At 38.0% G+C, this 72,089-nt stretch overlaps 1 protein-coding gene across 2 annotated transcripts; it reads left to right on the top strand.

Moving 5' to 3' along the window:
• Positions 1–25,107: 25,107 nt before the first annotated feature.
• LOC149813166 (uncharacterized) lies at positions 25,108–66,567 on the top strand. Of its 2 annotated transcripts, none has more exons than XM_089991910.1 (11): positions 25,108–25,196; positions 26,355–26,460; positions 27,747–27,817; positions 27,998–28,247; positions 28,356–31,231; positions 31,333–31,478; positions 31,631–33,796; positions 33,968–34,016; positions 34,116–34,372; positions 34,496–34,603; positions 66,268–66,567. In XM_089991910.1, the coding sequence occupies exons 3-11, from the start codon at positions 27,803–27,805 to the stop codon at positions 66,533–66,535; spliced, it is 6,135 nt and encodes a 2,044-aa protein (XP_089848036.1). In that variant the 5' UTR covers positions 25,108–25,196; positions 26,355–26,460; positions 27,747–27,802; the 3' UTR covers positions 66,536–66,567. The 2 variants fall into 2 exon arrangements, with proteins under 2 accessions (XP_089848036.1, XP_089848037.1); XM_089991911.1 differs by lacking the exon at positions 25,108–25,196 and adding an exon at positions 25,476–25,628.
• Positions 66,568–72,089: the final 5,522 nt, after the last annotated feature.

Here is a 72,089-nt window from a genome sequence, read left to right as displayed (position 1 = left end):
TCTCAAATCCATAGATTTTGCTGTATGAAAAATTATTGAGCATCCATACACATCTCCTTCCGCAGACTATAACTTATGGTCTAATGAAGAAAAGAAAATGGCAAACCTAAATGCAAAGGCTATGATGCCTTATATTGTGCCATTGATCATAATGAATTCAATTGAATATCTATATGTGAATCTGCATATGATATTTGGCATTCTTTGGAGGTTATTCATGAAGGAACCAACAAAGTGAAAGAAGCCAAAATCTCATCTCTTGTCAGGAAATATGTGTTGTTCAAAATGAACAAAGATGAACCCATCACAGAGATGTTCACCAGATTCACCAACGATCTGAAATCTCTGGGTATAACTCACTCTCAGACAGAAAAGGTGAAGAAAATCTTGAGATCTCTCACAACTGATTGGGAGAAAAAGACTACTGCTATTGAAGAAGCTCAAGATTTGTCCAAACTTACGCTGGACGATTTAATAGGTAATCTTATGGCCTATGAAGTCCACATGAAGGAAAGAAGGGAAGAGGAACAACATTTAAAGAAAACTCTAGCCTTCCCAGCCCTATCTGAGGATGAGGACTCAGAAAAAGAAACTGAGATTGCGCTACTCAACAGAAAATTCCAGCGCTTTATGAGAAAGAACCGGCTTCCAAATAAGCACAAAGAAAGAAAAGACCCAAAGGAAGATTTTATGTGCTACCAGTGTAATAAGCCAGGTCACTTGAGACGTGACTGTCCTCTTCTCAAAAGAAAATCCAAGACTGAGAAACCAAAGAAAAGGTTCTTCAAGAAAAAGGCTCTGCATGCTCAATGGGATGATTCAGAACCATCCACATGTGAAGAGTCAAATGATGATGAAGCAGAAACCGCCAACATGTGCTTCATGGCAGAAAGCTCTGTAAGTGAATCCCTTGATTTCTCTTTTGAAGAACTTCAAAATGCTTTTAAGGAACTTTTTGAAGAATCAAGGAAAACGATTCTAAAAAATAGACATTTGAAATCTGAGAATCTAGAGCTCACTCTGAAAAATGAAAAACTCAGTATTGAAAATTCTGAGTTATACAAGAAAAAACTTCTTATTACTTCTGAAATCTCTTCTACTAGCTCCAAGACTAAAAATCTGCAAGTAGAAATTTCAGAATTAAAAAGTAAAACTGAGAACCTTATGAAAACGGTTTTCAAGTTTACTAAAGGAAAAGAGAACTTGGATAAACTCCTATCCTCTCAAAAAGTGTCTTTTTACAAGAATGGTATTGGCTACTCTCATTTCAATAAGCCTTCTTGTATGAATCAAAAGACCACTTTTGTGAAAAGTTCTTCTGAAGCCAATAAGGAGTATTATAATTTTAATTTCTTGAACTCCTCTAAGTTTGTAGACAAACCCAAATCTAAATGGATATGGGTTCCAAAGTCTAACAAAAAGGGACCCGACTGGGTACCAAAAAGAAGTTTTACTTAATGTTTTGCAGGCTCCAAACAAGAAGAACAGATGGATACTAGACAGTGGATGTTCAAAACACATGACTGGACATTCAGACCTCTTTGCTGTTCTTTATAAAAAAAGAAGGAGGAACCGTCACCTTTGGAGATAACAACAAAGGTTTGATAATTGGTATTGGTAATATTGGCAATATAGATAAACCTCTTATCAAAGACGTTCTCCTGGTTAAAGGCTTAAAACATAACCTTCTTAGTATTAGTCAAATGTGTGACACAGGTTATAATGTTAGCTTTAATCATAATACTTGTCTTATAGCAGACACCAACGAAAATATCATCTTAAAAGGTATAAGAAGAAATAATATATATGAACTATACCTAGAAAACATCACTGAACATTGCCTCATAGCTAATAATGACACTCAACATTTATGGCACATGAGAATGGGTCATGTCAACTCCAAGTACATGTCTAAATTAGCTAAAGATAAGTTAGTACGTGGGTTACCCAAAATATCTTTTAAAAAGGGTTATTTTTGTGATGCATGTCAATTAGGAAAACTGTCTAAATCATCTTTCAAATCAAAAAATATCATTTCAAGCAAAAGACCTTTAGAGCTTCTCCACCTGGATCTCTTTGGTCCTTCTAGAGTAGCTAGTCTTAATCACAATAAATACGTTTTTGTCATTGTAGATGACTACTCAAGATTTACTTGGGTAATATTTTTGAAAAACAAAAGTGATACGTTTTGTCAATTTGAAATTTTATGTAAAAAATTACAAAATGAAAAATCTTGTTCTATTGTTAAAATCCGTAGTGACCATGGAGGAGAATTTGAAAATGAACTTTTTATAAATTTTTGTAACTTGCATGGTATTTCTCATAACTTTGCCTTTCCTAGAGCTGCACCTCAAAATGGTGTAGTAGAAAGAAAGAATAGAACCCTTCAGGAATCTGCTAGAACTATGCTCCAACACAATAATCTTGCTAAATCTTTTTGGGCAGAAGCTGTTAATACTGCATGCTATATAACAGATAGAGTTCTCATTAGACCCTTATTAAATAAAACTCCCTATGAATTATTCTATGACAGGACTCCAAGAATAGACTATTTTAAAGTCTTTGGATGTAAATGCTTTATCCTAAACACAAAAGATAGCCTAGATAAATTTGATGCTAAATCTATTGAAGGCATATTTTTAGGATATTTAAGTCATAGTAAAGCATACAGAGTTTTCAATAAGAGTTCTAATTCTATTGAAGAATCTATGCATGTTAGTTTCTGTGAATCTATTGATCAATCTGTTCATAAGCAAACTAACGATGATGATGTTGAAAGTACATATTTATTTTTAGATAACACAGCTAAGTCTAATGAAGATGATCATCAAAGAACATTTGTCGATATCAAAGATCATCCTCAAAAGCAGATTTTGGGAGACCTGACAAAAAGGGTTCAGACTAGAGCTCAGCTAGAACGGATTGCAAATATGGCATTCATTTCTCAACTTGAACCAAAAAAGATTGATGAAGCCATCATCGATGAGTTCTGGATGCTAGCCATGACTGAAGAACTGAATCAATTCCAAAGGAATGAAGTTTGGAATCTTGTACCAAGACCAAAGGATCATCAGATCATTGGGACAAGATGGATCTTCAAAAACAAGCTAGATGAAACAGGTAATGTTATAAGAAACAAGGCAAGACTAGTAACTCAAGGATACAACCAGGAGGAAGGTATTGATTTTGATGAAACATTTGCTCCTGTTGCTAGACTTGAATCTATTAAGATGTTTTTAGCATATGCAAGCTATATGGATTTTAAACTTTATCAAATAGATGTTAAAAGTGCATTTTTAAATGGTTTTATAAATGAAGAAATTTATGTAAAACAACCTCCAGGATTTGAAAATGAACAATATCCAGATCATGTTTTCAAACTAAAACGTGCTTTATATGGACTAAAACAAGCACCTCGTGCTTGGTATGACAGACTCAAAACCTTTTTATTAAAAACTGGTTTTTCTGTAGGCAAAGCAGACTCGACATTATTTGTGAAAATAGTGAATAATCATACCCTAATTGTTCAAATATATGTAGATGATATCATCTTTGGATATACTAACAGCACTCTCTGTGAAGAATTTTCTAAGTCCATGCATAAGGAATTTGAAATGAGTATGATGGGAGAACTCAACTACTTTCTTGGACTGCATATTAAGCAAACCAAGGATGGAGTTTTCATCAATCAATCCAAGTATGCTCATGAACTTCTAAAGAGGTTCAACATGAACTCAACTGCTTCAAAAACCACTCCTATGAGCACAACCACTGTTTTGGACAAAGATAAAGATGGTAAGTCTGTTGATACAAAGATATACCGAGGTATGATAGGATCACTTCTGTATTTAACTGTTAGCCGTCCAGATATTATGTTCAGTGTTTTCTTGTGTGCTAGATTTCAGTCAAATCCAAAAGAATCACATCTTAAAGCTGTAAAAAGAATAATGAGATATTTAAAAGACACAGTTGATTTTGGATTATTCTATTCAAAATCCTCTACATTTGATCTAATCTCATACAGCGATGCTGACTTTGCTGGAAGTAAATCTGACAGAAAAAGCACAAGTGGAACATGTCATATGCTAGGGCACTCACTAGTATCATGGTTCAGTAAGAAACAAAATTGTGTATCCGTATCAACTACTGAAGCTGAATACATAGCTGCTAGCCTAGCCTGTACTCAAGTCATCTGGATGAAACAAACCTTAAAAGACTTTGGTCTAAATTTTGAAAATACAACTATTTTCTGTGATAATACTAGTGCTATAAACTTATCTAAGAATCCTATTTTACACTCACGAACTAAGCACATTCAAATAAGACACCACTTCTTAAGAGAACAAGTCTTAAACAACATAATTAAACTCGAATTCATACCCACTAGTCAACAGTTAGCAGACATATTCACTAAACCATTGAAACATGAAGACTTTACACGAATTAGAAGAGAACTAGGAATATGCAAACTAAGTGACTTATAAGTTAATCACACTTATTAAGATCAATACTTCTTATAAGTTATGTTAAAATCTTATTTTAAAAGGTTTTCTTCTTATCGTTTTTTTTTGTATTAGTCAAACTATGTTTCTATATTCACGTATACTCTGAATTCTTATAAAAACACATTCATCATGACACATTCTTTATGTCTTTCAACTTGTCATCTTTCAAGTACACATCTATAATGACTCCTTGTCCTATTTCCTTTCACTCATATCCATAAGAACTAATTATATTAAAGTAAAAGCTATCATGACATTGTTCACATCACTCATCTCATAACACCTTTATTTTTTTTGTCCTCTTGTGAAAATCTCTCTTACGATAAGCTAACTGAACTACAACATGATATTGTATTCCTCATATCTTTAATCATTGTTCTTCATTTCTTATATTCAAGTGATATATCCTTTCATAACTTCCTTTCCTCCTATCGAGACACTTCACTAAAATCTTAATGCCTTTTATGCAAAATTCAAATGATTATCCTTTCTTACAACCTTTTAAGTTGTTATATTTCACGTAAATTTTTACTATATCATCTATTATATCATAGCTTAAGAACAATCTATTATCATCTTTTCATGCTTTACACCTTTTACGAAAAAGTATTATAAAATCCTCTTCTCAAAAATTTGTACTCCACTCTTTTTTTATTGTTGTTCTCATAAGTACGATTTGTACCACCTTTTTCTTTCCTCTCTCTTTCTCTCTCTCTCTCTCTCTCTCTCTCTCTACATTATACGAAGTGGCTTTCCATCCGTGACCATGACTCTCTCATATATTTTATATCTCTCTCCAATTGAGATTCATTAAAACCTTGTCCATAAGCAAAACTTAATTTCTTGTCTATCATAACTCCACTTTATGTCATACATCTCCTATCTAACATCAAGTGATTGTTGTCCTTTATGACCACTCTCATTTCTCTACATATCCGTATCACCCTTCTTTATATTTATTCACACTCCTTTCACGTATACCAAAATATACACTTCTTAAATAAAAAATTATTGCATCTCACTCATATATCTGTGTTTGTCTTATTCCAAACTCATCCTTCACGCATTTGGAATGCTTTCACATTAAGTAAATTTTTGTAGAAAAAGTTGTTTGTTTTATTAGGCCATTATTTCCCTCACTTTATATCTATTCTTCATGATCTTCACGAAAATCTTTAAAACTCTTGAATCATTCTCTCTCTTGAGTTTAATATGACACTCCATACTCAATTCATGACACTTCTCACTATTCAATAAACTTGCCCATAGTAAATTTGTTATATATATAGAAAAATTATTTCGAAACTATGTCCTTCTTAACATATATACTAATATAATACACTATCTTCCAAAATTGATTTGATTTGTCATTCACAAGCTTCTTATTTTACAACTCACGCATTTCCTCTTTCAGCTAAAATCTAAAAATCCTTCACTTCCAATGTCATTCATTTCCTATCACCATTATTTTTCTCCTTCTATTTATTAGATTGATTCATATCTCATTCCCCACGAATATCTCTATTCTCTTACAAACTCTTACTCCTTCCAAGTTTTTTTTCTCTCTTGCTCATTCTTCCTAAGCTCTTGCCATGGCTTCCTCCTCAAACAATGTAATCACTGCCGCCGATCTAAGGTATCCAGATCTATTTCACCACTACAACTCACTTTGCTCATGTCCAATTCATGAAGGTAAATTGGTTCACTACGAAGACTTCGTATTATTTGACCTAGAAAGATCTCTCCCCGAACTTAAACACTTACTAGGATCTTCATCCCAAGCTGCTTACTATCCCGAACTCGTCTGACTCTTCTACACAAATTTTTCCTCTGATCATGAGCAAACTACCATCACCACCAAAGTCCGAGGACGCATGATGTTCTTTGATGCTTCCTAATTAGGCAGAATTCTAAACCTTCCTTCCACCGGCATAGACCTAAACAACATAGTACCACTCGACCGCTCGGTACTTCGAAAAATTCTTCTCTGTACCAACTGCACACACCTTCCCTGGCACATGAGGAATCTCCAACCTCATGCTCAACTGCTTGCCCAGATTCTTTTCCACAATATCTATCCCAAGCCTCCACGCACGGGATTAGTGCCAAGAAAAATCTCTCTCCTCCTCTACGCAATTTTTTGTTCTACTCAGATAAACTGGTCCAACATTCTTCTAGCCCTTTTTATTCGCTATCAAAAATTCCAGCCTCTTCTTTTCGGTGTTTTATAACTCCCATTTTAAAATACTTCAAAGTACCCCTTCAAAATGAAGTTATCCTCTATCCCTCTCAGATCCTCAATGCTACTTCCTTCAATCTAAGGTCTCTGCACCCTCCCGACTCTAATGAAGAAGATCCAACATCCAACTTTGATTACTTCTCTGCAATCATGGATGTCCAGCGTTCTCAGGATCGCATACTTCGAAATCAAGCCTCGTTGCAGCAGACTCTACACACCCTCCAGCAGGATCAAGCCACCCGTTCACTTCAATCCTCTCCACCCTCGGAGTAAACTCATTTGTTTTTGGACTGTAATAACTTTATTTTTTTTGGTCTGTAATAACTCTACTTACTCTGATCCCTTCCTTTTTGTCCATGACAAAGGGGGAAAAAACTTGTCTCCATTATTGGAGAAAAATACTCGTATTTAACATTTTTCAATATTTTTATGATAAGTATTATTTCTATGCATAATGTCTTTTTGACAGGGGGAGCATATTTTGTCATCATCAAAAAGGGAGAGAATGTTGAGAAACTCTGTTTTGATGTCACATAATATGATACACTGTCTTATTTGATTTCATATGATATGATAATATGTCTTCTTGAAAAATGTTATATTATGACTGGATATGTTTTGCCATATATCTAACGAGTATTTGATGCAAGGATATCTCACTCAAAAAGGATGGAGACCTCCTGTTCAAGTACAACTATGGTGCAATCATACTCCTTGAAGAAAAAGCTTGATGAACCATGCATTCCTAAAGACCATCTAAAGAGATCGGCTACCTCAAGTTGAAGTTTTTTTCTTTAGAGTCATATGTAACAGAACCTTCAGAAGCATGCATATTGCATATTGCATATTACATACTCATTCATAAAAGCTATTTCATAAAAGTATACGATAGTTTCAAAAAGCTCCTTTTTTAAAACAAATAATTGTACCTTCTTACAATCCTTTATGAAAAAGGTATTTTGATACGATTTCAAAATGTAATAATTGTACCTTATATCATATACAAGACAACTTGAAAAGTAATGATTTTAAAAGTAGAAAAAAGACAAAACATGAAATCGGCTACACAAAGAAAAATAAATATAATACTTGTTGAAAAGACTCTAGTTACCTTCTTTAAAGAAATGATTTCAAATATAGGAAAAAGACAAAACATGAAATCGGCTACACAAAGAAAAACAAATATAATACTTGTTGAAAAGACTCTAGTTACCTTCTTTAAAGAAATGATTTCAAATATAGGAAAAAGACAAAACATGAAAACAGCTACATAAAGAAAAACAAATATAATACTTGATGAAAAGACTCTAGTTACCTTTTTACAAACCCATAGAATGTCGACTTACTTGAAGCCATCATTCTCTTTGTATAGCATTAAATACCTCCTGTAAGAAATCCTGTTGATATCCTTCTCAAGAATGTCGACTTGTTTAAAGTCTTCATTCTCTTTGTAGACATTGAAAAACACATCATAAAGAAAACTCTTGATATGACTATGTACAAATAAATATCTTAAAGCATTTATTGTACTTACACTCATTTAAAGTAAAGAAGTACTTATGTACCATAAATCATTAATTAGGATAAAGACAAAACTACATGACAGCCTACAATCCAACATTCAATGTACTATTGTAAGAAATAGACTTTTTACATAAAATATATATTACCTAAAATATTACAACGACTATTGTACCCTATATTTTACTTTTATGGAAAGAAGACTTTCTCGAATTTCTCTAAAGATGTTTTTTGAAATGACATAACATTTCACATCTCAAAAAGGCTACGATTTCAAAAAGTAATGACTACTTTTTTAAAGCTATATAAACACACTCAAATAAACTATTTGGAAAAGGAATGGACATGTGAGCTTACAACGAGAAAAATTCATATTCGATATTTGAAAGAGAGCCTAGAAAAAGAAAGAGAAAAGAAAGAGAAAAAGTCAAGAATAACTCTTTGACAAAGAGTATCTTCTGAGTGAAAAGAACAAAACATTTTGAGAATCCTTCATTCGTGCATTCATATTATTCTGAAGGTTCTATAGGAAGTATTGTAACTTTCTGTTATTCACTGTATTCCTTCTTTGTTGAAAGAAGTAGACCTCTGAGAAAGAGGGTGTTGCCCTTCTCTGTTGAGAGAAGAAGACCTCTGTGAAAGAGGGTGTTGTCCTTCTTTGTTGAGAGAAGAAGACCTCTGTGGAAGAGGGTGTTTCCCTTCTCTGTTGAGAGAAAAAGACCTCTGACGAAGAGGGTGTTGTACTATTTATCTGGTGACTCGGATGTTATAATGGAAAGCTCAAGTGGTTTGCTTGGGGACTGGATGTAGGTCAGGGTTTTGACCGAACCAGTATAAATTCTGTGTTTATGTGTTGTGGCTTTACTGCATTATATTTTTAATTTATCGATCTATATACTATTTCACTATTCACCCCCCCCCCCCTCTAGTGGAATTTCAGGTTTGACGCATTAGGGTGACGGTAGGGTGGGATAGCTTTTGCAGAGAGAACTGTTGGGACCCGCACTGCTGGTCTAGTCATAGGACCGGGCCTAGCTAAGGTCTTCCTCTGGGTAGACTTTTTCCATTGGCGTGCCTTTTGATATGCTTCAGACACAGTGTAGCACTCCACAAAGTTGAGCATATCTTGTAATTGGAAGTTCAGGTCTCCAATGTACTTCAACATAAATTGTTCTTCACTTTCACGGATGTTATTTTGTGCAATGAGATCATGAAGTTCTTTGGTGTATTGATCCACTGAACGAGTTTCTTGCTTAAGGCTTTGATATTTCTGATAAAGTTCTCGGTGATAGTTCAAAGGAAGGAACTAAGCATGGAGTTTCTGCTCCATGTGCTCCCAACGCGCAATCGGGGCTCGACCATGATGTCTGCGTGTTTGCTTGAGCTGTCACCACCAGGCTGCAGATTAACCCTTTAAATTGAGGGAGATTAATCTCACACGTCGATCATCAGGGACTTTCTTAAATTCAAGGATTTTGAGAACTTCGCTAATTTAATCTAGGAATTCTTCAGGAGTTCCAGTTCTCTTGAATTCTGGGATATCAAAATGTAAGCTCGAATCCCAATGGGATCTTTTATGCTGTAAGTTATCTTTTCTCTCTAGACTTCGTCCATGTGACTCGAAGTCTTCATCAGAATCATATGAATGAGCCTTATGAGTTTTTTGAGAACTGTGTGGACTCTGCTCAGCTCGTCGTTCATTAACTCTAGTATTTTCGGTCATTTGATGAGTTAAATCTTCAACTAGGTGATTAGCCTCGGCGAGTTGTCTTTGCAAATCTTGCACCTCATATCAATGATCATGTTCATCATTTTCTCTATTAAAATTATTTTGACCTCGCTCGCCCATTCGACCCGCCATGGTGAATGGTACCTAAAAAAGTTTTTTTTTTACTCCCACGACACCGAAAATTATGTCGGATTAAAAAATATGGCAATCCTCACTTTGATACCAAAATGATGCAATAACTTGATGTAGACTCAGTTTGCACCAATCAACGATCCAAGATCCAAATGGATCTCGTCATGCACAAAAGCTTCTACGAAGATGAGTCCAAACAGGACTTGAAAAAAATGATTTTCGGAACATGTGCACTTGTTTTGATAAAGGTGGTTCAAATAAAAGTTGTGCGCAACTCACACAACTTTTTAACGAATCTAAAAACACTGGATTCGGGTCAGCGGTGTTCATTCTATGAACTCGAAACAAGGACTGACGAACATGGTTATGACAGACTTTCGGATTCTATAGATAGTCTGTTCGACAAGGTTTTTGCCTCCTAAATAGTAGAGTTTATAAAAACTCCCAACTAAAAAGTCGAAGGTCACATCTAGACCTTTCCAACGAACTAAAATTTGAAATTTTCTGAGTTTTCTATAAGGCGCTACAAATTTTTGAATTATGGAAAATGGTGTGAGTTATTAATAACAAAACTAAATTTTCTATTATTCGACAACAAAAAAGATTAATATTTTTGAGGTACTTAAACGAAAAATCAATTAAAACTCAAAACATGAACATTGTAGATCTAGGTTTTAACTTTCCACAGAATAAAAAAAATGAATTTTCATGTAGGGAATCTCCAGATAACAAAAAAATACCAAACATCACTAGGAGTGTCCTGAACCAAACAAGAGACTGTGGATTTTTGTCAGTTTGAGACTTTGATAGCAATTTTCAGGGACTCAGACGACCGATTCAGGAAATGTCTTTAATCACAAAGTTGTAAGAAAATGTTTTAGCTTTCCAGAAAGCTAAAGAATGCAAGAATCCAACCAGTATCAAAGTTAATACAGGTGATTTTTCAGATTCATTCCAGACAACTTGGGATTCGAGAATCCGGGTTTTGATAGAAAAATCCGAGTTATGTATTAACCAATAAAACTAGATATTTGTGAACAATAGAATCACTCCGTAGCATAAAAGACTTCAATTCATACACTAGAAAAATAATACATAACTTATTGCAACTCACAAGCGATATACTTTGATAGAAACAACAACAAAAAACACCAATGATAAATAATAAAGATGTAAGAACAAGAGAACCCAGGAATATGATATCCGAATGACGAAGACAATGGATGTCGCTGAGAAGTAGTCGGCACCGGAAAGAATCCTCTTGAACCGCAGCTTGAACCAACGGCCAACATGAACCACAAATGTCAACACGCCAAGGTCAATCTTGACAAGATCACCTTCACACCAAAAAATGACTTTCGGTTCCACTTTCACCAAAGGAGTTTTTTTTCTCTAAAAACCAGCCACAAAAACAGAATTTTTCCTCTCTTTTGAACTTGCCACACACCAAAAATGAAAATGAAGAAGCTCTCCTCTCCCCTTGGTCGACCTCCACACATTAAAAGGCTTGGGGCTTGAGAAAGAGCCACATTAAAGAGCCAAATGGCCTTCCCAAGCCAAGCTCCAAAAATGAGCTTGACTAGCCTATTTTTGGCCATGAGCATTAACACGGGCCAATAGCTATTTTTGACTTGGAATAGTCAAAATTGAGTTTGAACCAGACCCAAATTGGTCCAGCCCAAAGTGACACCAACTAGGGCTCCATTGAGATGGATCGAGATCCATATTCGGATAGTGCAGCGAATTGGATCCTGCACCAAAAATACATTAGAAAATGCAAATGAGAAAAATAAAAACTACCCATGTTCCCCATACATCCTCTAGTACCACAAAAAAATCCTATAGGGTACCAGAACTATCCAGATCCGTAGAATCCGGCTCCTAAAAAAAATTACATGAAATAAATATTGCCGATACAATATCCAAAAAAATTATGATTCTACGAAGACAAAATGGAATCGAAGCAACAAAAGAAGGAGCGCGTCGAGCATCGACTAAATGGAAGATCCACTAGGACAAGGAACATGATCATGCATATATTTTAGGGTTATTTCATATAAAAAATATGCATGATTTCATAAAAAAATGATTTAAAACCCAATTTTATGCTGGTTTTGAGTGAATGAGCTAAAATGAATTAAAATTAGAAAATGCTTGAAAAGGTAGCTTTATTTTGCAATTTAATTAATAAAATAATTTTGGTTTTCTTTATAGAAAAGAAGAAAAAAATTATTAAATATATAGATTAGAATAGTTATATTTTTTAGAAAAAATTAATCAAATGAGGTTTTGAGTTTTTTTAGCAAATAAAAACTCTTTAAATAGTTTTGTAGATTTTTGAAAATAAAGAAATAAAACAAACCGGTTTACACGGTTTGGGTTTTGAAAAACTGAAAATAAAGCAAACTGGTTTACACGGTTTGCTATCTTTTGAAAACTAAAAACTAAAAAAAAAAACAAACTGAAACACAATTTGTAACAAACCGGTTCAAACCAGTTTATGGTTTTTAAAACCCATGGATGAAAAAAAAATAGGCGTCTTCACCCTGTACGCCTCAACTTCTTTCTTTTCCCCTCTTTCCCTCTCTTCCCTCTCTTCTCTCTTCTCCACCATCGTCGGCCCCTTCCTTGCCCTTCCTTCCCCTTCTCCCTATTTCTCTATTTCTTCCAGCCGGTGGTGGTGGTGGATCTTTAGTCCGGCAACGACGCACGAGGTGGAGGCCACCCCTCTATGTTCATGGTAAGGTCTGCATCTTCCTTTTCTTCTTCTTCTGATCTGCATCTTCCTTTTCTTCTTCTTCCGATTTTCATCTTCTTCTTCTGGTTCACTTAATAAGTTCAGGTTGTGTTGTTGTGTAAAGAAAAATGAAAAAAGAAAAGAAAAGAAAGAAAAACGAAAAAGAAACTTGAGCATTGATGTTTCTGAATTTTTTTCATCATCCAAACTTCGATCCTTCTTCATCTTCTTCTTATTTCTGTTCAATTATTCCTATGTTTTTTTTAGTCTAATTTTTTTTCATCGCATAAATTTCGGTGTTGTATTCAACCGATCCTCTGATTTGCAATTAATAAATTCCTGTTGTTCTTTTGTTAAACTCTTGTAATTCATTCCATGAATGTGTATTTTTTTCATTGAATGAATTTCATTTTTTCTGTTTGCCTCTTCCTCATTCTTTTCATTCTCAATTTCTTGCATCGTTTTGATTTAGCATATTGTTTTTCATCTGCATATGTTTTGATATTGTGATTCATTTTTCTGCATTTTCTGTTATACATTCCTTTAATTTTCTGTTCATTCAGTTGTTCTTATTTTTTTTCATTCCGATTTCATTCCTGTTAGTACTTGTATTACATCAGTTGATATATTAGATTACGATTTTTCATTTTAGTTAATAGTAATCTTTCAATTCTTATAATAGTCGATTTTTTCCTTGTAGCTAATGTCTTTTTGATTTACTATTTCATCGTAGTTCTTGATTTCTTTTTGCATATAGTTGTCTGTCTGCTGCAATTTTCCATGTTTTCATGTTTCTTAATCATTCTGTAGCATCGATGTCCCTGTTTCTTGCATATCTGAGTATCACATTTTTGTTCCAATTGTAGCATTGTGCATATTTTTTTCTCTAATGTCAATTGCATTTCACAACATATAAATATGTTGTTATTTCTTCATATGGAATTCACATTCCCTCACATTTCTGCCGAATAGCATCACTTGTATTCTTAATACAGTAGAAATTACTTGATTTTCCTGTTTTACATTGTGCATAGCATTTAACATTCTTAAGTTCATTAGGTTGTCATTGCATTAGCATTACAGATTTAAGTACATTAGTTGTTTAGTTAGTTGTTTACCTATAGTAGAAGTTCTTTAGATAGTTTTATCATATTCTAGATCTTAATTCAATTTTTAGATTTACATTGTGCATAGCATACCTGTTAGTATCTTGTACTGCTCGTGTTCGTTTAACTTGTGCAGAATAGCACAGAAGTGGAGCTGAAGCACATACATGGCACGGAAGGGTGCAAGAATTAAAGATTTTTACTTTTCAGTTTAGAATTAGGAATTTAATTGGGTTTGTAAATATTTTGCTTTTTACGCACTCTGCGAAGGGTATTCATTTGTTGTAATAGTTAGTTGTTTTTACTTTACTCGTATATTTTACATTTTATAATTTGGCAATAAAGAATAGTTTAGATTTGTGTGCTTGAATACGAAATATTCTCGTTCCCTCAGTTTGACCCGGTCTCATCCACTAGTGAGAACCGGTTTTTATTAGTTGTTGTCTGGTTTTCACATGTTTTACATATAAAAACCTTTTCAAAATTACAACGATTTAAAAGAAGACATCAAATTTTTGGCGCCGTTGCTGGGGAACGGCGTAATATTAGTATTCACTTTATTGCCTAGTATTGGTTTGCATTTAGGTTTAGAACCACGTATGTGCATATCGTAGAGACGAGCTTACTTTTCTGCACAGCCCACCCACTAGGTTTCCCTTAGAGGTGACTGTGTACGATTGGTACCGTACACATAGATTTCATATTTCTCTTGCATAATCCCTGCTCTGTGCAACTGCGTGGTGTTTGTTTAGTTTTCGTTGTTTTAGTTTACTCACTTTGTGGTTTGTGTGGTTTGGCCGCTAGCGCGTTAGTTAGGTGAAAACCCAAAATTAGGACGTGTGATACACCGGTCTACTTCAAGGTGTATGCACAGACAATGATCACTCGACCCGAGTTAAGTGAGTCATGAGTTTATTGTTAAGAGAACTCCTCATCCTATCACCATGGCCAAAACTCGATCGTTGTTCTGTACCCTTAAGGAGTACTTCATGCCCACCATATACACTCCCACCTCCTGCATCACGAGACCTGATGTAGGAGCCAATCAATTTGAAATAAAAGTCAGTATCATTCAAATGCTACCATCCTTTCATGGCCTTAGCAACGAAGACCCATATAGTCATATTGATGATTTTTTGGAGATCTGCTCGACAGTGCGGATTAACAACTTTGGAGATGACTCATTAAGGTTGACGTTGTTTCCATTCTCTCTCAAAGATAAAGCTAAACATTGGCTAAAGGCTCTCGATACGGTTCAGATTACCACTTGGGAAGGAATGCAGCACGAGTTCCTTAAAAAGTACTTCCCAATTGGTAAGATGAATCAGTTTCGTAAAGCCATAATCAGTTTCTCGCAGATTGAGGGAGAACAATTCTACGAGACTTGGGAGAGGATGAAAGATCTTCTCCGCAAGTGTCCCCACTACCAGGTGCCTCGTTGGCAACTGGTGCAATATTTTTACGATGACCTGACCGAGAAGGACATGCAAATAGTGGATTCGTCATGTGGGGGCACTTTTATGCTAAAAGTGAGGATGAAGCATGATCGCTTTTTGAGACATTAAGCGAAAATTCGATGCACCATGCGACAACTTCACGGTTCAATAGGGTTGCACCTGCACAGGATAGTACTAAGAAGGCAGGTATTTTTGAAATAGGGATAAACCTTGAGTTGAGCAACAAGGTAGACCACTTGTCCCCGAAATTAGATCAGTTTTTGTTGGGTCCCTCTCCTGCCAAGCAGGTGAGCGCATTGTGTGCGAGTCCTGCACACCATGTCCTCGAGTGCCTAGTTGCACTACAGTACCCTGAGTTTGTCCAAGAGCAAGCTCAAATGGCTCAAAACTTCACTAGGCCCGCGCCCAATCCATTTGCCAACACTTATAAACCGGGCTGGCGAAACCATCCCAATTTCTCATGGCGCAACCCACAAGCTCAAACCTTTAACCCTTCCCAAAGTCAACCCAGGCAAGGCAGTTATGCACCTGAATTTCAGAGATCTAGTTATCCCCCAGCCCAACCTGTTTATACTCACCCCCAGTCTCATGAGTCTTTGCATAGTCAGTCATTTGAGGATAAGATTTTACAAGCTTTGAGCTCACATGCCCAGTCTATTGCAAAATTAGAGACCCAAATGGGGCAGCTAGCTGAGGCGCTTAGCAGGCAAAGTGAGGGGACACTGCCTAGCCAGTCTATTGTCAACCCTAAGGGAAAGGAACTCATGCGTAGCTTGCATCTGACAGATACACATCAAGAGCAGGCTCAAGTAGTAACCCTTAGGAGTGGGAAGTAGTACCAAGCGAGGGAGGCTGCAGAAGAAAGAGAGAAGATAAGTGAGAAGCAGTCTGTCCCTAGTGTTTTACCTCAGGAAAGCAAGAAGGTTCTTTCATCTGAGCATTCACCATCCTACATTCCCAAAGCCCCTTTTCCTGAGGCGTTAGAGAGACCGAGAGCACTAGGTAAGTCCGGAGTGAACATGAAAGAGATGCTTGAGATATTCAAGCATGTCCAGATAAACAATCCCTTACTAGATGATATCCAGCAAGTCCTTGCATATGCAAAGTTCCTCAAAGAGCTTTATACGCAGAAAAGGAAGTCGAGGTCCCATGTGCAGAAAAAGATTTATTTGAATAGGCAGGTGAGCGCAGTATTGCAACACCAAACCCCACCTAAGCTCAAGGACCCAGGGACTCCTATCATCTCATGTGTCATAAGAAACATCACTGTTGGGCGTGCATTGCTCGACCTTGGGGCAAGTGTTAACATCTTGCTGGGTTTCTTCTATGACCAATTTGGATTGAAAGATATGAAACCTACACCTATGACTCTTCAGCTTGCAGATAGATCGATCAAGGTCCCGAGAGGGATACTTGAAGATGTTTTAGTCAAGGTGGAGGATTGTTATTTCCCTGTAGACTTTGTGATATTAGATATGGAGGGAGCTGATAACCTACAACAGACCCCTATTATTCTCAGTCGCCCCTTCCTAGCTACCGCCAACGCATACATTAATTGCCGCACTGGTGCGATGGACGTGTCATTCGAAAATAGGAAGATGAGGTTGAACATTTTTCGTGTTGCTATGGGCCCGGCTGTTGAGGAGGCTTCTTTCGAGGTTGATGTCATTCAAGACCTCGTAGAAGCAGAATATGCTTGGTTATTGAGTGATCCACCTCAGGAGGAGGATAATGAATCACTCGAAGAGGATCACCGAGGATTACTTGAAAATCAGATAGGTGATTTGAGTTGGATCAGGAACTTCGAGTCATTTAGAGGTAGACGAGATGGGAACACAGTGAGCAGTGTCACAGATGACACTATTTTTCATAGAGAGCCCGATTGAGCCTGACTTCATGTCCATTGATCTCATGGACGATGAAGGTTTTTTCCAGGGATCCGTCTGGCTGGGGACATGAAACTTAGCGCTTTATGGGAGGCAACCCATATCTTGTATATTATTAGATTTGATTAAAATTTATAGATTTGATTTTGTTTTTCCTTTTTCATTTTATTCATGAGTTTTTCATGTCCTTTTTATTTCATTCATGGTTTTCATGTTTTGTCATGTATACATTGCATTCATTACATTCATAGAACATGTATTTTTAATTCATGTCAAGTTGATTCTACTCTTTTCCCTCATTTATTTCCTCTCATGTGCATTCACTTAGTTTTATATAAGCATGGGGGAGTGCCACTGGGACAGTGTTATTCAAGCATGGGGGAGGGTGTAGTTTGCACACCTTGATATTTCTGTTTACGTTCTTGCACATGTTTTACACATCTCTCATGAAAAATAGATTTTTAAAGAAAGAGTTTGAACTTATATGAATGTTATTTCAAATCTAATGTTTTTAGACGATTTTTAAGCCCCACAAAAAAATTTTCTGACATAGATCTAAAAATTATGGTTGTTTATGCGGATTTCGAAGAAATGATGATAGATACATGTTAGAATTTATTTTGAATCACAAATATGAATATGCACAGTTGTATTTTTGAAAAACTAAGCAAATGAACAAAAGGGTAAAAAAAAAGAGCTCAAAAAGTGAAAAAGAGCATGTGTTAGGTTGTTTGGATAATTCCACAATCCTTAGTAGATAGGACTTAGATGTAAGTTGAAACTTTTGGATTCCATTTCGAAAAAGAGAGTGGAAAACTTCATGATCCTAAGTAGCTGAGAACGGATACAAGTTGAAATGTTTGACTCTCACGTTGCAAAGGTGAATGAAGGAAGTCACTTTTATGTCTTAGTTGATATCTTTTGGTATGCAATGAAAAAGTATAGAAAATATTGACATTGCACAAGGCATAAAAGCATACCACACGCAAGTTATAAGAGAAGAATGAATGCGCAAAAAGAAAAAGCGTGAAAAATGAAAAAAATCGAGAAAAGAGCTTAAAAAGAAAGAAAAGTTCAGTGCTTAAAAGTGTGATTGAGAAAACCTGTGCAGAAAATATATGAGTGAGGATAAGTAAATAATAATATGTTTTTATTGGATTTTCTAAGAATAAAACATAAATAATTGTGATATTTAGAAAAGTGAAAGAAATTCTTTTTTTGTGGTGGTATATAAAAGATTCTAATTATGTTCTGATTTTGAAATAACAAGAAATATTTGTGAAAATAAAGTCTTTGATTATCTACTACTTATGAGGATGTGTAATATTTTGCATACATGACAAAGATGTTTGTGGGTAGCATCACTGCAAACCCTCATGAGACATTACTCGTCCACTGGGGTAACCCAGGGGTTGAAAGGGCTTGTTGCATGAGCTAAATGCAACCGTGATTCCTACGAAAGTGAGTTAGGTGATAGTTTGATTTCTTGCATTTTTCTAGTTTGCTCGAGGACTAGCAAAACATAAGCATGAGGGTATTTGATCATGCATATATTTTAGGGTTATTTCATATAAAAAATATGCATGATTTCATAAAAAAATGATTTGAAAACCAATTTTATGCTGGTTTTGAGTGAATGAGCTAAAATGAATTAAAATTAGAAAATGCTTGAAAAAGTAGCTTTATTTTGCAATTTAATTAATAAAATAATTTTGGTTTTCTTTATAGAAAAGAAGAAAAAAAATATTAAATATATAGATTAGAATAGTTATATTTTTTAGAAAAAATTAATCAAATCAGGTTTTGAGTTTTTTAGCAAATAAAAACTCTTTAAATAGTTTTGTAGATTTTTGAAAATAAATAAATAAAACAAACCGGTTTACACGGTTTGGGTTTTGAAAAACTGAAAATAAAGCAAACTGGTTTACACGGTTTGCTATCTTTTGAAAACTAAAAACTAAAAACTAAAAAAAACAAACAAACTGAAACACAATTTGTAACAAACTGGTTCAAACCGATTTATGTTTTTTAAAACCCACGGATGAAAAAAAAATAGGCGTCTTCACCCTGTACGCCTCAACTTCTTTCTTTTCCCCTCTTTCCCTTTCTTCCCTCTCTTCTCACTCTTCTCCATCATCGTCGGCCCCTTCCTTGCCCTTCCTTCCCCTTCTCCCTATTTCTCTATTTCTTCCAGCCGGTGGTGGTGGTGGATCTTCAGTCCGGAGACGGCGCACGAGGTGGAGGCCATTCTTCCCTAACCCCTCTATGTTCATGGTAAGGTCTGCATCTTCCTTTTCTTCTTCTTCCGATCTGCATCTTCCTTTTCTTCTTCTTCCGATTTTCATCTTCTTCTTCTGGTTCACTTAATAAGTCCAGGTTGTGTTGTTGTGTAAAGAAAAACGAAAAAGAAAAGAAAAGAAAGAAAACTGAAAAAAAAAACTTGATCATTGCTGTTTCTGAATTTTTTTCATCATCCGATCTTCGATTCTTCTTCATCTTCTTCTTATTTTTGTTCAATTGTTCCTATGTTTTTTTTTAGTCTATTTTTTTTTCATTGCATAAATTTTTGTGTTGTATTCAACCGATCCTCTGATTTGCAATTAATAAATTCCTGTTATTCCTTTGTTAAACTCCTGTAATTCATTCCATGAATGTGTATTTTTTTTATTGCCTGAATTTCATTTTTTCTGTTTGCCTCTTCCTTATTCTTTTCATTCTCAATTTCTTGCATCGTTTTGATTTAGCATATTGTTTTTCATATGCATATGTTTTGATATTGTGATTCATTTTTCTGCATTTTCTGTTATACATTCCTTTAATTTTCTGTTCATTCAGTTGTTCTTATTTTTTTTCATTCCGATTTCATTCCTGTTAGTACTTGTATTACATCAGTTGATATATTAGATTACGATTTTTCATTTTAGTTAATAGTAATCTTTCAATTCTTATAACAATCGATTTTTTCCTTGTAGCTAATGTCTTTTTGATTTACTATTTCATCGTAGTTCTTGATTTCTTGTTGCATATAGTTCTCTGTCTGCTGCAATTTTCCATGTTTTCATGTTTCTTAATCATTCTGTAGCATCGATGTCCCTGTTTCTTGCATATCTGAGTATCACATTTATGTTCCAATTGTAGCATTGTGCATATTTTTTCATCTAATGTCAATTGCATTTCACAACATATAAATATGTTGTTATTTCTTCATATGGAATTCACATTCCCTCACATTTCTGCAGAATAGCATCACTAGTATTCTTAATACAATAGAAATTACTTGATTTTCCTGTTTTACATTGTGCATAACATTTAACATTCTTAAGTTCATTAGGTTGTCATTGCATTAGCATTACAGATTTAAGTACATTAGTTGTTTAGTTAGTTGTTTACCTATAGTAGAAGTTCTTTAGATAGTTTTATCATATTCTAGATCTTAATTCAATTTTTAGATTTACATTGTGCATAGCATACCTGTTAGTATCTTGTACTGCTCGTGCTCGTTTAACTTGTGCGGGATAACACAGAAGTGGAGCTGAAGCGCATACGTGGCACGGAAGGGTGCAAGAATAGAAGATTTTTACTTTTCAGTTTAGAATTAGGAATTTAATTGGGTTTGTAAATATTGCTTTTTACGCCCTCTGCGAAGGGTATTCATTTGTTGTAACAGTTAGTTGTTTTTACTTTACTCGTACATTTTACATTTTATAATTCGGCAATAATGAATAGTTTAGATTTGTGTGCTTGAATACGTAATATTCCCGTTCCCTGAGTTCGACCCGGTCTCATCCATTAGTGAAAACCGGTTTTCATTATTTGATGTCTGCTTTTCACATGTTTTACATATAAAAATCTTTTCAAAATTACAACGATTTAAAAGAAGACATCAGAACATCCTGCAAGTGTGTGGATTGCCTTGGGTAGTGATGCCCGGATCGGGTATGGAGAGTTGGATTAGGATCCAACTCTGCTTCTGAACTCTGAATGCTCTGCATCAATATGTGATTTTGGGTTTTGCCGGGTATACTCAAACCTGCCCAAATAACAATTTGTAGCGTTCAGGTTTTGCTGGGTCAAAAAAAAATGAAATCTCAAACCACTCAGATCCATATAATTTCAAAAGTGAATAGCAATTAAAATTCAATGTCTAAAGATCATATCCTAACTAGTATTCAATGGTTAGATAATACATAACTCAATTAAGAATTTAATCGTCAATAAGAAATAATTCTAACAAATAGTTTTAAATTTTATAGTCAAAGTGAAACATATTTTAATGGTCAAACATGGTTTAGTCAAAGTCAAATGTGAATTTAACCATGAAAGCTTAGGTTATTTGAGACACTTGCATGATATATTCATAAATTGAGCTCAAGCACCAAGTTTGACATTATTTGTCAAAAGTTGCGCTTAGACGGGATAGGCATACGATCACTACTTATGTTTATAAGTCTAGGCGGTAGGGTTCTATTTTTTCACATAGGTTGCTTAGGCCATGCTTAGGTTGTTCCCGCCTAAGCCTCAAAGACATAGTTGTTATGTTTTAATTTTTTTGTTTCTTTCTCATGTCTCAAAAGTTTTTTTCTTGTTCTCTCAATTTTTTTTTTATTTTTCAGCTTTTTATTTTTCTTTCTCCTCTTTCCACCCCTCCGGCTTCTCTTTTTCTTCCATTTCATTTTATTCTTTCTTCTTCTTTTTTTGTGTGCCTCTTTTAGCTTCTTCGCTTTTTATATTTTTTTATTTTTTTTATCTTTTATTTTTTGTTGTTTACATATATGCATGTGTTTTTGACATATACACACTAACACTAACGTACAACAAATAAAATCTGTTTTTTAATTATCTATTTCTCTCTCTCTCTCAATATATATATATATATATATATATATATATATATATATATATATATATATATATATATATATGAAAATGGCCAAATATGAAAGTTTAGATGTTTTATGCTCAATTTTAATTACCAAGTCTATCAATACTTATTTATTGAGAAACAAGCTTTGTTTTAAATTGATTTGATGTAAAAAAATATAAACATTTTATCATGAATGTTTGGTACAATATAACATTCAAAACAAGTACATGGCTTTGGCATAAATCTAATGATTGTTTTGTAACATGTGAAAAACTGGGCAGTACCCTTTACCTTGAGTTACCAAACTTGAAGCTCTAGAGCGAGTTGATCAGTTGGAATTAATTGAGGCCATTTTGCGCATGATAGAGAATCTCCATAGTAGGGATGGCAGTGGACTTAGAGACAACGGAGCTCCGCCCCGCCTCACCCCGTTTGGACCGGGGATGAAGGGCATAAAACAGGGATGGAGGCGGGGGTGAAGGTTAAAATCTATCCCCGTGCGGGGATGAACGTATGCTTTCACTTGCCCTGTCCCCGCCTTTCCCCACCCGCCCCGTTCCCAATCCTTTATAAAATAACTATAGACCAAGGGAAAACGGGGTCCCGCCCCATTTGGACCGGGGATGGATGACATGAAACGAGGATGGAGGTTAAAATCCATCTCCGTGAGGGGATGGAGGCAGGAATGAAGGTTCAGATTTTGAAACGGGTGAGGGTGGAGACCTTGTCCTCCGCCTATGTCCACTGCCATCCCTAGTCCATATTGGTATGACATATCAATAATTATGGAAAATACATGGATTGTCATGAAAGATTGCTAAAAGCAATTTCTTTAAGATTATGAAACCACCCTCACTTTTTGAAATGCTTTCAGACTCACATGCCCAAATATCTTTTAATGACTAAAATACCCTTATTTAACTAAAGAAATATTCATGACTATAAGAAAACCCAGGCTTCAACGAAAATACCTAGACTTGGACTTTTTCCTTTCTTTACTGAGAAAGCTGGAGCTCGTCAGATTCCTACCAGTTATACACCCATATCATTGAGGTTTGAACTTGCAACATCCCAACCATGACCGGCCCAGGCTTACAACGCTTCACCATTTAGGGTAGATGAGGCCTGACTTGATGTAGGCTTGATAAGTAGGTCCCTTGAGTTACAAGTGGTGTAACCCAGTGAGTTAACTCACAAGACTTTGTGAGCCCATCAGTGCACCAGATGCCATCCATCGAGTTGATTAATGACTTTTTGATTAGCTCTAAGCTCACCTAGGCTTAGACTTGATCCAGTGCTTTATGGAAGATCTACTATATGATTAGAATCTAGATTTGTGTAATCCAAACTTGGTGCCTATAAAGGTTGGCTCAAAAGCCTTCAAGTTGTAGAAGGTCGGGAGTTCGATGCCAAGCTGCAAGACTTGAGTAAAACAAGTTGAGGTCATGAATCGAGGTTGATCAAACTTCAAGACCCACCGGCTTGGATCCCAAGAACCAAAGGCATGGTGGCTCAAACTTCGGGCAAAGTTGGACCATGAGACTTGGCTCAAGGTCTGGGTTTGGTGAAGACACATCTGTTAAAAATCACCGAAATAGAAAGACATCACAACAATCAAGAAATGCGTTCAGGCAACTTGCTGTGGTAATAACCAACGGCGCTCTGCTTGTATGGTAGGTAGGGATGGCAGTGGGGCGGGTCGGGGGACAAGGTCTCCACCCCTGCCGCCTCAAGATTAGAACCTCCATCCCCGGCCGGGATGGATTTTAATCTTTACCCCCGCCTTCATCCCCGTTTCATGTCCTCCATCCCCGGTTCAAACGGGGATGAGGCGGGGCAGGGATATTGCAGGGAAAAGTGACGGGGACGGGTTGGGGCGGGGATCGTGGGGGGTCGGGGTGGGGCGGGGCAGGGCGGGGCGGGGAAAAGTGTACGTCCATCCCCGAACGGGGATGACTTTTAACCTTCGTCCCTGCCTCCATCCTCGTTTCATACCCTTCATCCCTGGTCCAAAAGGGGTTAGGCGGGGCGGGCCCCCGCTTTCCCTCGGTCCACTGCCATCCCTAATGGTAGGAGCAGCTAGTGCACGTCACCTTGTGTTGTGAGTAGAAGGTTCAAAACCTAATGGTATTGTTGTATAACTAGTAGGGGTCTGCCTAACCCCAGCTTTCATTAACAAAAGATACTTGCTATCGTAATAACAGTTAAAGATTAGGAACAGAAATGCAATTTTATACGTGCACGTAAATAAATCTTAACCTGCAGCTTCAGCCAACTCTCAAAAAGGCTCAAAGCTGCCTTCGTTGAAAACTTCTCTCTCCGCTTTAATTTGTTAGGGGTGAAATTTTCAAATTCACACCTATGTTTTATTGAAAATGCAATACATCCGGAGAAAATTTCCAAATTACACCAGAAGCTTGTTATCGTTAATCAAATCACCTGAGAAGAACATGGCATTAAATTTATCGCAAAATCTCAAGTATTATTTTTTCACTTGGCATTTCTCTCTCTCTTTTATTTTTCCTCAAAAATTCATTTCCCTAGGTTGAACCATTTTGTCACAGGATTGGGAGGATGGTGATCTAAAGATCAGTATATTTTAAGACTAAATTAAAGACCATGGGAGAAATATTTCAATGTTAAAACCATATCTAATTCATAATCACCCTAAACCTTTTAAAAAAAGAAACATAATAATCTCAACCCTGCAAAATGCAAACAAACATTAACCCATGATGAGCCAAGGCTGTTAAAAAGAGATGGGGGGGTTATTTGCTTAAAATGGGGTAAAAGTTGGGGGTCTTTAGAAAAGTTGTGAGATAACTTGGAGGGTTTGTTAATTTTCAAAAAGACTGGGTGTGTAATTGAAAAATTATCCAATTTTTTTTGTTGGGCTTTCCGATTTTTCTTTGCCTCTGCGTTCTCTACGAGTAGGAAGGGACTCTCTCTCTCTCTCTCATCGCCTTATACATATTCCCAAAATACCCTTAACCGGACGCCGGCGAGCCCCCTCCGCTCCAGTAAGCGCAAAAAAATTATAAATTATTTTTTTCTTTTTATATTTATTTATTTATTTTCTTGGGTTCCGTCGCCGTCCCCATTTCTTCTTTCGATCGCTCGAAACCCTCGCGATTTCGCTCCTCCCCTCGGCTGATTTGGAAGCCTTCACGCCAGCGATGCGCCGCTGGGGTTTCGCCACCGTCTCGCCGGAATACTCTCTGAATTCGCGTCGATCGGGGCCGGGATAGGGCGGAACGGTGGGTGTCGGCGTTCGTTTCGGGGGCCTTTTGCTGCCGTTTCCGGGTGCTAGGGTTAGGGTTTTGCTTGGGGCGTGGATGCGAGAGCAATTTTGTTTGTTTGAACTGGAGTTACGATAGGGGATTGGGTGCCTTTGTGGATTTCTAGCTTTTTTTGGGGGGATTTTGTTTGGGAATTCTAGAGCGTAGTTTGAGGTATTCAATGCGTTTTGATCTCTTCTATTTTCTCTTGTTCCTGTTGTTTCCGGATTTCGTTTCGTGTGATGATCGTTGTATGAGTAAATATCATGGATCATCTTATTTGTATGAACCGTAGACTCAAATCGAATGGATGCCCTTCTTTTTCTTTTCCCTTTTTTTCCGCTTTTTGGTTGAATCTAGAAAATGTTGACGATTATACTTCACAAAAAGTTGGAATTTGGGGGATCCTTTATTTTTTTCGCGTCATCATAGTTTGCTAATTCTAATCTCTTGTATCCATCTAGGAAATATGAAAAAAATCTGAAGATTGTTGGGGAAAATTTGGCTCGAGTACGTTTCTGGGTGTTTTATTTTGTCAGTGTTTGTTTTGGCGTTGCTTGCTTGCTTTGTGTCTGTTGAATTAGTATGGGTTCTAGCTAAGTAGTGCTTTTTATATTGTGGGCATCCGAAAAATTTGTTTGGGAGTTCTCCATTGTTGCAACATTTGCTTAATTTTCTGCGGAATGACTCGGGGTTTGTCTATAAAATTCCATTGTAGCAGAAATAGTAATTATTAGTATTTTTCATTTAGCATGGCCATTTGGATTTTGTCCATGAATATGCTACTAATTGCATGCTATTGTTGATTTACAATAGTTAATTCTGCCTCTACTGATAAATTGCCATTTTCCATTTTGTGGGGGTGGTGCTGATATTCTGTGACCCTTTTTTACTTGTTAGGTGCATTTTGTGAGGTTTGTGCAATTGTGTCCGTCTACAGACCCTAACTGAGCTATAACACGCATCAATTGAAAACCTTGAATATTGGCTTACTGTTGAATGAAATGTAAGTGTTTTATTGTATTTGACAGTTTCATTTTCTTTCCTCTTTTTCCCCTACTTGTCCGATGATGCCCATGGTCGATTTGTTTTGCCTCAGTTGCTATATTCCTCATATGCTGCTTGAAAACAATGGCTTCTGGGTTCTCTACCTCAGGTGGGGAACCTGTTTTCCGTGTTTCCTGTCCTGCTACATGGTCTTCCATGGCTCCTCAGTGCACCGTTTATCCAGCCATATGAATCATGATCTGGATGCATAGTTACAGACGTGCACTTTTATGTACCTAGGTGCAGCTAAAATTTCAACACTACAATAGTAGCTCTAGTAACATACAACCTATGTCACATTGATTCGCCAAATAGGCCACTGCACCCGCATTGACGCGATGCAGGTGCGGGTTTGCACCCAGTGCGGTCAACCCACACCCAGGGTTTTGTCCAAAATGGTCAGTCACAAGTCGGGTTCGAGCTCGACCCAAGCCTAGACTAACCTTGCTCGAACCCGACATGTGTCGAGTACCGAGCCAGACCCGGCCCGGCTCGTTACCTCATAAGGGCTCCGCACAACGGACCGAGCTGAGCCTGGGCTCGGTCCGGGCTCAACAGGCACAGAGAGAGGGAGAGACTTCCCCTCTCTCCCCCTCAATTGGGAAGAGAGAGAGAGAGAGAGAGAGAGAGAGAGAGAGAGAGAGAGAGAGAGAGAGAGAGAGAGAGAGAGAGAGAGAGGCCCGGGGCTCGAGAACCGACCCAGGGCTCAAGGCGGGGCAGGTCGGGACTTTATATATATATATATATATATATATACCCACACCCCCTCACCCAAGTATTTTTAAAGTGCCGCATCCGCACCCATACCTATGTGACAGCATACAACACACCTGGAAGGACCATCTTACCTGGCTGTATAGGCACTACAAGAACTCATGACCATCAAGCCAGCGATAGTCAACCATGATGGCCATGGTGAAAATCAAAATCCCTTTGTGGTACTGGTACACCATTGCGAGATCTCTTTCCTTGAAAATTCTTCTTAGATTCTAGTTATTTCAATTGAATAGTAATTATGTGACTGTTCATAACATATAGCCCATGAAGGTTATAGCCTGAAAACTCTTTTGTTTTTATGCTTGTTCTCTCATGTAAAGCTACGCAAGCCATCAAATTGTTCCATTTTCATCTGCTTGGCATGTATGGTGTGTAAAAATGTGCCTCCCTCTCTCTCTCTCCTTCTATGTGTGTGTGCACACGTGCATGATGTTTATATCGTTTGTTTTTTTTTTTTCTCGGTAGCAGGATGGCATCTTCTGTAAAGTGAAAGAAACACTGGTGGCAATACTTTTTCTTTTGACATGTATAGACAAGGAGTAAGCTGCAGAATATTTTTGATGGAGTATCAATCTGAATTATAGATTATTGTTATGTGCATGTGAAGTTTTGGGCTGTACTGGTTTGGTCATCCCTTTCTTGTCTGGCTTCAGGGCTTGATTTTGACAAGCATTAGAGATTGTTTTTTATTAATTATTCTTTTCTTTTATTCTGTCCAGGTGGACTTTTTCTCTTTAAAAGGAACAGATAAATTTTCAGCAGGCTTATCTATTCCTGTTGAGGAAGCTAGTGACAAGGTCCATAACTTCTTTGAGCAAGACAGATTGTCGCGGGGTGCACATCAGTCTCAATTTACAGGTGGGAATTGGTCTGTTTTAAAAAGTAATCTGTGGCACAATAATCAGAGGCAGAGTGCTCCACCTCAATATTCTCATATTAGTAGTGGTCATCCATCTGACTCTGGGAAAGGTATCATATTAGTATTATTGTGCGTGCTTACCTGTGATTCTTTTGTTGATGTTGATTTCCTTGAATGTTCAGTTCCCTTGCTGATAATTTTATTAATGTATGTCATAGAGTCTGGGAATGGTTGTGGAAGGCATGCCTCACAAACACCATTAGGTGCCAACTCCACTCAACTGAGTTTGAAAGATCAACCTCAAAATCTGAGTGGATTTTTACACGGCCCTCAGGGTTTCATCTCTAGGTCTAATCAGGGGGAGTTTCTGGGTGAAGATTCAGCACCTGATAAGCATAACCCTGCATTGAGAAATATCTCTAGACTCGAATCACAGAGATGGCAAGCTTCTGAAAATGGTTCTGGCCATACTAGGATCTCTGAAAGTGTGGAAACTGCAGAAGTTCCAGTCAATTTTGATTTTCTTGGTGGCCAACCTCAGCTCATGAGGGGTCAACAACCGGGCATATCACAACCTCAACCAAGGCCACTGTCAGGGTTCAGTGATATGAAGCTATTGCAGCAACAGTATCTTTACAAGCAGCTGCAAGAGCAACGCCAACACCAATTGCATCAGCTTGATCAAGAAGCAAGACAACAGAATTCACTGGGTCAGTTTTCTGGACTTGCAAAACAAACGGCTGGGGACCAAGCAACTGCTGTGGTTAATGGCACCCCAATTCATGATGCAGCAAACTACATGTGGTCGAGTGAGAGGGTACCTCCGATTGGAAGCGACCCTAAGATGATTAATAGTTCCCAGATGTTTATGTTTGGCAACCCAAACATGGTTCGGGTTGGTTCTTCTGCTCTGCAAGGTTTCCCTAATGGCGTGGTCCTTTCACAGGACCAAACGCGCACATTGTCTTCAATGGGTTTAGTACCTCAACAGCTTGGTGGTGCTTCTCTTGGTGGCATAAGGGAGGCGCCCAGCAACCCTATGAATCCCTATTCTAATCTTCAGTGGGGCATTCAAGATAATGCTGATCTTTTTACCAAAGCATCTGGGAACCAGACTCAGAAAATAGGGACGCAGTCTAATGCATTTGGTTCTTTTCATGGTGACCAATCTGCTTCATTTTCTGGTCATATATCTGTAGATGATGGATTATCTGTTTCTAAACAGAGCTTTCATGGAAAAAATGTGTTTGGTCAGGTTCCTCATGTCATTCATGGTGTAAATAGTGGCATCCGTTCAGGAAATTTTCAACAGGTGGCCTCTTTAGCGAGGAGCTTGCCAATGCAGGAATTTCATGGGAGGCAAGGACATGTTGGTTGGTCGGGGAATTTAGAGGAAAAGTTAACTTCTCAGACTGGTCCTCCACAGGGTTTGGTTACATTAGATCCCTTGGAGGAGAAGATCCTTTATGGTGGTGATGATTGTGTTTGGGATTCTACCTACGGAGGCCAGCCTTTATCAAATGATTTTGGCAGAGCCATTAGCAACAGTGGAGGGAGTTTTTTGCAGGGTAATCACTTGGAAGGTTCTGATTATTTCAGCATGTTTCCATCTGTTCAAAGTGGCAGCTGGAGTGCTCTCATGCAGTCAGCTGTAGCCGAAGCTTCCAGCAGTGATACTGGGATACAGGATCAGTGGAGTGGCTTGGGCTTTCAAAAGACTGAACTTTCAACTGTGAATCCTTCAGATTTAAATGACAAAGGGAGGCAGAGCACAGGATGGGGTGACCCTAACACACAAACTGCCAATTATTTGCCATCAAGGCCTTTTCATTTGTTTGATGATGCCACTATGAGCTCCAGTGGCCAGAGTGCAGGATTTCAACAGATGACACCTAAACTCACTTATGAGCAAAGCGGGAAAGCAGATAGTGATGTACATAGTGGTCATGGTTTCATGCACAATGAGGGTCCATCCGAATCACTTAGAAAATCACCCAAAGAAGGTAGATGGCTAGAGCAGAACCCTCAAGAAAAGGCTATAGGTGATGGAGCTCCCTTGGCTTTGGGAAATGCTTCTACTGGTGCTTGGAGAAGTCAGGCATATGATCAGCCAGAGACTGTTGCGCATCCTGAGGACATGGGCTTGGATGCACTGAGCATGCAATCCTCCTGGGCTCCTCAGCAGCTACCAAACACGATCACTTATCGGACAGATAGGCCATCTGGGGGCAAATTGAATGGTTGGAATATGAATGAATCACTGCCATCTGATGGAGATAACATGCAAGATGATGAGAACAATTTGCAACCTTCTCAAAGCAATGAGTCAATGGTTGCCATGCATCTAGGAAGGGACCGTGATGTTAATTTGTGGCAACCTGATGAACAAGTCGATGCACAAAAGAATGATAGTCGGGGTTTATCATCTATTCCGAATTTGAGTGGGAGATTTGAACAAGCAAAATCATCTTCAAATAGCCCACAGGTGCACAATGATGACACATGTGTGAATGGTTTCATTTCAACTCCTGGTTCAAGCATCTCAAACCTTAATCAGGAAAAAAATCAACAATTGCAGAGTAACAATCAGTTTGATCCTTCTTCAAGTAGTAATAAGGGGAGTGAGAATGTAGACAAATATCAACACCGCTTGAATCAAATGTCATCCATAAATCACTCTGGTAAGGCTGGTGAAACACATGATAACAATACGGAGAGATGCTACCTCAGTGAGACTCCTAGCAATGGTCCTACCTCTAATCATTTGTATCATGGTCAACACACAACAGTGGGAGGCGTTCTGATGGATAATACTTGGTCTTCTATGAATGATTCTCATTCTTTGACCGCCAGAAACCAGAAAGTGCCTGTGCATGTCAGGAAAACTGGTACAACTGGCACCCGTAAATTTTTATACCATCCCATGGGAGAGCTGGCCATGAATGCCCAGCAACCAAGCACCATGAAGCATGAACTGCTTTCCCAAGGATTACAAGCTGCAGTTGGAGAACAAAAAAGTCTGGATCTAGGGTATATGGATAACACAAAGACTGCAGGTGGTGTTGCTGCCAACAGTGCTGCTAATTCAGAAAAAGTGAGTTGTTAATGATTGAGGATCTACCTGTTCATGCAACAGTCACTGATTTTGGATTTTTTTAACCCAGTTTGGTAAATTCACATTGTCCTCTCTTGTAGGGGTTCCTGGAAACAAATTTGCAGAACAGTGGAAAAGGACCTGAGGATGTATGTTCTAAAGCTACTCATGGTTATGATTCTGCGCCTGCTTCTTCCTTTGAAGGACGTATGTCATTTTATCCGCCAAAGGACAGATATGAGACCAGGTAATAGGAATGGTATAAATTGGTAATGCACAATTTGAATTTCAGAGTTCATCGTTTCTTCTGTTGACATAATGTTCTTTGTTTAGGATGGTTGTAATATTATAGAATTTTTGCAATTTATAGTTGGTAACGGAAAAGATCGAATGTTGCAGTCAAAATATGCTTGAGCTTCTTCACAAGGTTGATCATTCAAGGGAGAATGTTGCAAAGCCCTTTGGTTCTTCTGATTATAGCCCATCGTTAGAGATATCTGAAGCAGCCACATCTGATACAACTGCAGCTCATCTGCAGGGCAACCAGTTATCTTCTTCACAAGGTTTTGGCTTATATCTCGCTCCTCCATCTGGGGCATCTGCAGTTTCAAAGCACCTTTTGCCAATCCAGGCCTCTTCACACGCCAATAGCGACCTTAATTCAAGGGACATTGATATGGATGCAGACAAGGGACAGATATGGTTGCGTCCCCAAACTTCTGCAAAGAGTTTGCAGCATCCTTCTGAAATGTCTCAGCGAGGCAACTGGTGTAATAAGACTGGTTTGACAGACACAGGGCATGAGTTCTCACCAATGGCCAACAGAGATACAAATGCAAAGTTGCAGGCAAATCAAACAGTAGTGGCTACAGCAGGAGTGCATTACATCCAAAATCAGTTACAATATCAACAAAACTCTGATGCAAGTGGACAAGCTGTAGCTGAAGAGTCTGCTGAGCTTGCTTATCCAAGTCAGGTTGATCCAAACAAACAAGGAAAGTCTGGTTCTGGTTTTAGACAGAGTGAGGACTCTCAGGATGGATGTTCAGGTGAACCACTGGTGCAAGCATTACGGACAGAGACTGCTGGCAAAGTTGCTTCTTTTGACCTGAATCCACGAGGGGAGACTGATTTCACTGGCTTGTCTGGTTCATCTTTCCTTGCTAGGGATAACAGTGGTATGAATGGTCAGTTTCTTCCTTCAAATGCAAGCTCTTCCTACACAGGAAATTCAAGTCAACTTGTTCATACCTTGGAACCTGTACCAGTTAGTCAAGTTTCTGGTCAACATGGTGTGCCACCGCAGAATAGCTTCTCAACAATGTTGCATAATGTGTGCTCGAATGTGTCAGCCCAAAGAAGCATGTCAGGAGTCCCACAGATGGTTTCAAGAAGAGGCCCTCTTCAGTCTGTAAGTCCTGCAACATGGGGTTTTCAGGCAGTGAATGATCAACATACGAGTGATAGAGGTGGAAGTAGTGCTTCTGAACTTTGTCCAAGTTCTATTAACACACAGCATCTTACTTCTATCGAAGATCAGCAAAGCAAAGAGAGTCCCTTACAACACATTCCCTCTAATAGAGCTGTCATGTCAGCCAGTGCTTCCTCACTTCATTCATTAGAGCGTGAATGTTTGACAGGATATCATCTACATCATAAGAAGAACATTGGAGATAGACAAGGGCATGAGCACTCCTTAGCTTCTAAAACAAGCAATGCACCTTTTCAAAGGACTCTGGATGGTGTGTCTGCTTCACAACCAAATTATTCACTACTGCGCCAGATGCATGCCATGAAGAGTGCAGAGAGTGATTCGAAGAAAGAAATGAAGAGGTTGAGAGGAGAAAATGATGCTGATATTTCACATTTGGCTGGTAAGATGGGACAAAAACCTTTATATGGCTATGGTGCTTCGAACAGTGATTTAATGGGAAATTCTCCAAGAACTTTGCAACATTCACCATATACGATAGTGGATGCCAAAAGTCTAGGTTTTTCCTTAGAAGAAACTAAAAATCAGAATGCAAACGCATCCAGTCATATTCTAGCCACAAGTTCAGATCCCCAAGATATGGTTGCATTAGAAAGAAATAAGCCACAAAATGATCCTCCTAGCCGTTTTACCTTGATGCCTGCCCAATCATCACTTAGAGGAATTGGACATTCTCATCCTAATCACCAGATGGCGACCTCTTGGTTTGAACAGTTTGGAACCTACAAAAATGGACAGTTTGTTACTATGTCCGACAGATTTGCTGTCCCACAGAACTCTACAAAAGCAGCAGCTCAACAGTTCTTTTTTGGAAGAGTTTCTGAAGGCGCAGGTTCGCACACAGTGGTTGAGCAAAGAAGTTTTACTGATGCAATTGGATCTCACACATCTATGCAAAGCTCAGCCAGTGTTGTGGCAGCCAAGGAGCACCTGTCTCCACTTTGCTCATCACGGCCAGAGGCTAATGATCAAACTCAGGTCACTGTGAAACATAAGCGTAAGAGTGCTTCTTTGGAGCTCCAGCCATGGAATAAAGTGGTTAGATATACTTCCCGAAGTCTTCAGAGTATAAGGTGGTGCCACCTTGATGGAGCTCTTATTGATTTACATGTTTTTGCTTTACCAAGATGACTGTGCTGGGATTGTTGTTATTTTTATCTGGTTTCCTTACATCAGATTTATGAATCAACTGAACTGCCCTCTTCTCATGATTCCATACTTAGATTTCCTTCGTTTTATTTCAGTCTTGCGGAGCTCCGTTGGGCACATGCGACGAATCAACGAATAAAGAAGGTTTGTACTTGGATGATTTCTTCCTGGTTCCCACTCCGTGTGCCTGCGCAGTTTCAAGGTAATGTTAATTACTTGTTTTTTCCTTTGTTCTTACTGCAGATTGATGATGAAGCTGAGATGATTGATGATGGCCCACTAATGCCTAAACCTAGAAGAAGGATAATCTTCACCACCCAGCTAATGCAGCAAATAATTTGTCCCTTACCAGCAGCAGTTCTCTCTGCAGAAGCCAGTGCAGACTACGAGACAGTAACATATATTCTGGCGAAACTGTCATTAGGAGATGCATGTAGCCTAGTCTCCTCCTTGGTAGATGTAGCAGCTGATTCAGAAGCACATGCTGATAATGATAACCCGTAATAACCTATCTGAATAATTCTCTTTTAAGATATAGGAATGCTGGTCATATGATTCTATAAACTCCTGACATTTGGTTTTGTAATGATGTTCTGAAAGCTTTCTTTCTCTTCCTTTGTCAGGACATCTGTGAGACCTGGCAGTTTTAGTAGGTTAGCTAATCGGTCTGTCTCTAAACTTGTGGAAGGCTTTCTTGACAAAGAGAGGAAGCTGGAAAATGACTTTCTGAGGTAGCGCACCTAGAAGAATAACAGCTTAGTTGCTTTCTTTCTCTTCCTTTACCAAATCGTATATCTGCATTCATTTTTTACTAAAATTGCTAATTAGCACGGCTGGATAGAAACAGCCTTGTTACATTGTATGTTGGATGTTTAAGTTTCATCTTTTTGAAGATTGGTGACTTGATATAATTCCTTTCCTTTTCAAAATTTCTTTTTCTTTTTTTTTGAAAACTGAAGAAAATGCTAACTGTAGTCTTGCCCTCCTTTCATATGATCAAATACAACCCTTTTGCTTACCTAGATGGAAGACAGTTCTGTTTCTTGTCCTTAGTGTATTATGCAAATGCTTCCTAGATATTTCTTTCCTTGTTTATATTTCCATTGATCAAAAGAGAGAGAGGGATTTTGTAGTCATGCCTTGTCGGTTATGATGTTCCTATGTATTATGACCAGTAGGACCAATATGTATTGGCATATGTATGTGACGTGGAATCATATCTGTAGTAGAGGCGCACCATCAAATAAAATAGCTCTGATTAGTATTGCTACTTTATCTGGTAACACCTTCATCAAATGTTTAGCATCTATAAAATTTCATGTTGAAATATTTTCAGTTGATCAAACTTTTACTAATGAGGTATATCCATCCATTAGTCATATTTGTGCAGTCAGTAGTCTTCCAAGTTCCAATCCATCTAGATGGTAGCTGGAAGTCTTCTCTCTCTCTCTCTCTCTATATATATATATATATATATATATGAATTGTATCCTGTAGATGATGGAATAGAATTGTGGCTGTTGGTCTTGCAGTCATCATGGAACAACTGGCTGTTTCATTGACTAAGTTGAACATATATATCCTTCAAAATAAGATAACTATCGTATCATAAAAAATCATAAATTTTGATTTTTTCAAATACTAAAAAAATCAGAAAATAGTAAAATTTCTAAAAAATCATAACACATGAAATGCACAAAATGCAACCATAAAATCACATATGAAGCATTTATGTCTCTATGAGCTACATAAGACTTCATCAATCATCAACTATCTCACAAGAACAATGCAAAATATTAATATCTTGCAATTAAGAACATGCCACAAGATTCATACTTTCATGTTACATAAACAAAAAACAAAAAACAAAAAACAAAAAACAAAAAACAAAAAACAAAAAACAAAAAACAAAAAACAAAAAACAAAAAACAAAAAACAAAAAACAAAATAACAAACTTTATGAATACTTAGCAGTTACATAACCAATCTTTTTAAAAGTATACCATCAATAATCATTGTCATTATCTTCTTTTTCTTTTCCTCTTTCGACATTCAAATAATCTCCAATATTCTTGTGCTCTTTGTCATCTACGTCCTGAGCTCTTTCCACGTTTATCCACTGAATGTCCTCTTTATTCAAAAAGTCTTCTTCTTCTTGAACCCATACATCCAATACATCAAAGTTTTTCAAACTAATGGGATCAAATTGTTCTGCCTCCTTTATGATTGTTTTTTTATTTACCTAAAAAGATGACATGAAAAATTAAAATTAGTTTAGTTTTGTATGCATAAAAAAATGTTAAATAAACACATGAATATGACAAATAAACTTTATAAATTTATATACCTTTGCCTCAATCGTAAGTTTTAGCGAACATACACGAGGTCATTGTTCAGTAATGAATTGAACAATGTTTTGAAGTTGAACCTCTTCCACGACTTGATAAAAAACTCTGAGCAATACATCTGCTGTCTTGAGCGTATCAAACATATCAATTCACTTCAAAAACATAGTTCTTTTGGGACAATAGATAGAAAAATTGATCATGGTACTTGATTTTCTGTCTCTACACCCAGTTTCTCTCTATGACTGCCACATCTCATCATAATATGCCTTTACTTCATTTACATTAGTATCTAAAATTTATCCTCTCAAAACATGATATGAAGACATTTTATATCCGGGCTCGATATTGGTTATGGCATTTGCCATGACCTGAAAATAAAAAGAATTTGCTGCATTGAATGAAATACATGCATTATAGAACTATCTCCCAACTGCGACATTTGCCTGTTCGACTAAATGTTGAGGAGTTATTTATGGTAGTACGAATGTCAGGTTGCACCTCAAGGGTAGTCTTAAGAGGGAAAAAACTTCTAATAGAGCCTTTAACTATACCCCTCTCGAAGAACTCCTTCCTACTTTCCTCGCAATCTTCTTTTTGTGCGTGTGACACTACTACTACTTGCACCATCCACACCTTTTCCTTTCATTGCAGAACTTTCTACTTCTGATGCTATGCTAGGACTTATAGGATTAGAAGTAGAGAGCTTATCTTCGTCCTCCTAGGGCTGCACATACCTCATTTCTGCCTCACTCGCCTCTTTTTTTTTGTCTTTTTTCTCTCAGGCCAGTTAGTAATTGCTAACATTGTCATTTCACAATATCTTCCTTGACATGCATGGAAAACATTTTGATACGTCCGGGCTAAATGATGCTTAAACTGGGAGATACCACCCAAAAAAATAGTATGACAATAGTTGCACTCGATTTTTAATCGGTTTTCACTCGTTACCCAATTGCCCCATTGACATGCCAGATCATTTGATGCCATCTTCCCCCCAAAACACTCAATAAGAACCAAAAATTAAGTTTTTTTTACCCTAATCCACTTGAGTGAAAAAATGGTGAAAATGCACTCTTGATGAAATCGTAAAAGCCCTCTCTCTTGTGCACAGATCGACCCCCAAATCTTCCATTGCTCCTAGGGTGCGTGGATACCTCTCTAATGGATTCTACACAAACGAGGGAGTCAACCCTTAAAAAGTGTTTAAAACTCAAAAACGTGAAATTACTTTTCGACCCTTTTTAAAGTGTACCGACACTGCATTGTACCGACACTGCCCTGTATCGTACGATACAAATACAATACACACTTGTATCACGATACGAGTATGTATCATATCGTTTTTCTAAAAAGTAACGATACGGATTATAGCATATCATACAATACTACAATGCAGATAACGCTGCTTTCAACCTTTTTAATATCTGCTTAATTGGTAATTTCACGACGCGTCACACCGGCGCCCGGGTGTGGTGTCAAATAGGCAAGGGTTCCCTCACTTTGTTGGACGGGTGGGGGTAAAGAAGTTAGTCCAAGACCATAAAATTAGGTTAGCCACTTGGAACATAGGATCTTTAACTGGTAAGTTGGTAGAGTTAGTAGATGTTATGTGTAGGAGAAAGATTGATATTTTATGTCTACAAGAGACCAAGTGGATAGGTGAGAAAGCAAAAGTGATAGAACCTTGGGGATATAAGATTTGATATACAGGAATAAATAGGAATAGAAATGGAGTAGGGATTGTTATGAGTCGTGAGTTTATAGAAAATGTAGTTGAGGTCCGTAGGAAGGGTGATAGGATTTTACTTATTAAATTAGTATTAGGTACGGATATTATTAATATTATTAGTGTTTATGCACCTCAAGTAGGTTTAGATGATTCCATTAAGCGTCAATTTTGGGAAGATTTAGATGGAGTAATACAAGGGATATCTTATGGAGAAAGGATTTTCATCGGCGGTGACCTTAATGGGCATGTAGGCATTAGTAGGGATGGATTTGAGAGTATCCATGGAGGCTATGGTATAGGAGAAAGAAACGAAAATGGAGAAAGGATTTTAGATTTTGGTTTGTCCTATGATATGATCTTAGCAAACACTTGGTTTAGGAAGAAGGAGTCTCACCTAGTAACATTTAAAAGTGGGGTTAGTACGAGTCAGATAGATTTTTTCCTACTTACAAAGAGAGATAGGGGTTGTTGCATCGATTGTAAGGTTATACCGGGAGAAAGTGTAGCTACACAACATAGAGTCTTAATTTTAGATCTTAGAATTAGACAATGCCGCAAAAGGGATAGACATATGATAGATCCTAGAATTAAGTGGTGGGCACTGAAAGGAGCTAAACAAGGAATGCTTGTAGAGCGGGTAGTTAAGGAAGTTGATTGGTGTCTCGAGGAGGATTCAGAACAGTGAGTGGAAGAGAGATTGTTCGATGCTGCAGAGGTTGTCATCGTTCGACGAGTGGAAGAGGGTGAGTCTAAAGGCGGTGCACCGCTAGGTAAGGATACATCGTGGTGGAACGAGGATGTCAAATTAGCTATTCAGGTTAAAAGAGAGTGTTATAGAAATCTAAGTAAAAATCGTGATAATCAGAATTTGGAGAAGTATATGATAGCAAAGAAGGAAGCTAAAAAAGTAGTTCGGAACGCGAGGGATAAGGTATATAAGGAGGTTTATGACAAGTTGGATACCAAGTAGGGCGAGAAGGATATTTATTGCCTTGCAAAGATAGATATAGGAAATCGAGGGATCTGGGTATGGTTAGATGTATCAAAGATGAAACGCAAAGGGTTTTAGTCAAAGATGAGGAGATTAAGGAGAGATGAAAAGATTATTTTGATAAGCTATTTAATGAAAGTCATGCTCAGGATCTTGAAGACTTTTCCATTCCTTTTCATGAGATGAATCGTGACTTCATGCGCAAGATTCAAAAGAAAGAAATTGCAGAGGCTTTGAAGAAAATGAAATCAAGAAGGTCAGTTGGCCCAGATGGTATACCTATCGAGGCTTGAAAATGCTTGGGAGAGAAAGGTTTAGAATGGTTGACAAATCTTTTTAACAAGATTTGGCGGACAAATAAGATGCCTAATGAGTGAAGGAAGAGTACTTTGGTGCCTCTATATAAGAATAAGGGTGATATACAAGATTGCACAAACTATCGTGGTATAAAACTCATGAGTCATACTATGAAACTTTGGGAGAGGGTGATTGAGTCTAGGTTGAGGAAGATTGTCATGATATCGGAGAATCAATTTGGTTTTATGCCTGAAAGATCAACTATGGAAGCTATACATCTTCTTAGACAACTTATTGAGAGAAATAGAGAGAGGAACAAAGATTTGCATATGGTTTTTATTGATTTGGAGAAGGCTTACAATAGAGTATCTAGGGATGTTCTCTGGTGGACAATGATGAAGAAAGGTGTTTCTCTCAAGTACATTAGTATAATTAAAGATATGTATGAAGGAGTAGTAACCAATGTTCGCACTTGTGGAGGGGTGACAACCAATTTTCCTATAACGGTTGGGTTACATCAAGGATCTGCTTTAAGCCCTTTCTTATTTGCTATAGTGATGGATGAGCTTACGAGATCAATTCAAGAAAATGTGCCGTGGTGTATGTTATTTGCTGATGATATTGTTTTGATTGATGAGTCTAGAGGTGGGGTTAATGCTAAGTTAGAATTATGGAGACAGACATTGGAAGCAAGAGGTTTTAAGTTGAGTAAGAGTAAGACAGAATACATGGAATGTCGATTTAGTAAGCAACGAAGTAGTGATGGGAGTGTAGTGAAGCTTGGTGAGCAAGAAATACCGGTGGATGATTCTTTCAAATATTTGAGATCTATCATTCAAAAGTATGGAGAAATTGATGGAGATGTAAATCATAGGATAAAGGTTGGGTGGATGAAATGGAAGAGTGCAACTGAAGTGTTGTGCGATCGTAGAATGCCATTGCGGTTGAAGGGAAAGTTTTATAGGACGACTATTAGGCCCACTTTAGTATATAGTACAGAATGTTGGGCTACCAAGAGACATCATATTCAAAAAATGAGTGTAGCTGAGATGCGTATGTTGAGATGGATGTGTGGAAATACAATAAAAGATAAGATTCAGAACGAGGAGATACGTAAGAAGGTAGGCGTTGCACCCATTGAAAATAAGATGAGAGAGAATCGTTTACAGTGGTTTAGACATATTCGACGAAGGCCTAATGATGCTCCAGTTAGAAGGATGGAGAAATGGGAAAATACATTAGTTAAAAGAGGTCGGGGTAGGCCTAGGAAGACATGGATGGAGGTGATAAGAAAGGATATGAATGCTTTGAACCTCACCGAGGACATTGCATTGGATAGAAATGAATGGAGGAGAAGGATTCATGTGGAAGACCCATAATGATTTTCTTTGTTGGTTCATATTGCCGACCCCAATTGTTTTGGGATGAAGGCGTAGTTGTTGTTGTTTCTTCTTAGCTCTTGTTTTCTTTTTTTAATTTTTGTCTAACATCTATAGCCTTTTTTCTGGCTGTCAAAATGGTACTTGATTTTTTCTTTCTGAATTTTGTTGTCTTACATTTCAATATAGTTTCCCATGCTTCCCCACCCTCTCTCCCATGTACCATAATGGTATGAATTATGTGAATCTTTTCATTTGGTCGTTCAAGTCAATCCACAATCCCTCTTTCTAATATTTGACAAGAATGAATGTTTATCATGCAATAGCACATAGCAACATACAAAGACAAGGAAGAGTCACCAACTAGAAAATATAAGAGAATAATGTAAAGGTCATCCGAATGGCAAAGAAGAACAACTCCTGGTCTACCAAGTCCCCTTTAAGGCTATGTCACATCGGTGCGGGTGCAGGGATGCGACACTTCCAAAAAACCCGGGTGCGGGGGTGCGGTAGGGGCAAAAATATAAAAAATAATAATATATATATATATATATAATTTTGAAGTTTTAACAGTTTAACATTTAACAATTAACATTGTCATAATATCATTCATCATGCATGCAATATATCAACCTAAATATCAAATTATCAATGTAATAAGTAAAGCAATTACATAAATCAACCTAAATATCAATCAAATAAGTAAAGCATAAAAGAACTAAATTACATACCAAAGTATATCCTGATGAAGTAATGGATGCTAATAATTTTCTTCTTCATTATCAAATGCATCATTAGAAGGAATACTGAGCTCGGCTAAATCCATGTTTGTTATGTTGAAATCATGCTCTCCCTCGAAGTCACACTCTTCTGGGTTTACATCTCAAAATTTGGATGTTCTTTGTCTGTGTTACAAACCCAATTTGAAAATGTTAAATACAATACAAGTATATTTAAATGAAAACTAAGAAATAATCAAATAACTAAGAGAGCAAATTAATACCTGTATTCATCATTACTTCGCGAAAGTAATCGAAGATTTGAATGAACATATACTAAATCCTCTGCACGCTTACTGGTGAGTTTGTTTCTCTTCATGTTGTGGATTTGAGAATATGTGCTCCAATTTCTTTCACAACAAGATGAACTAGCAGGCTGCGATAGCAATCTTAATACAAGACGTTGGAGAAGAGGTGTTTCTGATCCAAATGTTGACCACCATGTGATAGGATCTATATTATTTCTTCTCTCGCAAATAATACCGGTCCATATAATCTCGAAGATGAAAATTTTTCAAACTCTTGTGTGACTTGATGTATAAGATATACTTCTGGAAAACGTCTTGTCATACACATATTTCTATGTCTTGATAGCTCTGGGTCTAAATTTGGAGGGACACGACCAATACCACCAGCCCGCCACTTATTTGCATAATATTTTGGATTAAAAGAATATGCAATGCAAAGGAGTGTTGCTCTTATCCCATCTTCTGACTAAAATTGAATGAATATGATTAAAAAAATCTAAATCATCCAATGCATGATTTTTTTCTTCATGCTTGAAAACTATAACTTGTATTTTTTCAATCATATTATCCCACATTTCATAAACTCTGTGAAGCATGGGCTCATCCTTATCAACTTCTCTTAACATTTCCCAAATAGGTTGCGTTAATTGAAGCATGTATACACTCAGTCTCAAAACTCATACTCAATAATGAATTTTTTAATTTCTTGAGCCTTGATATCATCATCAGCACGATAGAATTTTCAATTTTCATCCATCACCATGTTAATCAAAGCATTCTTCACTCTTTTAATCCTCTTCACCATCACAATGATGGACGCAAAACGTGTTTCAACGACCTTCAACAATTTCAAGTCAGAATGCCTATTAAATATAGCATTAGCACGATGGTGGTTAACAACAAAAATCATAATGCTTTTGACATTTTTTTTTAAATCTTCAATCCATGAACATAAAGCATATGCTTGTGGATTTTCTTCTTCTTTGGGGTTGCAGATGCTCTTTAGGGCTAGATTTAAGCTGTGTGCTACACAGGGAGTCTAAAAAATATGAGGGTACTCACTCTCCAAACTCAACGCTGCACTTTTACAAACTTGAGCGTTGTTTGTAATGATTTGTACCACTTTCTGATCACCCACTTCTTTTATCACTTCTATAAACAATCCCTTCAAATACTCTGCATTTTTATATTCTCAATATGCATCAACTGCTTTCAAGAATATTGGGCCACTAAGCGAACAAGCAATGAAATTGATTAATGAACGCCTTTAAATATCTGTCCATCCATCAGACACAATAAAAACTCTATTTTGCTCCCATGAATATTTTCTAATCTCCAGCAATCTCTCCACATTTGCCCTCTCTTCTGCAAAAAGTATGGCTCGTATTTTTTCTGAACTTGGAGACACATAACCACTCAAATTACAATTTGCCAAGGATGTTACTAAATCTTTCCAATAAGGATCTCTAGCCACATTAAATGGGAGTAAAACAAAAAAAAATACCTCCCAACTTTTCTATCCAATTCTTTTCTTTCATATGTATTGAACGATATTTGTATCGTTCCTCTACCTCATACATTGACTTTTTTTTTTTTTAGCATCTTCTTGGTGGCTTGCAAATGACACACTAACTGACAAGAATCAGTCATTGCCTTTCTCTTTTCATATTCTTCTTGTTTTGTCTTCGCATTGCCTCATCAACTTTTCTGCAAGCTGAAATGCCATGTCCTAGTATCTTCAACAAATGAGCCTTCACTCTTGTGTAACCAAATCTCTTTCGTAGAGCTTGCATCGAAATCTCTTGTTTCCACCACATCCTTCTCCAGTTTTTGCACGTTTATCTACATGTACCCATAGTGGCCCCACATCATCAATCCCAATGCAACTATCAACAAAACTTGCAGCAGAACTCACATGTTGGGACGAGGATGACACAAGTCCTTTCCCTTTATCCGTCATTTTTATCTTAAAAACATAAAAAAATACATTCAAAATTTTAAATCAATTATACAAACTGACATTATCTTGATATAAAATCACCAAGGAGGGGGGGATCTGCCCCTCCTCTGCCAAAAAACAGGGAGGGACTCAGCCCCTCCCCTGCCAAAAACAGAGAGCAGGGACGGGGGCTCGACCCCCTCCCCTGTCGAAAACAGAGGGAGCAGGGGGGCTCAACCCCTCTCTTGCCGACCCAACAAGAGAGCGAGAGGGGGGGGGGTGCTCGTCCCCTCCCCTGAAATCAAAAGGAGCAGGGTGGGGGGCTCGGCCCCTTCCCTGGCGAAAATAGGGAGGGGCTCAGCCCCTCCCCTGCCAAAAACAAAGGGAGCGGGGGGGGGGGGGGGGGCTCAGCCCCTGCCTTGCAAACCCAACAAGAGAACGAGAGGGGGGGCTCGACCCCTCCCCTGCCGACCCAACAAGTGAGCGAGAGGGGGGAGGGGCTCGACCCCTCCCCTGCCGACCTAACAAATGAGCGAGAGGGGGGGGCTCGGCCCCTCCCCTGTTGAAAATAGAGGGAGCAGGGGGTGCTCAGCCCCTCCCCTGCCGACCCAACAAGAGAGCGAGAGGGGGGGCTCGACCCCTCCCCTGCCGAAAACAAAGGGAGCAGTGTGTGTGTGTGGGGCTGCCGACACAAGCAGAGAGTGTTAAATTATGTATATATAAATATATATATACATATACTTATATATACATTCGTGTATATATATATATAAAAGTATATATACGTATATATGTATATATACATAATAATATAGCTTTTTCCTGTTTTGTATAAACCAAAAACCTGATAGGGGTGTTTTGGTAATTCCACATGTACTTTTTTCTTTTTTACCTTTTTCCCTTTTTCCCCTTTTTCTTTTTCCTTTTTAATTTTTCTGTTTTTACTTTTTGGAACCATAAAGGGGCCCCACCTATCTAGTCGTTGGGGCCCCAACAATCATATTTATGACCGTTGGGGCTCCCAACGACTAGAAGGGGAGCCCCCTTTATGGTCCTCCTTTTGTGCTTTCCTCCTCTATATAAAGAGGAGGTTCCCCCTTGTAAATGTATGGGTTTTACACCCTTCTCTTCCTTTCTTCAATAATATCCAACTTATGACTTGAAGTCATTTTCTATATTTGAGTGTTTTGTGTGTGCACATTTGGTGTTTGTGTTTGTGGCTCTAGTGGTCACTTTTAATGAGTGACTTTTGCTCTATTGGTGCTTTCACCTCTTTTCATTACATGGTATCAGAACTCGGTTGGTGATAGGGCTTTTCTTTGGAACGTGTGCCTCTCAATTTTTTGAAGAAAGGAAGGACTTTTTGGTGCCGATGGAACGTGACTCTAAAGTGGAGCTTTCTTTTAAGCTAAATGGGTCCAACTATCTCATGTGGGCCTCCGCTATGGAAAATCATCTTAGAGGTAAGAAACTTTGGGGTTTTGTTATGGGAACTACTCCCGAACCCTCTCTTGTTCTCACCAAAATCGAAAATGAAGTGGAAAAAGCTTTAGATGGCGATGAGCGCATCAAAGCTATTAATGATCATCAATCCAAAATTGAGGATTGGGAAAGTAACCATGCCAAAATTTTGGCATGGTTTATGAATAATGTAGACCTTAAAAATTGTGCTAATATTGCCAAATTTAGAAGGGCCAATGAGGCTTGGTTTTTCCTTAAGGGTATGTGTACCCAAAAGGATCTTGCTCGACAAATTTTTTGTCAAGAAAAAATCCGTTCCACCAAACAAATGGATATGAGTGTCCGAGACTATTTTAGTTCTCTAACTCCTCTTTAGGATGAACTTGCTCTTCTTGAGCCTAAGTGGGTGGCTCCGGAACATATTGAATTAAGAAGGGAACAAATTAAAAAGGAACATTTTTTCCAATTTCTTCATGGTCTTCGCCCGGAATTTGAACAAGGGCATCTCTTCTCCATAGAAGCAAAGCTCTACCTATTGAAGATGCACTTGCCGAGATATGTCAAGAAGAAACTCAACTTGGCTTGAGCATTAAGAGTGATGAAGTTTTGGCCGTTACTAGGCCCGGATCGAATGTTAAAGCATATAGACCTCCCCATTTTAACAAAAATAGTAATGGGCCTAGAAAGGGAATAGTATGCCATTATTGTAATGAACCGGGACACATTAGACCGGTTTGTCCAAAACTCAAAGGAAAGGTTGCCGCGGTTGGAGAAAATTCTTCAAAGAAGGAAGAAAGTACCAAAAAAGGAGATATCAAAGAAACTCTAAATCACATCTCCGAAGTTCTTCAACATCTTCTCAAGACTTCTCCTTCAACATTCGGAGCCGCCATCGCCTACTCTTCATCACTTCCAGGTATGTGGATACTAGACTCCGATGCTTCCTTTCATATGACATCTCATAAAAACTCTCTTTCAAATGTTTTTTCCGAACCCATATCCTCTTGTGTCTCAACGGCCGATGGTACATCATTAAAAATTGAAAGTATTGGAACACTTGATTTTAAAAACTTTTTCGTTCCTAAAGTAAGAATCGTTCCTAAAATTAATTTAAACCTTTTTTTCGTTTCTCAAATCACCGATCATGGATGCCAAGTCTCTTTCTCACCTAAAGATTGCACCGTGCAGGATCTCCAGTCAGGGAAGCTGATTGGGCAAGGCCATAGAAGGGGTGACCTCTACTTTATGGATTTTTTGACTCATCCATCTAAGTCATCTTGCAATCTTGTTAAAGACAAAAGTATTGGAATATGGCATGAGAGACTTGGCCATCCAAATTTTGTAAAAATGTCTCTTTTTCCATTTTTGAACAATACTTGTAAAGACAATTACATGACTTGTAAAGATTGCATTTTTGGAAAATCTAAAGCTACTCCGTTTCCTCAAAGAAGTTACTTTACCACTCGGCCATTTGAACTTATTCATTCCGATGTGTGGGGACCTTCCCCTATTTTATCTAAAGGAGGTTTTTCGTATTACGTGGTCTTTATAGATGACTTCACTAGATTTACGTGGATTTACTTCCTAAGTCGCAAATCCGAAGTTTTCTCCTTTAAAGAATTTTATGCAATGGTCAAAAATCAATTTTTGGGAAATCTATCTATTCTTAGGTCCGATTCGGGAGGCGAATATATGTCTAATGATTTTCAAAGCTATTTAAAAGAAAATGGAATTTGTCACCAACGTTCTTGCCCCAACACTCCGCAACAAAATGGTCTATCGAAAAGAAAGCATATGCACATAATAGAAACTACAAGAACGTTATTAATTTCAAGAAATATTCCAAAATCCTTTTAGGCCGAAGCAGTTTTAACCTCTACATATCTTATCAATAGAACTCCTTCATCCTCTTTGAAAAATCTTTCTCCATTTGAAAAACTTTACAATATGTCTCCCGATTATAAAAGACTAAGAATTTTTGGATGTAAATGTTTTGTTCTAACTCATAAAAATGATAAACTTTCCCTTAGGGCTATTAAATGTATCTTTTTGGGATATGGCGAAAAACAAAAAGGTTATCGATGTTTTGACATACTTAAGAACAAACTTTATATCTCTAAAGATGTCACATTCTTTGAAGAGGAAAATGGTTTTTCGCACCAACCAAATGAAAATATTGATTATTCCTTTCTATTTGACTTGTTGCTTCAGGAAAACATCATAGATGATCATATTGATCCTAGTGAATCCCTTAGCGAAGATCATTTTGAACATTCAAGTGATGATCAAAATTTAGAAGAAAATGTTTCAAGACAAATTCAAGTCTACTCTAGAAGGAATGAAAGAAATCCTCCTTGTGCCCTTGAATTTTTTCCCCAAAAGTGAGTCAATCGAAGAGACCTCTCAAAGAAGATCAAATCGGATTTCCAAAATACCAAATAGATTTGTTTCGTATGATTCCTTTTCTCCTAACTTTCGAGCATGCCTACTTGCTCTTCACTCCTTTCATGAACCATCTCATTACAATGATGCTAAGCAATATGCTCATTGGAATGAAGCTATGGAACTTGAACTTAATGCTCTTAAAAAGGCACAAACTTGGGAAATCATTGATCCTCCCAATGGCAAGAAACCCATTGGATGTAGATGGGTTTTTAAAGTAAAAACTAAGAGTGATGGTTCATTGGAAAGATATAAGGCTAGGTTGGTTGCCAAGGGATATGCCCAAGAATATGGGGTAGATTATGATGAAACTTTTGCCCCAGTTGCTTGAATGACTAGTGTTCGATGTCTTATTGCTATAGCCTCGGTTAAAAAATGGCCTATCTTTCAACTTGATGTCAAAAATGCCTTTTTGAATGAGAATTTAAATGAAGAAGTTTATATGGAACCGCCTCCAGGTGTGAACTTAAATGGAAAAATTTTGAAATTAAAAAAGGCTTTATATGGACTTAAGCAAGCTCCTAAAGCTTGGTATGATAGGTTTAGTAATGTATTAATCAATTTAGGATTTTCTTCTTGCTATACTGACACTGCTCTTTTTGTTAAAAGGACAGGTGACTCCATTATTATGCTTCTGCTGTATGTTGATGATATGATCATCACTGGGAATGACAAAAAAGGAGTAAATGATGTTAAGTCTATGTTAAAAGTTACTTTTGATATGTCTGATCTTGGTTATTTGAGATATTTTTTAGGAATTGAAGTGGCTTATTCCGCGCGAGGATACATCTTATCTCAAATGAAGTTAGCTGCAGAAATTTGTACCAAATCAGGAATATCTGATGAAAAGAAAGTTGAGACTCCCGAAGTTATCAATTCGAAACTAAGACTTGAAGATGGTGTTCTTCTTGAAGATCCAACCCCCTACCGTCAATTAATTGGATCCCTCACCTATCTATCCATCACCCGTCCAGACATTGCTCATGCAGTTCATGCAGCGAGTCAGTTTCAGCACGCACCTACTACGGTTCATATGGCGTCCGTAATGAGAATTGTGCGATATATCAAAAATACCATCTCTAAGGGACTCTTCTTATCCTCTTCCTCATCTCTTGAATTGACTGCTTTTACTGATGCTGACTGGGGAGGAAATCCCAATGATCGTATCTCAATTACGGGTCTTTGCATTTTTCTAGGTGAATCTCTCATCTCGTGGAGATGCAAGAACAAGAAGCAACAGAAGGTCTCATTATCATCTACTGAAGCTGAATATCGGGCTATGGCAATGACAACTATGGAAATTGTGTGGCTTAGAAGTCTCCTTGGTGACATGGGCGTTCCCATTTTCACTCCCACTAAGCTCTGTTGTGATAACAAGAGTGCGATATACATTGCCAGCAGTCACACCTTTCATGAGCGGACCAAGCATATTGAAATTGATTGCCATTATGTTCGAGACGAATATCTCAAAGGGACCATTACATTGCCATATGTCACTTCAGAGTATCAACTGGCTGACTTCTTCACCAAGGCGCTCCCAACTCCACGATTCATGTTTCTTCTTGGCAAACTTTCGGTCTTCTCCCCGTAAAGTTTGAGGGGGCATGATAAATTCTGTATATATAAATATATATATATACATATACTTATATATATATACATTCGTATATATATATATATATATAAGTATATATGTATATATATAAGTATATATACATATATATATGTATATACATAATAATATAGCTTTTTCCTGTTTTGCATAAACCAAAAACCCGATAGGGGTGTTTTGGTAATTCCACATGTACTTTTTTCTTTTTTACCTTTTTTCCTTTTTCTTTTTCCTTTTTAATTTTTCTGTTTTTACTTTTTGGAACCATAAAGGGGCCCCACCTATCTAGTCGTTGGGGCCCCAACAGTCATATTTATGACCGTTGGGGCTCCCAACGACTAGAAGGGGAGCCCCCTTTATGGTCCTCCTTTTGTGCTTTCCTACTTTATATAAAGAGGAGGTTCCCCCTTGTAAATGTATGGGTTTTACACCCTTCTCTTCCTTTCTTCAATAATATCCAACTTATGACTTTAAGTCATTTTCTATATTTGAGTGTTTTGTGTGTGCACATTTGGTGTTTGTGTTCGTGGCTCTAGTGGTCACTCTTAAAGAGTGACTTTTGCTCTATTGGTGCTTCCGCCTCTTTTCATTACAGAGAGCAAGAGGGACGTACCTGCGACGAGGGAGAGGAGGAGCTTTAGAGGTGGCGTCGGGGCGTCGGGAGGGGAGGGCTGCGCGAGAGAGGAGAGGAGAGGAGAGGAGAGGAGAGGAGAGGAGATGAGTGATTTGGGCAAAAAAAAATTGCCCTAATCACTCCTTTTCATCGGGTTTTTTTAAACATCCGAAATGTGGACGAAAATGACCCTGTGTGCATTGACCGCACCCAGGGTCGTGTTGACCGCACCCGGTGCCGCACCCGCGTCGCGTTGACGCGGGTGCGGCACCTGCTTTGCCGAGTCCCTGTGACATAGCTTTAAGGTTTTCAAGAAAGTCTGCTTTTGCACTTCATACTTTAATGCAATTCGAACTGTTCAATTTATGTCCAGGCTAGTTTACTTGATAGCCATGTAGCATGGGCACTTCTATCAGGCCCAAAACCAGTGTCCTACTGTGTTGTTACGATACTAGTATTGAGTACTTGGAGTGCGGTCAACCAGGGTTTTAGGCCTGAGCCAGCCATTTTATCTATTTTGTGGTTAGAAAGGAAGATTGACACCGAGCATAGGAGAAGTTGCTTGTACCACCTTGAGTCCTTGACTTGCTTGACTTGAGGCTGCTATTCCTTATTGTTTCTGGTACTGGGTCTTTGGATGCTTTAATTTTGTTTGTCATTTTTATTGATAACTGTTCAAGATTTACAAGGATATGCTAAATGAGAAGTCATAGTTAACTCTTTGATTTTTTAATTAGTCTTGTGTGATGATTGAAACTTAGTCCCTGTTTGAATGTGTTCTTATTTATTGCTTACAAATATAATGAAGAAAACATTTTATAAAGAAAAATCTTGCCTTTACTTATAATTAAGTGAATGAATCACAAACTATTTAAACTAGAAAGAAAGGGAGATAAGGGGATTTTGGGGCATTACGCGGGGGGGGGGGGTTGTATTGCGAGAGAGGTTCGGATCTGCGTTAGACCCGACCCGGCGTAGTGCGGACCCTTACTTGCGCCCGGTACCCATCCCGGTATCGACACAGGTACGGCAGCCAAAATGACATGTCGCGGTTACTAAGAATGAATCCATTGAAGCACCACAAAAACAAGAACCCAACACAAGTCTTTAATATGGCTTATGAAGGCTAGATTATGAAGTATCAGGAGCTGATTTGATGGATTGTCTCTCTTATCAAAAGAGATTCTCACTCAGGTAATACTAAAATGAAACACTAGTGCAAAGAATAACGTCACAACGTGAGTACAAGAGATGCACAAGCAAAAATACATTAAGCCACTGATGGGCAAAAATACAATAAGCCACAGGCCCACAAGGGACCGAGTGATAAGCACACACAATGAGAGAGAGAGAGGACTTAAAAATATAAAGTGTCTTTATTGAAAATGCTCCAAAAGTATTGCATATGAGTGGGGTACACACACACACACACACACACACACACATATATATATATATATATATATATATATATATATATATATATATATATATAGTAACCATATGTTTTAACAAATACACCTTACTATTGCAGTTGAGTGAATTAAAGAATTCCTGTGCTCAAGTATGAACCTTAGGAATGAGCTTATTTGTTGTAAGAAAGATGAGAAGTCTTTTGGAATATTTGACAAGATTGATAGTACCTCATCACCGGATGAGGTGTATTATGCTTTACATGGATTAGGCCATGGATGTAAGAGCCTTATTATGAGTGTCAGAACCAAACTGCCTTATCCATCATTTGCCAACGTTATGTCTATTCTGACCACATTTGGCAGCAACAGCTAGTTCTTCAGTTCTAACCACACCCACTATGTTTTTAAACAACACTAGTAGTAACCCTTTGTCTGAGGGAAGAGGAAGAAATGCCTTCTCCAAGCATGGTTTGAGGCTGACTCAAGAACAATAAAGGTAATTTCTTTGGAGTGTTAGAAATTATTACAGTGGTGGCTATACTAAATGTGGTTTTGGAAGGAATTTTGGTGGAGGATACTACAACAAAATACTGACCATGGACTGCTACCTATTCCCTGGTCTAATTTTAATCTAAGGAACACAGATGGAACATGTCAATGCTGTGGTATGACATGTGAACATAAAAATTTTCGGCAATACAATTTCCAACAGCTTGCAACCCTTACCTCAGTGAGCGACCAATCTATAAACAGCATGGGATGATTTGGTAAAGTTGATGTGCAGCCATAAATGCATCTAAGGATCATATGCCATAATGTCACCTTCAGAATGGCATGTTGATAACGAACGCCCAATCATATTACAGGAAATCTAGGTAGTGCTACATCCTTGGTCTCTTATTATGGTAGTGGTTTTGCTATAATGAATAATGGCCGATCTATCAGGTTACTTTTATTGGGAAAGTTTATCTTCAATTTCAGAAGGTCCCATAACCATAAAAGGTGTTTTCTTGGCCTACATTTTTTTGTAAACATCTTATATCAGTATCCTAAATGACTTTGGAAAATAATATTTCTTTTATATTCACTCCAAACTATGTTTTATTTGAAAGATTTATCCACAGGAGCCATGTCTGCTAAAGGATCGTGCACATGGGGAACTATATTTCATTAATGGTGTTTCAAAAATGCTTCTAGTACTCGTTGCTCTAGTGAGAAGAGTCAATGCATGTGTTTGGTATCATAGGTTGGGTCATTATAGTAGTGAGTCTTTAAGGTCTTCATATAATCGTGATGTTAGCTCTATTGGTGATTTTGTTATGGTTGTTGACTTGGAAAACATAGATTCTTACCTTTCAATTCCAATAATAATAAAGCTTCATTGATTTTTTAGTTGATCTATACTGATGTACGGCTAGATTATTTGGCATTTCATATTATGTATTGTTTTTAAATAAACAATCGAGATACATTTGGATATATTTTGTCAAAAACAAATTTGACGTGTTTGAGACCTTAAATTTTTTTAAGAATTTCATTGTAAAGCACTACAAAAGAAGAATTCAATTTCTTCAAAGCAACTGTGGAGGAGGATAAATTGACAATACTTTTTTAGTGATTTTTAACACTACCTAAGGGACAACAAAATTGATTAGTAAATATATTGTCTCACACTTCACTACAAAATGGAATTGTTGAGCGCATGCATAGTGGTGTGCAAGTTTTTGTGGACCAAGCCCTTTTATATGACCACCAATTTATTTAATAAATATATTGCCTTTGAATATATTGAATGTCAAATCACTATATATTATTTATTGAGAAGCTTCGGCAATGCAGCCTTTGAAGTTTTGGATGTTTTATTCACATTGATACCACAAAAAAGAAGAAATTCATATAACCACCAATTTAATAAATATATTGCCTTTGAATATATTGAATGTCAAATCACTATATATTATTTATTGAGAAGCTTGGACAATGTGGCCTTTGAAGTTTTGGATGTTTTATTCACATTGATACCACAAAAAAGAAGAAATTGGATCTTAACCAGGTTTTTAGGATTTAGGCTATGTCACACAGGTGCAGGGGTGCAGCACTTTCAAAAAACTTGGGTGTGGGGGTGCTGCAAAAATAATATATATATATATATATATATATATATATATAAAGTCCAAAAGTTGGACATAAATGACCCTGGGTGCATTGACTGCACCCAGGGTCAGGTTGACCGCATCGGGTGCGGGTGCAACGCGGGTGCGGCACCTAGTTGGCGAGTCCCTGTGACATAGGATTTAGGTGTTTGGTTGACCAAAAACCTGGTTTTCCAGATGCTGGTTATATTGGCTATGTAGTCAAAAGCAATAGGCGATACCTAGTCGGCAAACCGCTAAAAAGACTAGTCGAGGACTAGGCAGGACTAGTTAGACTAGTCAGTACCTCAATTAAAAAATAAAAAAATATACAAATTATACATAAAAATATGTCTAGTTCTTTGGGTAACAAGATGTTTTCATGAGACAAGTACACAATTACACATGGTTTTACAAAATATATATAACCAAAATATATTTATATATAGAGTAATGCTATGGTGCTACTGGAGTATCTACTCCCACATACTACAAATCATGGTTGTAGGTTGTATCTTCTCAATCAAACCTTATGGATGTACTCAACATAGTTTATTTGATAAGAATTATGCTTTGGATCATGTTTTTTGTACATACAAATAAGATTTTTTAAGTCATGAAATTTTGATACATTGTGAGCCATAGATTTTTAAATGTCTTAAAAAACATACATGTATGCTGTAATCACATGATCCAAAACTTGTTTTCGACTAAATAATGCTTATAGATCATATGTATAGGGTCTGATCAACAAAAAAAGTTCAAGAAATTTGAAAATATAAAACTTGAATTAAGTGGGAGTAGGTACTCGGGGAGCACCCTATCATTGCCATTATATATATATATATGTTCAATTATTCATAAATATATTCAGTACAATCAACAAAATAACAACCTTTCGCAGATAAATTGATTGCAATCTATGTCACAGGGATTCGGCTAGCAGGGTGCCTTACCCGCGTCGACGCGACTCGACGCGGGTGCGGTCAACCCGACCCTGGGTGCGTTGACCGCACCCAAGGTCATTTCGGTCCATTTTTTGGATTTTTTTAAAAATTTTTTGACCTATGAAATGGGCTGTGGAGTTTTAAGAAAAATCTTGGGGGGGGGGGACCCCCTGGACCCCCCTTCTATGTATATATATATATATTACATTTTTTCCCCTGCTGCATCCCCGCACCCAAGGTTTTTGAAAGTGCTGCACCCCCGCACCCGCACCCATGTGACATAGATTATAACACACATATTTTATTCATAGCATAATATCTATGTCACATGGGTGCGGGTGCGACACGGGTGCGACGCAATTTCAAAAAATTCGGACACGGGGACTCGGCTATATATATATTAAAAATATATATTTTAAATATATATAATTATATATATAACAATAAATTAACACATAAAGATTGTAAATTTTAAAGCAAAAATAAAAAAATAATTCTTAACAACACAAACTTACCAAAATATAACACATAAAGAAGCTTGTGAGTGTGATAAATAACACAACTTATCATAAATTTGCCTCATCGTCTGAATTTGAGAGAAGAACAAGATCGATGCAGTCCATGTTGAGAGTATGCAAATTATGTTCTCCCTCCAAGTCAAAATCTTCTGAATTTACATCCCAATTCTTGGATGGTCCACAACTGCATCAAAAAATGACTATGTTAGTATCTAACTTAAAACTTTGAGTACAAATATTTAAATACAAACTTTGAATACAAAGAAAAACAAGTACCTATACTCTTCTTTGGTGCGGCGAGAAATTAATCGTAGATTAGAGTGAACATAAACCAAATCCTCTGCTCTTTTACTACTGAGTTTGTTTCTTTTAATGTTTTGAATTTGAACATATGTACTCCAATTTCTTTCACAACAAGATGATGTAGCAGGTTGGGATAACGACTTCATTGTAAGACGTTGCAGATTTGGTATCTCTGATCCATATGTTGCCCACCAATCAAGGGGATTTTCCTCGTCCCTTGCCATGAGTGCTATTAAAGAATCAAATCTTTCAGTAGAAAACTTGCCAAACTCACTATTTACAACCTTAAACATGTGAGGATCATTAAAAAGTCTTCCCAAACATATCATTCTATTTTTTGATATCTCAGGACCTTCATTTGGAGAAACACAACCAACACCTGCTGTCAACCATTTTTTTGCATAGTATTTTGGATTGAGAGAGTATGCAAAGGTATATTGTTTTTATCCCATCTTCTCACTAAAACTGAATGTACATGATTGTAAAATTCTGAATCATCAAGTGCAATATCTTTCTTCTCATGTTTAAAAATGATACTTTGAACTTTTTCAATCATATTGTCCCACATTTCATCAATTCTATGAAGCATGAGTACATCTCTGTCAACTTCTCTCCACATTTCCCAAATAGGCTCTGTAAATTCAACAAAATATGTAATTTTATCTCATAAAAAATCACCAGAGATGCATTTTTTGATAACTTGAGCCTTGACATCATCTTCAGTACGATAAAAATCCCAATCTTGATCAGCCACCATCTATGTCACATGGGTGCGGGTGCGGGGATGCGGCACTTCCAAAAAACCCGGGTGCGAGGGTGCGGCAGGGGCAAAAATGTAATTTATATATATATAATTTTGAAGTTTTAACAGTTTAACATTTAACAATTAACATTGTCATAATATCATTCATCATGCATGCAATATATCAACCTAAATATCAAATTATCAATCAAATAAGTAAAGCAATTACATAAATCAACCTAAATATCAATCAAATAAGTAAAGCATAAAAGAACTAAATTACATACCAAAGTATATCTTGATGAAGTAATGGATGTTAATAATTTTCTTATTGATCATCAAATGCATCATTAAAAGGAATACTGGGCTCAGGTAAATCCATGTTTGTTATGTTGAAATCATGCTCTCCCTCGAAGTTACTCTTCTGGGTTTACATCCCAAAATTTGGATGTTCCTTGTCTGCGTTACAAGCCCAATTTGAAAATGTTAAATACAATATAAGTATGTTTAAATGAAAACTAAGAAATAATCAAATAACTAAGAAAGCAAATTAATACCCGTATTCATCATTGCTTCGCAAAAGTAATCAAATGTTTGAATGAACATATACTAAATCCTCTGCACGCTTGCTGGTGAGTTTGTTTCTCTTCATGTTGTGGATTTGAGAATATGTGCTCCAATTTCTTTAACAACAAGATGAACTAGCAGACTACGATAGCAATCTTAATACAAGACATTGGAGAAGAGGTGTTTCTGATCCAAATGTTGACCACCATGTGATAGGGTCTATATTATCGTCTTCTTTCGCGAATAATGTCGGTCCATATTATCTCGAAGATGAAATTTTTTCAAACTCTTGTGTGACTTGATGTAGAAGATATGTTTCTGGAAAACGTCTTGTCATACACATATTTCTATGTCTTGATAGCTCTCGGTCTAAATTTGGAGGGACACGACCAATACCACTAGCCCGCCACTTATTTGCATAATATTTTGGATTAAAAGAATGTGCCATGCAATGTAAAGAAGTGTTGCTCTTATCCCATCTTCTGACTAAAATTGAATGAATATGATTAAAAAAATCTGAATCATCCAATGCATGATTTTTTTCTTCATGCTTGAAAACTATAACTTGTATTTTTTCAATCATATTATCCCACATTTCATAAACTCTGTGAAGCATGGGCTCATCCTTATCAACTTCTCTTAACATTTCCCAAATAGGTTGCGTAAATTGAAGGAAGTATACACTCTGTCCCAAAACTCATTATCAATAATGAATTTTTTAATTTCTTGAGCCTTGATATCATCATCAGCACGATAGAATTTTCAATTTTCATCAGTCACCATGTTAATTAAAGCATTCTTCACTCTTTTAATCCTCTTCATCATCACAATGATGGACGCAAAACATGTTTACCTTAAACAATTTCAAGTCAGAATGCCTATTAAATATAGCATTAGCACGATGGTGGTTAACAACAAAAATCATAATGCTTTTGACATTTTTTTCTAAATCTTCAATCCATGAACATAAAGCATATGCTTGTGGATTTTCTTCTTCTTTGGGGTTGCAGATGCTCTTTAGGGCTAGATTTAAGCTGTGTGCTACACAGGGAGTCCAAAAAATATGAGGGTACTCACTCTCCAAACTCAACGCTGCACTTTTACAAACTGGAGCGTTGTCTGTAATGATTTGTACCACTTTCTGATCACCCACTTCTTTTATCACTTCTATAAACAATCCCTTCAAATACTCTGCATTTTTATATTCTCAATATGCATCAACTGCTTTCAAGAATATTGAGCCACTAAGCGAACAAGCAATGAAATTGATTAATTGATGCATTTGAATATCTGTCCATCCATCAGACACAATAAAAACTCTATTTTGCTCCCATGAATATTTTTTAATCTCCAACAACCTCTCCACATTTGCCCTCTCTTCTACAAGAAGTATGATTCATATTTTTTCTGAACTTGGAGGCACATAACCACTCAAATTACAATTTGCCAATGATGTTTTTAAATCCTTCCAATAAGGATTTCTAGCTGCATTAAATGGGAGTGAACATGAATAAAAATACCTCCCAACTTTTCTATCCAATTCTTCTCTTCTATATGTATTGAATGATGCTTGTATCGTTTCTCTACCTCCTACATTGACTTTTTTTTTTCAGCATCTTCTTGGTGGCTTGCAAATGACACACTAACTGCACAAGAATCGGTCATTGCCTTTCTCTTCTCATATTCTTATTGTATTTTCTTCTATTGTCTTCGCATTGCCTCATCAACTTTTCTGCAAGCTGAAATGCCTTGTCCTGGTATTTTCAACAAATGAGCCTTTACTCTTGTGTAAGACCCACCAAAATCTCTTTCGCAGAGCTTGCATCGAAATCTCTTGTTTCCACCACCTCCTTCTCCAGTTTTTGCAAGTTTATCTACATGTACCCATAGTGACCCCACATCATCAATCCCACTGCAACTATCAGCAAAACTAGCAGCAGAACTTACATGTTGGGATGAGGATGAAGCAAATCCTTTTTCTTTATCCGTCATGTTTATCCTGAAAACAAAAAAAAAATACATTCAAAATTTTAAATCAATTATACATACTGACATTATCTTGTTATAAAATCACTAAGGAGGGGGGATTTGCCCCTCCCCTACCAAAAACAGGGAGGGATTCAGCCCCTCCCTTGCCAAAAACAGAGAGCAGGGACGGGGGCCCCTCCCCTGCCGACCCAACGAGAGCAAGAGAGGGTGCAGGGGGGACTCTGCCCCTCCCCTGCCGACACAAGCAGAAAGCGAGAGGGACGTACCTGCGATGAGGGAGAGGAGGAGCTTCGGAGGTGGTGTCGGGAGGAGAGGAGAGGAGATGAGTGATTTGGGCAAAAATTTTTTTTGCCCTAATCACTCATTTTCATCGGTTTTTTTTAACGTCCGAAATGTGGATGAAAATGACCCTGGGTGAGTTGACCACACCTAGGGTCGTGTTGACCGCACTCGGTATTGCACCCGCATGCGCACACGCGTCGCGTCAACGCGGGTGCGGCACCTGCTTTGCCGAGTCCCTGTGACATTGGCCACAATCATCATCAATGCATTCTTGAGTTGCTTAATTCTTTTCATCATAACAATGAGAGAAGCAAAACGAGTTTCAATAACTTGAGATCAGAATGCCTATTAAATATAAAAAGTGCATGATGATGGTTTACAACAAAATTTCTAATATTTCGAACATCATGCTCTATTTCCTCAATCCATTAGCATATTTCATGTGCATGTGCATCATCTTTTGATGGATTGCAGATACCCTTAAGTGCCAAATTTAAACTGTGTGTTGCACAAGGAGTCCAAAAAATATGTGAATATGTATCTTCATTTGCCAAATTCATTCTTGCACGACTGCAAACTGGAGCATTATCGGTAATGATTTGCACCACACTTTCTTCATCCACTTCTTTTATCACTTCGACAAATAATCTCTTTAAATATTCAACATCTTTATACTCTCCAGATGCATCAACAATCTTCAAAAAGATTGGCCCATTAAGTGAGTAAGCAATGAAGTTTATCAGTGATCGCCTTTGTATATCAGTCCACCCATCAGAAACAATCGACACCCCATGTCGTTTCCATGCAAATTTTTGGGTCTCTAACAAGTCTTCAATTCTATTTTTTTCCTCTGCAAGAATGACTATTCTTAGTTTTTCTGAACTAGGAGGTACATGACCACTCAAATTACAATTAGCCAAAGATGTAATCATATCTGTCCAGTATGGACTTCTAGCTACATTAAAAGAAGTTGAGCTTGAGTAAAAGAATCAACCAATCGTTTTATCAATTTCTACTCTTGCCATGTTTTTGAATGACGCTTGTATTGTTTTATTGCTTTCTATCTTTCTTTTCTTTAAAATCTCTTCTTGTATATCACTAGCAATAGAAAAAGACAGATTAATCGAATCATTTCTGATCTCTGCAATTTTCTTCTTTTCAACTTCCTCTTGTTCTTTCTTTAATTACTTTAACATGTCTTTATCAACCCCAGAACATGCCCTAATTCTTTGACCACGAATATGCAAAAGATGTGCTTTCACACGCGTATAAGAACCTGTGAAAACAGTTTTACATAGATTACAATGAAACGACACATTCCCACCACTACCACCAGCTTTTATCCCTTTTGTCACAAGCCTCCAAAGTGGTTGAGAATCTTTTAATTCAGGGTTAGAACTTGAACCAAATGCATTGACACTACCGCTAGAACTTGTCATTATATCTTAAAAGTGAAAACTGAAAAGAAAATAAGTAAATAAAATAGAATCTTCTAATTCAAGCCCCTGCTGAACCTTGCCGAGCCCCTCTTCTGCGAGCAGAGGGTGTAGGGGGGGGGGGCATTGTCGAAAAATAAGAACGAGGCAGGGACAGAAGGGAAACGAGGAGGGGCCTTTGCCCCTGCCTCATTCTTATTTTTCGACACCCCCCTCCCTGCACCCTCTGCTCGCAGAAGAGGGGCTCAACCCCTCCCTTTGCCTTCGATCCCCTCCTCATTTCCCTTATGTCCAGCGAGGCAATGCTCGGCTCGGCCTGTCAGCCGAGCCCCCTCCTTCCCCCATTCCTTCTTACACCTGCCGAACAAAATGCCGAGCCCCTCCTCGTTTCCCTTCTGTCCGACAGGGCAAGGCTCGGCCTGTCAGTCGAGCCCCCTCCTTCCCCCACTCCTTCTTATCCCTATCAGACAAATGGGAAACGAGGAGGGGCCGGGCCCCTCCTCTGTGAATCGGAGGCACAGGGACCCCTCTTCTGTGAGCAGAGGGTGCAGGGAGGGGAGGGGGGGGGGGGGGGGCTGCCGAAAAATGAGAACGAGGCAGGGGCGGAGCACCCTGCCTCATTTTTTTTTCCGGCAAGGGGCTCTGCCACCTGCCGGAAAATGAGGAAGGGGGAGCCCCTTGTCGGACGAAGAGGAGAGAGTGGGAATGGGGGGCATACCTGTTGACGGAGGAAAGGGGGGGACGGTGGCTGGCGTCGCCTGCGGCTTCGGTCATCGAAGTGGATTGCCGACGTGAGGAAGCTGCACGGGATGGGGGGAGGCAAAATCGACAGGGTAAGCCCCTCCACCTGTTGTAAACCCCTTTTAGGGTTCGAAAGAAAATTTGGATCTGGGTCGGGTCCAGACCCGACCCAGATCCAAAACATATTTCAAAAAATGGACATTTTTGGACTCGGTCAACATTGACCGAGTCCAAAACGAGGACAGACTTGTCCTCAACTCGTTGATCGAGTCCGACTCAGCATTGACCGAGTCCGGGCCGTGTCCTAAGCCGCACCCGTGTCGGGGCGTGTCGACTCGGGTGCGACACCTCCCTAGCCGAGTCCGTGTGACATAGCATAATATATAGGGAAGGGGGACCGTCCAACCAAAGGAAGGTCCAAAATCTACAACCAATGATAATCGATGGCGTTCCTTCTCTAACAATCGAGTTTTTCATCGATCAGACTTTATATATTGGATTTTTATCATTCATTTAGTGAGCGACATGTTCTGGACTATGAATTTTCGATGTTTAGATGCATTTTTGAAAGCGCTAAAAATCAACAGCCTAAAATACTTTGTATTGTAAAGTTTTAAATGCATTGTGAGCCATCGATTTTTCATGTTTCAAAAAACATGTCTATATGTCGTAAAGTCTTCGTGTAAATCATATTTCTTACTAAATAAATTATAAAGAACAATTTATGAGGTCTGATCGATGAGATGCTCAAGCATTAGAGAAGGGGAGCCGTCTGATCATTGTTTATTTTAGATTTTGGAATTTCCTTTGGTTGGATGGTCCCCTACATGCTTGATTTTATTGGAAGCGACTCTTGGATCATCTGATTCCGAAACACAAGTAGGTTTTTATAATGTTTATTAATCAACAGTCTAAGATTTCATAAATATTCAAGGCTTAAAATATCATGTGTTTTTACATGATCCAAGTGTCATTTCCTAGCAAATCAACCCTGCACATTTGCAGGGTTAGATTTGCGAAAAACAACTTGAAAGTACCCGTTCACTCATGGTAGGCTGGCGGTAGGCTATAAAAGTGGTAGGCAGCTACCATTTTTCCACACACACACACACACACACATATATATATATATATATATATATACATAACATATTACATAATCAGTTATGCTAATAATAATAAACTTCCCTTGTGCCTAGGTGAGGGCAACTTAGTCGCTGACTAGGTGCCCTAGTCGACGCCTAGTTGGCAAAATTGGTACCTTTTAAGATATCTACCTAGGAATTGCAAAGCCTAGGCGTTTTACTTACTCCTAGGCCCGACTAGTCGGTGCTTAGTTGGTGCTTTTGATTACATAGCATATTGGAACATGTAGGCAGATTTATAAGAGGTCTAAACAACCTTCTAATGGTAATAACTCCAATCTTGATGCCTCCTTCCGTGCATGCACAATCAAATAACCCTGAAGTTTTAACATGTTCTACCAGAGAATGCATCCCATTGATTGGTCGGTGTCTTATGAAAGTTTCAGTCATCCATTCAAGGTGTTCTGTTTTGAGGCTCTCAAAGAAAAGGATCATGTATCATATTATGGAGCAGTCGAAGGTAGACTATGGGTGCATGATATGAATGAGGAGATTGATGCCATGCATTATAACAAGACATGAAAGATTGTTGAAAGGTATAAAGACAAAAATGTAATGGGCTGCAAGTGGATGTGCAGGATAATATGCACTTCAAATGGCAGTATAGGGAGTTTGTGGTGAGGGTAGTGGCTAAAGGCTACTTATTGTGAGCATGATCTTGACTATGATGAACCATATAATCATAGTTGAAAATGTATCATTATTATGGAGCATTCGAAGAAGTGGAGCATTCGAAGAAGATAGACGATGGGTGCATGATATATGAATGAGGAGATTGATGCCATGCATTATAACAAGAAATGAAAGATTGTTGAAAGATATAAAGACAAAAGTGTAATGGGCTGCAAGTGGGTGTGCAAGATAATATGCACTTCAAATGGCAGTATAAGGAGTTTGAGGTGAGGTTAGTGTCTAAAAGATACTATTAGGAACACGATCTTGACTATGATGAGGCAATCATGGTTGTGAATGTTCAGTAAGTCGTCTCTTGCTCATTCACATGGCTGGCCATTATTTCAGTTAGACATGAAGGGTATTTTCCTTATGAGGACCTTAAGGGTGAACTTTATATGCAACAACCACAAATTTTCAGGGAAGCAATAATGGATGGGTGCATGTGTAGGTTGAACAAGTCTACTTATAAATTAAAATATGCCTCTGGAACATGGTTTCTAATTTTTAAAATGCATTAAAGTTGAGAGGTTTTATAAGGGCTGCAATAGATCACCTTTTATTTATGCATAAGAGTTAAAAAGTATGCTGATCACTCTCTTATATGTAGAGGATATTATTATTACAGGGAATTCAATGTCTTTAATTGATGAAAGATTTGGGAGAGCTAAAATATTTCGTAGGACATCGAATTTGATAGAGATAGATGAGATTAGACTGACATTACAGAAATATGCCTTTGACATCTTCGAAGGGTATAATTGCTAGTTGCAAACAAATGGATACTCCGTGCAACATGAATAGAAGGCTTTCAAGAGAAAAAGAAAAGCTTTTAATGATAAATTGTCATAGTATAGTAGGATCACTGCATTATCTGACCATCACACAACTAAACATAACTTGCACAGTTAATCAGATTTGTCATTTATGCCTACTTCTATAACTCCACGTGGAGACACTTAAGTGGATCATATGTGAAAGAAATCCATAGTGCATGGTTTGATCTTCTACAAGAATGGGCCAAGAAGCTATGCTATTCAGTATGATGTCAGATATTTTTATGCTGATCGATCTAGAGATCCCGATGCTACAAGATCAGAGTATCATATATTTCTTGCCAAAGATTTCATTTATGGAAAAGCAAAAAGGCACAAAATGTAGTGTCTTCCAGCATTGAGGTTGATTTACAGCGGCCAGGGTGGGAAGCAATATGAGAATGGGAATTGGAAAGAGAATTCAAGTAGGTAGTATCAGGGTTCCTGCTTAAAATCGTGTGTTAGTTAGCTTTCATAGTTTCTCCTCTTCCTATGTGAAACTTTGGATCATGGTGACAGAAGTTTAAATGACAATTTCTCACGAGATTTTCATAATTTTTGTATTTATTTATTATCAGCAAAAACGGTAAAAATATAAAAAATCAAATAATTCTTCAAAACAATCTCAAAAAAGTTTTAAAAATTAAATAAAAACACACTAATTATACAATTGAAGTGTACATAAAAAATAAAATAAGATATACTTTGAATTCCAAACAATCATATCTAGAAGTATCTACTATCAACCATCAAATAATAACCATTGAACATCAATCACAAAATATGTAAGAAACATCAACCATAAACCATCAAAGATCAAACATCAAATATGTAGGAACTATCAAGTATCAACTATAAATCATCAAACATCAAGTATTGAAACCCATTCAAGATCACACTGGAACATAGTTCAATCTCCTATTGAAACCCATTCAAGATCACACTGGAACATAGTTCTTAGGGAGCGTAGGCTAGGGTTTCACAGCAGAGAGAGAGAGAGAGAGAGAGAGAGAGAGAGAGAGAGAGAGAGAGAACTCACCAATCACTCATGCTGCTGGAACCTCACTGTTGCAGGTGCCTCTGAGCTCCAACAAGATTCAACGAGAGAGACAGAGACAAAAGGGGCAGACTGGCAAATGAAAAGGGAAGGGGGAGCAGTGCACCGGTGCCGGAAATCCGGGAACGTCCGACACCTCTGAGCTCCAATGGTGGAGGAACAAGAAGCAAATAGGGACGCCTCTGAGCTCCAATGGTGGAGAAACAAGAAGCCAATAGGGATGGAGAATGACAAAAATGAAAAGGGATTAGGGGCGTAGGGCACTAGGGATTTTTGTTCTTTTTTTTTTTGGGGGGGGGGACGAAACCAAAAGAAGCACGATATTATCAAGAGAATTTGTTTTTCTTGCAGTAATATCATGGTATTTGTCAAAAAAGTAATTTTCGGGAAAACTATTTCTTGCGAAAAATAGAACATTTTTATCGTTCACTCAGAATCTTGTGAAATTTTCCTGTGAATTTGGTTTTTCTCGCGAGATTTGTCACTATGCTTTGGATTATAAATTTCATGAGAAAAATTCATATGGAAACACCTGATTTCACTGTCAGGAGGATTAATTCATAGGAAGCTGAAAGAGCTAAATGTTCTATGTGCCTGCAAAGATTTCTCATGCGGTTGAAGTCCTACAGCATGACACCTGATCAGAATTTTCTTTCCACTTGTTATCTTCTATTGGCTTGAGGCATTCAGGTGAGGCAGAAGGTGTGGACCCTGGATTCAAAGGGTTCCGCTTGCAACTGCCTGTATGATTTAAGTTTCTTTGTAGTTCCGTTTACATCTTCCTTTATAGCCTACTCATGTCTCCCCACTAACCACTAATGAGCCTCCTCCTGCTGCTCCATCTTCTCGTCTGAAACTGCTTATATGATCACTGCAATTTTGCTTGTGAAGCTGTAGGGTTCTCCAAAATCTTGATACTGCTACTTATTTCCCTATTTAACAGCCCATTGATTCAAAGCTGGGTTCTGGTGCCATGTCCATTCTGTCAACCTTCCTAGCTTCCAGTTCCATCTGCAGTTTCATTATTGCCAATATTAACCTATTGGCTGCCTCAAATTCTACACATCAGAAGATACAAAAAGCATTACCAACATCGACTAGGTCCTTTTGAGCTTATCTGCCTTTCTAGTTGATTGGAGGAGGCTTGTTTACCCACTACTGAGCAGCTCTGCAAAACTTCTCATTGCTACACCAACTGGCTAGTTCTTGAGGGCCCCACACTTCAGAATATAGTCTGCTGAAAATACCACATCTTAACATCCTCTAAGTTCAGGGCTGTTTTATCGTCTGTTATCTCTAGTATTCTCATATGCATGAATTAACCAGAATAAAACTCCTAGCAGAATGTGCAGGAAAAGAAAATGAAATCTGAGAGGGAGGCTGTAGCTTCTGCATCCATTCCACCAGTTACTTTTCCAATAATCGGTTTTCTCCACATCTTTTACGTGACATGGTTGTTGACTCGAGTAGTATGGGACCATTTGCCTTGTACTGTACGGACTTAATTGCCTTTGAACAGAGTCACCTTCGATTATGTAATGGCAGGGAATAATCTACTTGGATTCACTTGCACTCATCCCACGTGCTGCGCATACATTAATGCAACATCCTGCTTCATGACTTGTTCAGCATTGTTTGTTTCCCATCAATATGCATAGGAAGGACAACGTATTACATGGAATTCATGTTATTTTTTTTCTGGATTACGCTATTGCTGAGTGCTAATCTTGGTAGGCCCGTAGGTATAGAAAAATTCAGATGCATAAATGTTCTAATTGTTGGAGGTGGCGTTTCAGGTTGGATAAGAGCCCTTCAGTACTGGATATCAGAGTTGAATGCCAGGATTTGGAGAGATTCTCCATCATCAACCGTTTTGCGAGGTTCCATGGGAGGGGCTCGTCAGAGGGGGCAGTACCAGTGGAGAGTTCTGCTTCTGCCCCGGCTGCTGCTCCTTTATCTTCTGATGCTGTTGTTGTGCCTAGAAAGTTATTGCCACAGAGATACGTGACTGCTGTCCCCATGCCTCGGAATCTACCGGAGGGGTTGCAATGTCACTCACTCTGATCATTAAATTAATTGATTTTCCCCCTTTTCCTCTCGTGTGTGTGTGTGTGTGTGTGTGTTTGTTTTAAGCAGCCAATTCCTATCCCATATCTAAGCAAATGTTGTAATCCATTTAGTCTATGTTTGAGAGCCTTGAATCAAGAGGTTTGTGTTATTTCTGCCATGCTCCCATACTCTTGCTGATTGGGAGAAGTGGCATGGCTGAAACAATGCGTTGGGAAACACCTTTCACAAGAGGACGTTTTTGGCAACTCCATCTCTCAACATCACGCGTTGGCAACATACTTGAACCATGTTTCCATCCAATTTCAAGGCTCCCATAGTCTTAAATTGGTATTAGTTGGATCCGGGTCTGATTTCACCCATTTCTGTCATGGGTCCCACTAGCACCCCTACATAATTTAGGCTTCAGTGGATTTGATGTTACTAGGTGTCAATGCTAGTTAACACAGGATTCCCAGGAGCTTTCTAAATGCCCGACAAAAGCCACCACCGGGGGGACGAAATGGTCACCATTGTCCCACGCATCCAAATGGCACTGACGGGGTAAATCTCCTTGTCCCCAGTTTTTGGGATGCATCCCTGGATCCAATTCTTGCATCCTGGACAAAAAATTATTATCAGATTTTGTCCAGCATTTCAACAAAGGCTCCCTCAGGGTTGTTTGAGCCGTCATCGTGCAAAAGCAGGTCAAGCTGTTTGAATCACCAAGTTCATGCATTTTTGGCCATGGTCTGGTATGTACTAGGTCAGATTGCCTTATCCCCAATGGCCCAAACTGTGTCATACGGCCTTCACTTTTTTTTTTTTTGCCTGAGGATCAAGTATGTCTTTTCATGCTGGTTAGTGGAAACCAATGTGTGAAAGATGGTCCTGTTGTCGTCTTTATGTTTTCAGTAGAACAATTGACGGGTTGATGCGATGCAGCTTGTTCAAACTTGTAAGATAGGCTCGACAAGCTGAATATGAACAATGGGTACTCGGATCGGCTCGGTTTGTAGAAGCTCCTTTGGTAGTAAGAAATATATTTTACACATTTTATATGCATTTTTTCAGTCCCATTTCTTCCAGCTCTAAAACAGTGCATTTTTTTTCTATAAACAAGCCAGTTTGAACACGGCTCATTGAACTTGGGCTCATTATGAACTTGAATTCGGCTTGGCTTGCCACAAGAATGAGCCAAGGACACTTCAAGCTCTTTTAGCTCAGCTCGTTTACCAGCCCTAGTTATAGTTTGCAAAGGCAAGCAGCCCATGTCTTGTCAGTTTGTCAATCAGGGGGAATGATGTTAAAGAAGAAGGCAAGGTTGACTCCGTGAAATCTGGTGGCAATCAAGAGGGAAAACCGATGCAACAGCATTAGGCAACAACCAGAGAATCAAATCCGTTGATTTGGAAACCCCCAAACCAGAAAATCAGCCTAAGATTTCTCTTTAACAAAGGCAATAACAAATTGCCTATAATAAAAGAGACGTGAGCATTATATATACTCACACACACCTCTTGTAATCTTATCTTGAATAAATCTTTTCTCTGGAGTAGCGTGAGACCTCCTTGCTGTGGATGTAGGTTATTAGTAACCGAACTACATTATATCTTATCTTGTTCATTTTCCTTATGGTATCATAGCCAATGGCATCGTCTTCAACATCTACAGTGTTTCCTTACCCTTTTTCTCTCAACGTCTCCAACTTTGTTTCTCTCAAGCTTCGCCCTGAAAGTTTTATGCTATGGAAAACTGAGATCCTTGCGCTTATTGAAAGTCAGGATCTTCCGGGGTTTGTCAAAGGAGAAATTCTTCCCCCACCGCAGTATGATGTTGATTCTTCTGACCCCTCAGACAAACTGATTTTGAACCTTGCATTCATTGCCTGGAGAAAATTTGATCAGCTGGTTAAAGGTTGGATAACCAACACCTTGTCCGAGAGTGCCCTTGGACGTGTTGTTGGGCTTGAAACATCCGGAGACATATGGAAAACACTCATGGATTCATACTCTCAGAAATCTCGTGAGAGGGAATTCCATCTCACTCACTTACGTCTCTCAAGAAAAATGATGACTCGGTGGATGACTATATTATTAAGACTAAAGCCATATGTGACGATCTTGCTGCCTTCGGGAAACCGGTGGATAATAGTGCCCGAGTTTATTGGCTTCTACAGGGACTTAGTGATGGCTATGAGGCCTTTATCACTGCTATGATTCAGCCTCCTACACCTTCGTATGAAGAAGTCGTGCCACTTCTTCAAAGTTACGAAACATGTCTTAAGGTCCCATCGACACCTCTCATGGCCATGAGCCATCTGCAGCCACAACACAATCCTGGCCGAGGGCGTGGAGGTCATCATGCACCCGATCATGGGCAAATTTCATACAACGATTATGGACATAATAAGAGTGCCAAATAAGTAGTGGTTTGCCAAATATGCAGGAATAAATATCACTATGCTACCAAGTGTTTTGAAAGATTCAACCATGCTTTTCAAGCTGAAGAAACACAGAAAGCTTTAACCGCTCTTACTCTTAAGGATGCAGGTGAAGAATGGTTGGTCGACTCGCACACATGACTGGTAATTCAAATAAACTCCATAAAGTTGTGTCTTATCACAGTAAAGATTATATTGTAGTTGGAAATGGAAATTCATTGCCGATAACTCATGTTGGACAAAGTAAGATCATGACAAATAAAAAAACATATTCACTTAGATAGAGTTCTATTTGTTTTGAAATTGAAGAAAGACTTGATATCTATTAGTCAAATGACGAGCGACATACCTTATGTCTTTGAATTTTCTGCTTCCACTTGCTCTATAAAGGACAAAAAAACCTGGAAGATAGTGGCGCAAGGACATAGAAAGAATGGAGTTTACACCCTAGGAGATCCTATCGCTTCATATCATGCTTTCTTTTCTTCCAGATTTCAGCGTATTTCTGAAGAACTTTGGCATTCCAGGCTTGGTCATCCCCATAATGGCGTCATTAATTTTATGCAGAAAAATAAAAAAATTGAAGTCAGTCCGAGTGCTTCTAGATCTACTTTTTGTCACAGTTGTCAATTAGGCAAATCCTGTAGATTGCCTTTTCTTGAAAGAGATAATAAAGTTCATGAGATGTTTGCTAAAGTTCATTCTGATCTTTGGGGGCCATCCTCTGTTTCTTCTCATATGGTCTATCGATTTTATACAATTTTTGTAGATGAATGGTCAAGGTTCACATGGATCTATCCTTTAAAAGCCAAATCTGAGTTTTCTGTTTGCTTTCAACATTTTCTCAAATATGTTGAAACTCAATTTCATAAAAGCATAAAGGTTTTTCATTCAGATGGGGGAGGCGAATACCCTAGTTCCAAATTCACACATCTCTTAGATTCTCTTGGAATCAAACGTCAAGTTTCTTGTCCTCATACTAAGGAACAAAATGGCATGGCTGAAAGTAAACACAGAAATATTACTGAGTTAGGGTTGACAATGATGATTCATAGCAATGTACCTAAACGCTATTGGTTTGAAGCCTTTACTAGTGCTGTGTTTCTCATAAATAGACTACTTCCTCTTCCATAAGCATGGATTCTCCTTATTTTTGACTTTTTGGAAGGGCACCAAAGTATTAATTTTCTGCGCACTTTCGGTTGTAGATGCTTTCCATATCTGCGAGACTATGCTAAAGATAAACTTGAAACTAGATCTCTTCCCTGCATATTCTTGGGATATAGTTCCACCTATAAAGGATATCGATGTCTATACCCTACTTCTGGAAAGTTTTTCATATCACGCCATGTTTGCTTTGATGAACATTGTTTTCTTTATAAAAATCCTGCCAAACTTTATGATGGGCGAACTCTAACCACTGATCTGGTTTCTTTTGATGAGGACTGAGCAACCTCATGAGAAATTTCAGCCAAACACATCTCAAGAGGAAGAAGATAGATATAATAAAAGGCGCACGGATGATGTTTTTCATAAGGACAGACAAGAAATTGATGAGGACGAACAAGAAGTCCTTTCAAATTCTTTGTTGTCTACTCAAAACAATGCATCTATTGATCAATCGGTCGCCACAGATGAAGCCTCTATCATCAATGAGAGACACTCGAGTGAATTCATTTCTGTTCCAAATCTAGCTACTTCTAGTGCTGGAGCTGCTGCAACAAGGACCGTGATAGCTCGATCTATGGTAGAAACATGCACACCAAATCCTAGTGCATCCATCGATCAATCAATCGCCACAGATGAAGCCTCTATCATCGATGAGAGACACTCGAGTGAATTCATTTCTGGTCAAAATCTAGCTACTTCTAGTGCTAGAGCTGCTGAAACAAGGACCATGATAACTCGATCTATGGTAGGAACATGCAAACCAAATCCTAGGTATGCTAACCTACATCTTTTATATAAAGATATTCCTAAGGAACCAACCTGCATCAACGAGGCTCTTCGACACCCAGGAAGGAAAAATGCCATAAATGAAAAAATTCAAGCTTGTATGTCAATAAAACTTGGCGACTTGTTCCTTTTGATCCTTCAATAAACATTGTTGGTTCCAAGTGGGTTTTAAAAACCAAACTAAATTCTGATGGAACTTTAGATAAACTTAAGGCTCAACTCGTAGCTCATGGTTTTTCTCAAAAAATAGTAGACTATCATGAGACTTTTTCCCCGGTGGTCCGGCCCACTACTATTCGAACAGTTTGCCATTACAAAATTATGGTAGGTTTGACAACTTGATATTAAAAATGCCTTTTTACATGGGATGATTCAAAAAAATGTATATATGCGGCAACCCTCTGGATATGAAGATCAATCCAAGTCTGGATATGTGTGTAAGCTTCAATGAGCCTTTTATGGACTGAAACAAGCATCGAGAGCCTGGTATGCAAGGCGAAGTAATTTTCTTCTTGAATATGGATTCACCATCCGTAACGCCGATCCTTCCATGTTTACATTACATCAAAGAAATATTTCCCTTATTCTTTTGGTATATGTTGATGATATGATTTTGACACGCAATTGTTCTCGAACATTGCAACAATTCATTAACACTTTTTGTAGAGAGATCCCAGTAAAAGATTTTGGCAAACTAAGTTATTTTCTAGGTGTTGAAGTTCAATGAACCGTAGAAGGTCTCCTTTTGTGCCAAACAAAGTATGCTAAGGATATACTTGAGAAAGCAAAGATGGAAGCATGCAAACCATGCAACACTCCAATATGCTCGAAGATTCCAAAATTTGGGAAGCAAGGTACACTCTTTAATAATCCCACCTTATATAGGCAAATAGTTGGATCCTTGCAGTACTTAACCTTGCCTCATCCCGATATAACCTTTGTTGTTAATTTCGTTAGTCAATTCATGCGTACACCTCTTCAAGAACATTATCAGATGGTCAAGCGGATTTTAAGATATATCAAAGGCACAGTTTCAGCTGGCATCAGGCTTATCAAACAAAGTAGTCTAGATCTATATGCTTTTTCTGATTCTGATTGGGCTGGACGTTCTTAAACAAGAAGATCTACGACTGGATTTTTGCATTTACCTTGGAGCCAATTGTATTTCCTGGA

Source organism: Nuphar pumila, chromosome 16 (assembly GCF_984573655.1).
Source record: "Nuphar pumila chromosome 16, dmNupPumi1.hap1.1, whole genome shotgun sequence".
NCBI classification, from domain to species: domain Eukaryota; kingdom Viridiplantae; phylum Streptophyta; class Magnoliopsida; order Nymphaeales; family Nymphaeaceae; genus Nuphar; species Nuphar pumila.
This window is presented reverse-complemented; position numbering and strand designations above follow the sequence as displayed.

Excerpts from the sequence above, each read along its gene's own strand:
- LOC149813166 (XM_089991910.1), top strand. Across the intron at positions 34,373-34,495 it reads CATGCTGATAATGATAACCC|GACATCTGTGAGACCTGGCA; the intron begins GTAATAACCTAT and ends TTCCTTTGTCAG. Across the intron at positions 34,604-66,267 it reads CTGGAAAATGACTTTCTGAG|GTTGGATAAGAGCCCTTCAG; the intron begins GTAGCGCACCTA and ends GTGGCGTTTCAG.